At 41.8% G+C, this 72,089-nt stretch overlaps 2 protein-coding genes across 2 annotated transcripts; both read left to right on the top strand.

Moving 5' to 3' along the window:
• Positions 1-11,765: 11,765 nt before the first annotated feature.
• On the top strand, positions 11,766-13,763 carry LOC120056509 (cytochrome c oxidase subunit 7B, mitochondrial-like). Its single transcript, XM_039004686.1, has 3 exons — positions 11,766-11,898; positions 12,780-12,895; positions 13,074-13,763. The coding sequence occupies exons 1-3, from the start codon at positions 11,862-11,864 to the stop codon at positions 13,155-13,157; spliced, it is 237 nt and encodes a 78-aa protein (XP_038860614.1). The 5' UTR covers positions 11,766-11,861; the 3' UTR covers positions 13,158-13,763.
• A 14,934-nt stretch (positions 13,764-28,697) lies between these two features.
• Positions 28,698-71,478, top strand: LOC120057029 (phosphoglycerate kinase-like). The gene is made up of 11 exons (XM_039005390.1): positions 28,698-28,957; positions 39,769-39,819; positions 45,861-46,016; positions 46,179-46,323; positions 58,224-58,327; positions 58,548-58,667; positions 65,347-65,461; positions 66,313-66,492; positions 66,859-67,036; positions 67,379-67,477; positions 70,729-71,478. Exons 1-11 carry the CDS (start codon positions 28,893-28,895, stop codon positions 70,767-70,769), a joined length of 1,254 nt encoding a protein of 417 aa, XP_038861318.1. The 5' UTR covers positions 28,698-28,892; the 3' UTR covers positions 70,770-71,478.
• The last annotated feature ends 611 nt before the right edge of the window (positions 71,479-72,089 follow it).

Genomic DNA, 72,089 nt, shown 5'->3' with positions numbered 1-72,089 from the left:
ACGCTCCCTCAAAACTTGAGACATCGGTGGCATTGTGTTGTGTGAAAAAACTGCACATATCAGAGTGGCCTTTTATTGTCCCCAGCACAAGGTGAACCTGTATAATGATCATGCTGTTTAATCAGCTTCTTGATATGCCACACCTGTCAGGTGGATGGATTATCTTGTCAATGGAGAAATGAGAGATGTAAACAAATTTGTGCACAACATTTTAGAGAAATTAGCTTATTGTGTATGGAACATTTCTGGGATCTTTTATTGCAGCTCATGAAACATGGGGCCAACACCTATTATAAAAACCCTAGATTGCCGATGCTGTGTATTGGCCAATGAGAGGCTTTGAAGCCACCGGTCGGCCATATTGGCACTCATTCGAAAATCAGTCCTCCATGGGAATGAATGGAAATCTACAGTATTTTATCAAAATGTTTCAAGAACAAAATTACTTATTTTTTGTTGTTGTAGTGGGGACAGTAACATTTGTACTTTTTTCATTTTTTAGCTCATATAATATAATTTAAGTATGCATTAAGGTGTCTGTAATAGAATAAATGTGGCAAAAACAAATGTAGACATTAGTAAATGCGTTTCTATAGCATCCAAATTATTTTTTACAATGGTGGGGGCGTGTCAAGATGGAGGCACAGTTGCTCCAAAACAGCATCCCCTGGAATTCATCTAGTTTATATATAAACTATTAGTATAAACCCTTGATGACTGACAGGGGGCGCTGTTTTGATGCCACCGTGCAGCCATTTTGAAAAATTCTTCTTTAGTTGTTAATTTTCTCAAAATCTAAAGCCACAACCTAGATTCTACCATGGCTGCATTCCAAACACGTAAAAGACACACCTTCTCCCCTCAGCCCTCAAATTAAGTGTACACTTCTGATGATGTATCATGACGTATGATGAGTTGATACTTCCAGGGCAAGGGGCGAGGGAAGAATTAATACATTTTAAATGGACCGCCCTTATCCGGAAATGTGTCACTCGTTCATCCCACGGTTGTGTTTTCAGTCATCGTGGAACCGCCGGTAGCTGTTGTATGTGCTTTATATGTGCTACAGTCAATTATAATTGCATTTCATATTTTGTCTAGAAGACAACGCATTCCCAGACTCGAATGCTAGCCATCCGACAATATCAGGTAAATTGAAAATTACAATGTATAAGTGTATAAGTACATTTGTATGTGCTAGCTAATGTTTCCAAAAGCTAACCAAAAGAAAACATCATTACTTTTGCGTTACGTGTTTGTGCCATCATGTGCATTAGTGTAACTGCTTACTGACTGTACACTGTAACGGTACTGCACGATTGTAGGGTTTACCTCCCTCATCTTAAACGGCACTGAGCGCCACTGTACTGTACCAAAGATTTCTATAACTAAACCAAGATAGACCACAGCCCGTCGTTTCAAACTCGAACAAATTAGTCATAGTGGGCAGAACAAGCAAAGAGGTGGGCAGTGCCAAGCACGAGCTAGCGAGATCCTATTGGCACGTTGTAGCATATATTTGCATATTTCCATTTGGGAACGCCTACTCTGTGAAGTGCGTGTGTGCAATAACTCAATTCGCCTTTCCACTCCTTCTAAACAATGCCATTTATTTAAACTTTAGCAAAGGGTAAAGTCTACAAAACTTAGTCCACTCTGTAACAGGTTATAGTTTTAATTGAAAAGAACATTCCAAATTCCATCTCGTTCCATCTTCTCCCACTGCCGGACACTTGGCTTCTTCTCACTACTGTGGAAACGCCAAGCGGATGCTTCACATTTATACATCCGGTGAAATATCTGTCTAATTGGTCTATCTGTGACTGTACTGTCTTCGCTGTTAACTTCTTATGGCTGCAGGGGCAGTATTGAGTAGCTTGGATGAAAGGTGGACAGAGGTGCCCATAGTAAACGGCCTGCTCCTCAGTCATAGCTGCTAATATATGCATATTATTGGATATTCCATGTGTATAACTTGTATTATCATCTACATTTATGATGAGTATTTCTGTTGAAACGATGTGGCTATGCAAAATCACTTGATGTTTTTGGAACTAGTGAATGTAACGTGCCAATGTAAACTCAGATTTTTTTATATAAATATGAACTTTTTCAAACAAAACATGCATGTATTGTGTAACATGAAGTCCTATGGGTGTCATCTGATGAAGATAATCAAAGGTTAGTGATTAATTTTATCTCTATTTCAGCTTTTTGTGAAAGCTATCTTTCGCTGGAAAAATGGCTGTGCTTATTGTGGTTTGGTGGTGACCTAACATAATCGTTTGTAGTGCTTTCGCTGAAAAGCATATTTGAAATCGGACACTTTGGTGGGATTAACAACAAGATTACCTTTAAAATTATATAAGACACATGTATGTTTGAGAAATTTTAATTATGAGATTTCTGTTGTTTGAATTTGGCGCCCTGCACTTTCACTGGCTGTTGTCATATCGATCCCGGTAGCGGGATGCAGCCATAAGTAGTTTTAATGTACAAAAGCGGAAGTCGCATCACAGGCTCTCTCTCTCATCTGTTGTTGGGGACTCGGCAGAGGCTAGGTCAGAAATATTAGAGAAAGGTATCTCTGGTGTGCTTACAATAAGAATGTGCACTGTTGGGGGACCGGAGTTGGGAACCACTGGCCTACAGTGATGGCATTGCAATGCACCACTTGACATTGTGAATCTGAAGCAGAGAATAGCTGAACTCACACATTGTTTACATATTGTTAAGCTAAATGTTCTCAATTTATAAAGGAGACTAATCATTAAATCAGATTTTGTAAATTGTCTTGTGCTGACATGAAATTGTTTAGTGCAAATCCAACCCTTCTAATCTACATAGTGAAATGTCTGGAATCATTAGAGGATGAGATCCTTAGTTTAAAACATACACACAACTACCAAGTTCAATGCCAGATACCTTACTCCCGGAAGGTCTGACTGCTACTCTGAGGTGCCACTGTGATAATAAAGATGGTTTGCCTAAGACTACCACAAAAATTACATTGTCTATACCAAATGTTTACATTGTAAAACAAAGAAAGAATAGTTATACATTTTATTCAATGGGGCAAGGCAAAGCAGAGATGACACACAAAATACTTTTCATTACATCCATCAATATAGCCTATTATTACAGTAAGTACAGTATGTTTACAGTATGTTTACAATATCATAGTCAATAGCTTCTACACCTGCATTGCTTGCTGTTTGGGGTTTTAGGCTGGGTTTCTGTACAGCACTTCGAGATATTAGCTGATGTACGAAGGGCTATATAAAATAAACTTGATTGATTGATTGATTGAATACTATTTTACATGTTCCTAATTTCATTTTATATATTCATACATGTGTACATAAATACATTACTATGAAACTATGTTTCTGTTTAATCAGCAGATATCGCTACACCCTTCATTTGATTTAAGGGGGCACTTTTGTCATGACGACAAGGTGACAGTGTGCTCTACTCATGGCACAACAGAATCATTCAGATTCACAGCATATGACAACAATTTTGTTTAACTGAGGGAGATCTCCTTTGATATCTGGAAAAGGACAAAGTAGTAGAAACTGATGCTGCTGCAGCATTGCTCATCTTTACAGTGGGAATCCAGTCAACATGGTTGTCTTGATTCAGATCAGCTGGTGGACCTACATTACATAAACAAATGAAAAGCACACCTGATGTTAGAATATACATTTTTCAGGTCACCTAGAGTGCCTTCAGAATTCAGTATTATCTAACAAGTAATATCTATCAATACACACAATCTAAAGTAAAGGAATAAATATTTGGATGAGCAATGTCAGTAGAATAGGACAGAATACAGTACATACATACATACATATGAGATAAGTACTGCAAAATATGTAAACATTATTAGAGTGACTAAAGTTCTAATTATTAAAGTGGCCATTGATTTCAACTCTAATGTGCTTGTGATGGCTATTTAACAGTCTGATGGCCTTGAGTTAGAAGCTGTTTTTTAGTCTCTTCGTCCCAGCTTTGATACACATGTACTGACCTCACCTTCTGGATGATAGCGGGGTGAACAGGCAGTGGCTTGGGGGGTTGTTGTCATTGATGATCTTTTTGGCCTTCCTGTGACATCAGGTGCTGTAGGTGTCCAGGAGGGCAGGTAGTTTGCCCCTGATGATGCGTTGGGCAGACCACAGCACCCTCTGGAGGGCCCTGCGGTTGCGGGCAGTGCAGTTGCCGTACCAGGTGGTGATACAGCCCACAGGATGCTCTCAATTGTGCATCTGTAAAAGTTTGTGAGGGTTTTAGGTGCCAAGCCAAATTTCTTCAGTCTCCTGAGGTTGAAGAGGCGATGTTGCACCTTCTTCACCACACTGTCTGTGTGGGTGTACCATTTTAGTTTGTCAGTGATGTGTACGTCAAGGAACTTGAAGCTTTCCACCTTCTCCACTGCGGTCCTGTCAATGTGGATAGGGGGGTGCTCCCTCTGCTGGTTCCTGAAGTCCACGATCAGCTCCTTGGTTTTGTTGACGTTGGGTGAGAGGTTATTTTCCTGGCACCACACTCCCAGGGCCCTCACTTCCTCCCTGTAGGCTGTCTCGTAATTGTTGGTAATCAGGCCTGCTACTGTTGTGTCATCTGCAAACTTGATGATTGATTTGGAGGCGTGCGTGGCCATGCAGTCATGGGTGAACAGGGAGTACAGGAGGGGGCTGAGCACACATCCTTCTGGGGCCCCAGTGATCAGGATCAGCAAAGTGGAGGTGTTGTTTCCTACATTCACCACCTGGGGGTAGCCCATCAGGAAGTCTAGGACCTAGTTGCACAGGGTGGGGTTCAGACCCAGGGCCTCGAGTTTAATGAGGAGCTTGGAGTGTACTATGGTGTTGAATGCTGAGCTATCGTCAATGAACAGCATTCTTACATAGGTATTCCTCTTGTCTAAATGCGATAGGGCAGTGTGCAGTGCGATAGTGACTGCATCGTCTGTAGATCTGTTGGGGCGGTAAGCAATTTGAAGTGGGTCTAGAGTGTCAGGTAAGTTAGAGGGGATATGATCCTTGACTAGTCTCTCAAAGCACTTCATGATGACAGAAGTGAGTGCTACAGGGCGATAGTAATTTAGTTCAGTTACCTTTGCTTTCTTGGTTACAGGAACAATGGTGGACATCTTGAAGCGTGTGGGGACAACAGACTGGGATAGGGAGAGATTGAATATGTCCGTAAACACTCATGCCAGCTGGTCTGCACATGCTCTGAGTGCGCGACTAGGGATGCCGTCTGGGCCGGCAGTCTTGCGAGGGTTAACACGCTTAAAAGTCTTACTCACGTCGGCCACAGAGAAGGAGAGCCCACAGTCCTTTGTAGCGGGCCGCGTTGGTGGCACTGTGTTATCCTCAAAGCGGGTGAAGGTGTTTAGCTCGTCCAGAATCAAGACGTCGGTGTCCGTGACGTGGCTGGTTTTCTCTTTGTAGTCCGTGATTGTCTGTAGACCCTGCCACATTAGTCTTGTGTCTGAGCCGTTAAATTGCGACTACACTTTGTCTCTATACTGATGTTTTGCCTGTTTGTTTGCCTTACCGAGTGAATAACTACACTGTTCGTATTTGGCCATATTCCCAGTCACCATGCCATGGTTAAAAGCGTTTGTTCACGCTTTCAGTTTTGTGCGAATGCTGCCATCTTTCCATGGTTTCTGGTTAGGGTAGGTTCTAATAGTCACATTGGCTACATCATCTCCTATACACTATATACTTGCTGATAAACTCATCAGTATATTCATCTATGTTGTTCTCGGAAGCTACCCGGAACATATCCCAGTCCGCGTGATCAAAACACTCTTGAAGCGTGGATTCCGATTGGTCAGACCAGCGTTGAATAGTCCTTAGCACGGGAACTTCCTGTTTGAGTTGCCTATAGGAAGGGAGGAGCATAATCGAGTTGAGATCAGATTTTCCGAAGAGAGGGTGGGGGAGGGCCTTGTAGGCATCCCAGAAGTTGGATTAGCAGGGGTCGAGTGTTTTGGCAGTGCGAGTACTACAGTAAATATGTTGATAAAACTTCGGTAACGTTTTCCTCAAATTTGCTTTGTTAAAATCCCCAGCTACAATAAATGATATGTGGATATGTGGTTTCCAGTTTGCATAAAGTCCATTTAACTTCTTTTAGGACCTTTGTGGTATTGGCTTGAGGGGGAATATCCATGGCTGTGACTATAACCGAAGAGAATTCTCTTGGGAGGTAATACGGTCGGCATTTGATTGTGGGGTATTCTAGGTCGGGTGAACAAAAGGACTTGAGTTCCTGTATATTATCACAATCACACCATGAGTGTTTAATCATGAAACATACACCCCCGCCCTTCTACTTCCTGGAGAGATATTTATTCTTGTCTGCGCGATGAAATGAGAATCCAACTGGCTGTATGGACTCAGACAGCATATCCCGAGAGAGCCGTGTTTCCGTAAAACAGAGTATGTTACAATCCCTGATGTCTCTCTGGAAGGAAATCCTTGCCCTGAGCTCGTCAGCTTTATTATCCAGAGACTGAACATTAGCGAGTAATATACTCGGAAGCAGTGGGTGGTGTGCTCCTCCTGAGTCTGACTAAAAGTTTGCTCTTTTCTGCCGGCAGGGTTTTGGAACAGCCTCTGGGATCAGTTCAATTGCCATGGGGGATACGAACAAAGGATCCGGTTCGCGAAAGTCGTATTGTCACACCCTGACCTTAGAGAGCCTTTTTATGTCTCTATTTGGTTTGGTCAGAGTGTGATTTGGGGTGGGCATTCTATGTTTTGTTTTCTATGATTTTGTGTTTCTATGTTTTGGCCGGGTATAGTTCTCAATCAGGGACAGCTGTCTATCGTTGTCTCTGATTGGGAACCATACTTAGGTAGCCCTCTTTCCCTCCTTTCGTTGTGGGTAGTTGACTTTTGTTAGTGGCACTAAGCTTCACGGTTGTTTTCTTCGTTTGTTGTTTTGTTGGCGTCATTTTTTCTAAATAAAAGGATTATGTACGCTCACCAATGCTTGCAATGCTGGTAATGCTGGTGAGTTACTGCCGCTTTGATATCCAAATGTTCTTCCTGGCTGTATGTAATAACAAAAGTTTCCTAAGAGCTCGAAGCACGGCAGCCCTATCCGTCGGCGCCATTTTACAATTATCTGTAAGGTCCCTCAGTCGAGCAGTGTATTCCAAAAATAGATTCAGCCACAAAGACCAGGGAGGTTTTCTAATGCCTCGCATAGAAGGGAGCCTTTTGGTATGGGTAAAAATAAGAAAAGCAGACATTGAATATCCCTTTGAGCATGGTGAAGTTACACTTTGGATGGTGTATCAATACACCCAGTCACTATAAAGATAAAGGCATCCTTGCTAACTCAGTTGCCGGAGAGGAAGGAAACCGCTCAAGGATTTCACTATGAGGCCAAAGTTTAATGGCTGTAATAGGAGAAAACTGAGTACTACAACATTGTAGTTACTCCACAATATTAACCTAACTGACAGAGTGAAAAGAAGGAAGCCTGTACAGAATAAAAATATTACAGAACATGCATCCTGTTTGCAGTAAGGCACTAAAGTAATACTGAAAAAAGTGTGGCAAAGTAGTTCATTTTATGTCCTGCATACAAAGTGTTATGTTTGGGGCAAATCCAATACAACACATTACTGAGTAACACTCTCATATTTTCAAGTATAGTGGTGGCTGTACCATGTTATGGGTATGCTTGTAATCGTTAAGTACTAGGGAGTCTTTCAGGATAAAAATGCTAAGCACAGGCAAAATCCTAGAGGAAAACCTGGTTCAGTCTGCTTTCCACCAGACACTGGGAGATTAATTCACCTTTCAGCAGGACAATAACCTAAAACACAAGACCAAATCTACACCGGAGTTGCTTACCAAGATGACTGGGAATGTTCCTGAGTGGCCTAGTTACAGTTTTGACTTAAATCTGCTTGAAACTATATGGTAAGACTTGGTTGTCTAGCAATAATCAATAACAAATTTAACTAGGCAAGTCAGTTAAGAACAAATTCTTATTCACAATGACGGCCTACAACGGCCAAACCCAGACGACGCTGGGCCAATTGTATGTATCCCTATGGGACTCCCAATCACAGCCGGTTGTGATACAGCCTGGATTCAAACCAGGGTGTCTGTAGTGACACCTCTAGCACTGAGATGGAGTGCCTTAGACCGCTGCGCCACTCGGGAGTCACTCGGGAGCCACTCGGGAGCCACTCGGAAGCCACTCAGGAGCCACTCGGGAGCTTGAATAATTTTGAATAGAATAATGGTTAAATATTGTACAATCCAGGTGTGCAAAGCTCTTAGAGACTTACCCCCAAAAGACTCACAGCTGTAATCTCTGCCAAAGGTGATTCTAACATGTATTGACTCAGAGGTGTGAATACTTATGTAAATTAGATATTTCTGTATTTCATTTTCAATAGACTTTCAAAAATGCCTAAAAACATATTTTCACTTTGTCATGATGGGGTATTGTGTGTAGATGGGTGAGAAAAAAATATATTTAATCAATTTTGAATTCAGGCTGTAACACAACTGTCACGTTCTGACCTTTATTTCCTTTGTTTTGTCTTTATTTAGTATGGTCAGGGCGTGAGTTGGGGTGGGCAGTCTATGTGTGTTTTTCTAGGTCCGAGAAAATTTGCCTTTTATAAACATTTCATGCAATTCAATGTGATTTTACATATTAGCTGAATCTTTTTTTAATAACACACAAATTACTGAAATTACAGGCTAAGAATGGACAGAGAGATAGGCCTATGTGTTCATCTTATCATATTTCTCCAATGCCAAATCAGTGTGTCTTGTTTGTAACAAAACTGTCCTTGTTTGAAAATCATTTAATCTGAGACGTCATTAGGAATCTGAGCATGGTACTTTCAAAAGATAGGCCTACCTTTCCACCTTAGAGAGAGTAGGCCTACCGACGCAGAAAAACTTAAGCTTTATCTCTTCTTCCGTGGCTTAACCCAACGAGAGAAGGTCACAAGTGTTTCCCTAAAAGCTGTCTGGGTTTAAACATTTTCTGTTGAATAGCTTAATCAATTGATAGTGACAGAATTAGATTACTTCCCAAGCACAGTCAGCCCCTGAATGTCAAAGAAACTAAACAATGATATCCCCACGTCTTTAGTGAGTATATCCATAGAATATAATGAATTCATTCTATTTCTTTGACTATATAATCATAAGCCACATAATGTGTTTTTAAGCTCTCAAAATGTTCTAGTTTGAACATTCTGAAAGTTTTGTGGCGGTCATTTCAGTTTAGAATGTTGAAGCCTGCACTCCGCCATTGAAATGAATTGGGATACAACAAGCTTTGTAGTTCATGAAATGGTAGCAAAAAGCTGTGTTGAAGCCATCTAAATTGAGTCAGTCTGCACATGTCAACGTTGGGGTGGTGTTTGTAGCTGAAACGGATCAAGAGCAGCGGTGAATCCCAATTTTGTCTTTGAAGTCTATGGAGCTTTTATGCTAATTTAAAATGATTATAGTTCAAACAGTGCAAATAGCATCAACAATCTTTTCACAAGCAATCTACTTTAAGTCAGTCTGTACATGTCAATGTTGGTTTGGTGTTTCTAGCTTAAACGCTTCAAGAGCAGTGGCAAATCCAAATACTTCCCATTCAAGCCTTTGTTGCATTTATGCACATTTAAAACGGTTCTAGTTCAAAAAGTATATATAGTTTTGATCTATATTTTTCGTAGCTATCTATTTACTACCACAAAACGATGCTGGCACTAAGGCCACACTAAATGAGCTGTATAGGGCCATAAGCAAACAACAAAATGTCATCCCGAGGCAGCACTCCTAATGGCCGGGGATTTTAATGCAGGAAAACTGAAATCCGTTTGACGTAATTTCTGCCAGCATGTCACCTGTGCAACTAGAGGTGAAAAAACACTAGATCACCTTTACTCCGTACACAGAGACTCATACAAAGCTCTCCATTGCCCTCCATTTTACAAATCTGAGCATAATTCTATCCTCCTGATTCCTGCTTACAAGCAAAAACTCAAACAGGAAGTGGCGAAGCAGATGCTAAGCTACATTGACTATATGTACATATCCCAACCAGAAGCCATGGATTACAGACAATATCCTCACTAAACTAAAGGCTAGAGCTGCCGCTTTCAAGGAGAGGGACCCTAACCCAGACGCTTATAAGAAAACCTGCTATGCCCTCTGACGAACCATCGAAAACAGGCAACTTGTCAATACAGAACTAAGATTGAATGCGGTGACTCAGAGCATGCGGTGACCAGCTGGCAAGTGTCTTCATTGACATTTTCAACCTCTTCCCGACCCAGTCTGTAGTACATGTTTCAAGCAGACCACCATAGTTCCTGTGCCCTAGAAAGCCAGGGTAACCTGTCTAAATAATTATCACCCTGTGCACTCACATCTGTAGCCATGAAATGCTTTGATAGGCTGGTCATGGCTCACATCAACACCATCATCCCAGACACCCTGGACCCACTGTTCACCCAATGACTAAGTGGCCGCGCACGACTCTAACGCCATCAGTAAGTTTGCAGACGACACAACGTTGGTAGGCCTGATCACGACGATGAGACATCCGATATGGAGGAGCTTAGAGACTGCCAGGACAACAACATCTCCCTCAATGCCAGCAAGACAAAGGAGCTGATTGTGGACTACAGGAAAAGGAGGGCCGAGCACGTCCCCATTCACATCGACGGGGCTGTAGTGGAGCGAGTCAAGAGCTTCAAGTTCCTCGGTGTACACATCACTAAGGATCTATCATGGTCCAAACACACCAACACAGTCATGAAAAGGGAACGACAATGCATCTTCCCCCTCAGGAGGCTGAAAAGATTTGGCATGGGCCCTCAGATCCTCAAAAAGTTATACAACTGCATATTGACTGACTGCATCACCGCTTGGTATGGCAAATGCTTGGCATCTGACCGCAAAGTGCTACAGAGGATAGTGCGGACGGCCCAGTACATCATACCATCCAGGACCTCTATACCAGACGGTGTCAGAGGAAGACCCTAAAAAAGACTCCAGCCACCCAAGTCATCGACTGTTCTCTCTAACGTACGGCATTCGGTACCGATACATCAAGTCTGTAACCAACAGGCTCTTGAACCGTTTCTACCCTCAAGCCAAAAGACTGCTAAATAGTTAGTTAAATAGTTAACCAAATAGCTACCCGGACTATCTGCATTGACCCTTTTTAAACTAACTTTTTTACTCATCACATACACTGCTGCAACTGTTTACTATCTGCCACTTTATTCCAAGTTATATGTACATATCTACACCAATTACCTCATACCCCTGCACATCGACTCAGTACTGGTACCCCTTGAATATAGCAAAGTTATCGTTACTCATTGTGTATCTATTATTACTTTTATTATTATGTGTTTTACTTTTGTATTATTTATCTATTTTCTTTCTCTCTGCATTGTTGGAAAGGGCCCGTAAGCATTTCACTGGTAGTCCACACCGGTTGTTTATGAAGCATGTGACTAATACAATTTGATTTGAAGAAGTAGGAACAGTTTCTAAAATTGCTAAAAAATAGCTGATCATGTTTGGTCCTTGCTATGCGCCGCCCTTGGGACTTCCCAACTCTGACGTTACCCCATTGAAGTTGACGTGTAAAATGGTTAAGGTGAGGGTTAGGGTTAAGGTTAGGATTAGGGTTTAAGGTAGGGACGTCCGAAGGATCTCAGATAGCACTAACCGAGGTTTAGCACATTATGCGCATACGCGTATGAGTTACTTTTAACCAGTTTCCGGTAATTGTCGTAAACGTTCTTCCAGTTTGATCTTCAAGGGTATCTACGAACTAGAGTCAACATGCTTCGGTTTACTAAAGCAGCTCTGAACGTCTCCGGTAAGAGATCGTTTAAAAGGGATAGATTGCTGCTCCTTCATCTTGTGTCTGTTTGAACATTTCTGTAAACTGGAAATTATTTTTCAGTGTTATAAGTGACTGTCCTTACTTAGCCTAGCTAAACTATCTGACAGCTAACTTAGTCTGTAGTGAGCTAGCCTACCTAATTTAACCATATTACGTTAGCGCTTGTAAATTGACTGACAGTGATTGTAGTAGTATCTAGTAACGTTATTTGGCTTGCGTTCGCTAGCTAAGTTAGTTGTTGAAGGTTCTTTACTTAGCTAAGTCCACTTTGAACATTGGTCAGGTCTGTGTTATTGTTTCGTGCAATTCTTGTCATTGTTAGGTTAGTTTGCCTTGACACTCATTTACAGGCAATGAGGAGCACAATTAGATGGTCACTTACAATGTCAACTTGCCTCCTAGCTAGCTGTCCTCACCTCACCCCTTCCCCAGAGTCATGTATTGGTTAGCGATTGCACCATTTTAACATACTCAAGGGCATTTTGGTGTTAAAGTCAGATACTCAAGATACCGATGTACTTTTTAATATAATAATCCAACATGACAATATAGTTAAACCGTGCAGAAGTAATCTTGACATTCCACCCCACCACTCTTTGGATAAGATGAGAGAGAAGTTCTGGGGTGCTAAAACGGAGTAGTTCGAATTCCGAAGCCTGTTAATTGGCCCAGCGTCGCCCGGGTTTGACCAGGGTAGGCCGTCATTGTAAATAAGAATTTGTTCTTAACTGACTTGCCTAGTTAAATAAATACAAAATATCCAAGGGCTCATGACCTCTGAATCACTGACATAAAATCACTGTGTGGATGTTGTGCCTTTTCCTTTACATTTTTGTTTTATCTATTCAATGCAGGACAAGGTGCCCGTCATGTGAGGCTCAGTTCGACGCATGCCCCTGAATTCCATGCCAAGTATGGCACTGGCCTGATGGTTGGAGGATTCGTGTTCTGTGTATCAGTCTGGGGATTTGTATGTTTATTTTAATCTTTGTTGTGCCAAGTTATAGTAGGCCTAAAACAGTGTATAACATTTGTATAGCCTAGTCTTTCTTGTGTGTATTATTCTTTCCCCACACCAACATAAATCCTAACTTGCTGTGTACACACATTTGTTATTTGGGATGCTCAACATCTGTCCTCGTTTTCAGGTACTAACACAAACCGGCATCACATGGAATCTGTCTCCAGTTGGGAAGGTCCAACCCAAACCATGGAGGGAGGTGGAAGAATAATGGACTGAGACTGCTCTCTTTTGAGAAATCGACCACAGCAGACCACAAAACACTTATCCCAGATATCCCTATAAACATTCTGGTTGTACAGCTGGATACCCATGTTTTTAACTTGTTGCCGTCCTGGCATTACCCATGTAATCAGTAAATTAAATGTAAACCAAACATTGGCTGAATATCTTTTACTTCAGCACTCTGTTGTGGTGTCCCCTTTCATGTACCTTTCAAATGGTAGGGGGTGCCTTTGTCAAATGGAATCAGGAAAGTAAGAGTCAAGAATATATCTGTACTACCATGTTTTTCTAAAATCCTAGAAGAATTGGTGTGTAGGAGAATGTTGCCACATTTAAATCAACACTGTATTAGGCCATCATTGTAAATAAGAATTACTGTCATGTGTAGTTAAATATAAGCACCAATTTGTTTTTGTAAGAACTACTCTACAGATATTTTGCAACTTGCTCTTTTGCAACTTGTGGATAAAATATTTACAGCCCTTAACAGTGAATACCCTCTTGGCATCTTTAGATATATCCAAAGTGTTTGACACAGTTGATCATGAAATATTACTTTCTAAAATGCATTATTACAGTTTTCATGATTATACATGTAGTTATGTTTATAGAGAATTTGTTTAAACTGCTGTGCATCTACCAGGGCCAAGAGAGGATTGGATAATTGGACCTTGTTATTCCTAATCTGTATCAATGACCTAATCAAATGTTATTTGTCACATGTAACGAATACAACCGGTGTAGACCTTACCATGAAATGCTTACTTACAAGCCCTAAAGAAAGACTTAAGAAAATATTTACTAAATAAACGAAAGTAAAAGTAACACAAAATAACGAGGGCCTTCGTCTGACATTGCCTAGTATATATAGTTGAAGTCGGAAGTTTACATACACTTAGGTTGGAGTCATTAAAGCTCGTTTTTCAACCACTCCATAAATTTATTGTTAACAAACTATAGTTTTGGTAAGTTGGTTAGAACATCTACTTTGTGCTTGACACAAGTCATTTCTCAAAAAATAGTTTACAGACATTATTTCACTTATAATTCACTATCACAATTCCAGTGGGTCAGAAGTTTACATACACTAAGTTGACTGCCTTTAAACAGCTTGGAAAATTCCAGAAAATTATGTCATGGTTTAGAAGCTTCTGATAGGGTAATTGACATCATTTGAGTCAATTGGGAGTTGTACCTGTGGATGTATTTCAAGGCCTACCTTCAAACTCGGGGCCTCTTTGCTTGACATAATGGGAAAATCTAAAGAAATCAGCCAAGACCTCAGAAAAAAAAATTGTAGACCTCCACAAGTCTGGTTCATCCTTGGGAGCAATTTCCAAACGCCTGAAGGTACCACGTTCATCTGTACAAACAATAGTACGCAAGTATAAACACCATGGGACCACGCAGCCGTCATACCGCTCAGGAAGGAGACGCATTCTGTCTCCTAGAGATTATTGTAATTTGGTGCGAAAAGTGCAAATCAATCCCAGAACAACAGCAATGGACCTTGTGAAGATGCTGGAGGAAACCGGTACAAAATAATCTATATCCACAGAAAAACGAGTCCAATATCGACATAACCTGAAAGGCCACTTAGCAAGGAAGAAGCCACTGCTCCAAAACTGCCATAAAAAAGCCAGACTATGGTTTGCAACTGCACATGGGGAGAAAGATTGTACTTTTTGGAGAAATGTCCTCTGGTCTGATGCAACAAAAATAGAACTGTTTGGCCATAATGACCATCGTTATGTTTGGAGGAAAAAGGGGGAAACTTGCAAGCCGATGAACAGCATCCCAACCGCGAAGCACGGGGGTGACTGGTGCACTTCACAAAATAGATGTAATCATGAGGAAAAACAATTATGTGGATATATTGAAGCAACATCTCAAGACATCAGTCAGGAAGTTAAAGCTTGGTTGCAAATGGGTCTTCCAAATGGACAATGACCCCAAGCATACTTCCAAAGTTGTGGCAAAATGGCTTAAGGACAACAAAGTCAAGGTATTGGAGTGGCCATCACAAAGCCCTGACCTCAATCCTATAGAAAATTTGTGGGCAGAACTGAAAAGCGTGTGTGAGCAAGCAGGCATACAAACCTGACTCAGTTACACCAGCTCTGTCAGGAGGAATGGGCCAAAATGCACCCAACTTATTGTGGGAAACTTGTGAAAGGCTACCCAAAACATTAAACAATTTAAAGGCAATGCTACCAAATACTATTTGAGTGTATGTAAACATCTGACCCACTGGGAATGTGATGAAAGAAATAAAAGCTGAAATAATTCTCTCTACTATTATTCTGACATTTCACATTCTTAAAATAAAGTGGTAATCCTAACTGACCTAAAACAGGGAATTTTTACTAGGATTAAATGTCAGGAATTGTGAAAAACTGAATTTCAATGTATTTGGCTAAGGTGTATGTAAACTTCCTACTTCAACGGTAGGTCCTGGATGGCAGGAAGCTTGGCCCCAGTTATGTACTGGGCTGTACACACTACCCTCTGTAGCACCTTGCGGTCTGTTTAGGAGCAGTTGCCATACCAGGCAGTGATGCAACCGGTCAGGATGCTCTCGATGGTGCAGCTGTAGAACTTTTTGAGGATCTGGGGACCCATGCCAAATCTTTTCAGTCTCCTGAGGGGGAAAAGGCGATGTCGTGCCCTCTTCATGACTGTCTTGGTGTGTTTAAGCCATGATAGTTTGTTGGTGATGTGGACACCAAGGAACTTGAAACTCACGGCCCGCTCCACTATAGCCCCATCGATGTGAATGGGGGCGTGTTCGGTCCTCCTTTTCCTGTAGTACTTGATAAGCTCCTTTGTCTTGCTCATGTTGAGGGAGAGGTTGTTGTCCTGGCACCACACTACCAGGTCTCTGACTTCCTCCCTATAGGCTGACTAATCGTTGTCTGTGATCAGGCCTACCATCGTTGTGTCGTCAGCAAACTTAATTATGGTGTTGGAGTCGTGCTTGGCCACCCAGTCGTGGGTGAACAGGGAGTACAGGAGTAGACTAAGCACGCACCCCTGAGGGGTTCTGTGTTGATCATCGTGGCAGATGTGTTGTTGCCTACCCATACCACCTGGGGGCGGCCCGTCTGGAAGTCCAGGATCCAGTTGTAAAGGGAGATATTTAGTCCCAGTGATGAGCTTTGTGGGCACTATGGTGTTGAACGCTGAGCTGTAGTCAATGAACAGCATTCTCACATACTGTAGGTGTTCATTTTGTCCAGGTGGGAAAGGGCAGTGTGGAGTGCTATTCAGATTGTGTCATCTGTGGATCTGTTGGAGCGGTATTCGAATTGGACGGGGTCTACGGTTTCCGGGATGATGGTGTTGATGTGAACCATGACCAGCCTTTCGAAGCACTACATGGCTACCGACGTGAGTGCTACAGGGCGGTAGTCATTTAACAGGTTACCTTCACTTTCTTGGGCACAGGGACTATGGTAGTCTGCTTGAAACGTAGGTATTACAGACTCGGTCAGAGAGAGGATGAAAATGTCAGTGAAGACACTTAACAGTTGGTCTGTGCATGCTCTCTGAGTACACGTCCTGGTAATCCTTCTGGCCCCGCGGCCTTGTGAATGTTGACCTGTTTAAAGTCTTTCTCACATCGGCTCAAATATACCGTACTTCCCATTCTCTTTGCTGATGATAACAATTCGATTTTATCTCTCAAGAATTTTGATTCACTAATTAATGACACCAGCTCCGGTATGGGCAAATTTTCTGAATGGTTCAAGATATTTTTTAAAATCTTTAAATGTTAAAAAATCCCATTTTATTGTATTCACTAGTAAGAATAAGAAACTTTGAAGGAAAAAAAAGATCCAGAATCTCAATTGGTGGCAATGAAATGGAACAAGTCACACCCACTAGATTCCTCTGAGTTCTTATTGATTAACATTTATCCTGGAAAGATCCTATTCAATTTGTCTGTAGCAAAGTGATGAAATCTGTTGGTATCATCAGAAAGATTAATCAAATCAAATCAAATGTATTTATATAGCACTTCTTACATCAGCTGATATCTCAAAGTGCTGTACAGAAACCCAGCCTAAAACCCCAAACAGCAAGCAATGCAGGTGTAGAAGCACGGTGGCTAGGAAAAACTCCCTAGAAAGGCCAAAATCTAGGAAGAAACCTAGAGAGGAACCAGGCTATGAGGGGTGGCCAGTCCTCTTCTAGCTGTGCCGAGTGGAGATTATAACAGAACATGGCCAAGATGTTCAAATGTTCATAAATGACCAGCATGGTCAAATAATAATAATCACAGTAGTTGTCGAGGGTGCAGCAAGTCAGCACCTCAGGAGTAAATGTCAGTTGGCTTTTCATAGCCGATCATTAAGAGTATCTCTACCACCCCTGCAGTCTCTAGAGAGTTGAAAACAGAGGTCTGGGACAGGTAGCACGTCCGGTGAACAGGTCAGGGTTCCATAGCCGCAGGCAGAACAGTTGAAACTGGAGCAGCAGCACGGCCAGGTGGACTGGGGACAGCAAGGAGTCATCATGCCAGGTAGTCCTGAGGCATGGTCCTAGGGCTCAGGTCCTCCGGGAGAGAGAAAGAAAGAGAGAAAGAGAGAATTAGAGAGAGCATACTTCAATTCACACAGGACACCGGATAAGACAGGAAAAGTACTCCAGATATAACAAACTGACCCTAGCCCCCCGACACATAAACTACTGCAGCATAAATACTGGAGGCTGAGACAGGAGGGGTCAGGAGACACTGTGGCCCCATCCGATGATACCCCCGGACAGGGCCAAACAGGAAGGATATAACCCCACCCACTTTGCCAAAGCACAGCCCCCACACCACTAGAGGGATATCTTCAACCACCAACTTACCATCCTGAGACAAGGCCGAGTATAGCCCACAAAGATCTCCGCCACGGCACAACCCAAGGGGGGGCGCCAACCCAGACAGGAAGATCACGTCAGTGACTCAACCCACTCAAGTGACGCACCCCTCCTAGGGACGGCATGAAAGAGCACCAGTAAGCCAGTGACTCAGCCCCTGTCATAGGGTTAGAGGCAGAGAATCCCAGTGGAGAGAGGGGAACCGCCCAGGCAGAGACAGCAGGGGCGGTTCGTTGCTCCAGAGCCTTTCCGTTCACCTTCACACTCCTGGGCCAGACTACACTCAATCATATGACCCACTGAAGAGATGAGTCTTCAGTGAAGAGATGAGTCTTCAGTAAAGACTTAAAAGTTGAGACCGAGTCTGCGTCTCTCACATGGGTAGGCAGACCATTCCATAAAAATGGAGATCTATAGGAGAAAGCCCTGCCTCCAGCTGTTTGCTTAGAAATTCTAGGGACAATTAGGAGGCCTGCGTCTTGTGACCGTAGCGTACGTGTAGGTATGTACGGCAGGACCAAATCGGAAAGATAGGTAGGAGCAAGCCCATGTAATGCTTTGTAGGTTAGCAGTAAAACCTTGAAATCAGCCCTTGCCTTAACAGGAAGCCAGTGTAGGGAGGCTAGCACTGGAGTAATATGATCAAATTCTTTGGTTCTAGTCAGGATTCTAGCAGCCGTATTTAGCACTAACTGAAGTTTATTTTGTGCTTTATCCGGGTAGCCGGAAAGTAGAGCATTGCAGTAGTCTAACCTAGAAGTAACAAAAGCATGGATTAATTTTTCTGCATCATTTTTGGACAGAAAGTTTCTGATTTTTGCAATGTTACGTAGATGGAAAAAATTAGTGGTTAGTGGTTTGGTTCATCAGGCTTGCTTCCTAACTCTGTAGTTTATTTTACCCATATCTACTTTATTGTAATATTGTCCGGGCCAGAAACATACAGTGCATTCGGAAAGTATTCAGAACCTTTCACTTTTTCTACATTTTGTTACTTTACAGCCTGTGAGGAAGTTTTGTAAAGAGGTCAATGAGAGTCAATGAGAGTTGAATTTGGTCAACAATTTTTGGTTTTGATAATTGCAACGTGACGTTTACTTTATTTAATCGAAGTTCCGTAGAGGTTAGGTTGTTAGGAATGCACTGATATAAGTGGACGCAGGGAGCATTTCGACAACTTTGAAAAAACCCAGACTTGATATAGGAGTTGTTCACACACGTATCTGCCCTCTCATTGGCTAGAATGGTCCCAGCTGATCTTGCCTCCTACCACCTGCCTTCCACCTTTAAGAACATGTATTTCAATTGTTAGATTGGTCACTTCATGGTAACCTTGTAAACAATTAATTTTGACCCGTCGTTTATTTGAAAAAGGTATTTATTTGCTGAAATGTGTGCTGTTGCCCAGCTATAAAAGGACTAAGTTTTTAATTGAAGTTTTACGGTATTTTACAACCAAGATATTTTATATGGCTTTGAGATATAGAGCGTGCGCACCGGCCATTGTGATGGCAATAGGCCTATACTGTTGGATAAATACATGGATGCTAGCAGTGGGTATTATATACTGAACAAAAATATAAACGCAACATGTAAAGTGTTGGCCCCATGTTTCATGAGCTACAGATAACAAACACAATTGCATTTTATCAATGGCAATTTGAGTGCACAGAGATACCGTGATGAGATCCTGAGACCCATTGTCTTGCAATTAATCCGCTGCCATCACCTGATGTTTCAGCATCATAATACACGGCCCTATGTCACAAGTATTTGTACACAATTTTTGGAAGCTGAACATTTCTCAGTTCTTCAATGGCCTGTATAATAACCAGACATGTCACCCATTGAGCATGTTTGGGATGCTCTGGGTCGACGTGCACGACAGTGTGTTCCAGTTCCCGCCAATATCCAGCAACTTCGGACAGCCATTGAAGAGGAGTGGGACAACATTCCACAGGCCAGAATCAACATCCTGATCAACTCTATGCAAAGGAGATGTGTCCCGCTGCATGAGGTAAATGGTGGTCACACCAGACTGGTTTTCTGATCCACGCCCCTACCTTTTTTTTAAGGTATCGTTGACCATCAGATGCGTATCTGTATTCCCAGTCATGTGAAATCCATAGATTAGGGCCTAATGAATGTATTTTAATTGACTGATTTCCTTATATGAACTGTAACTCAGTCAAGTCTTAAAAATTGTTGCATGTTGCGTTTATATTTATGTTCAGTGTATTTAGAGTTTAGCGATCTAGTTAATGTGTTTTTAGTTTCCAGTTTCCATGATCGCATGGAACACCCATTTCCAATTACTCAAGCAAACAGCAAAATTACCTTTAAAAAACAGATTAAACAACATCTCATGGAACTGCGGGGACTGTGAGGGGACACATAAACACAGATACACTAACACACAAGTCATTTTTGTTGTTGTATTGTTTGTATAATTTTTTGTTGTATTGTTTGTTTATCATTGTATTTTACATTTGTGTGACTGTCCTTGTCTATTAGTGTATCAGTGTTTTTAACTCGTCATGTTTGTGTTTTTTGTGGACCCCAGGAAGAGTAGCGACTGCTTTTGCAAAAGCTAATGGGGATCCAAACAAATTCCTCAGGTGTTGATCCCCAAATTAATTAGACTATGATATTAGTTAGTGCAAATAAAGATGTATGTAATACATTTTTATTGAACAGTTGGCGGCGCGCACAGTGATGTGGGTGTAACAGTATTGCTTCCGTCCCTCTCCTCGCCCCAACCTGGGCTTAAACCAGGGACCCTCTGCACACATCAACAACAGTCACCCTCGAAGCATCGTTGACTATCGCTACACAAAAGCTGCAGCCCTTGCTGATCAAGGGAAACAACTACTTCCAGGTCCCGGAGTGAGTGATGTCACCGATTGAAATGCTACTAGCGGGCACCGTTAACAAGCCAGCTATTTCAAACCGGTTACATGGGCTGGTGCGGATCAAATGCCAGTGCCAAAGTTTGGGCCCAGTCCGCCCCTGCTGCTACGTAAACAGACCATCAGTCCAGATACAGTGGGGCAAAAAAGTATTTAGTCAGCCACCAATTGTGCAAGTTCTCCCACTTAAGAAGATGAGAGAGGCCTGTAATTTTCATCATAGGTACACTTCAACTATGACAGACAAAATGAGAAAAAAAAATCCAGAAAATCACAATGTAGGATTTTTAATGAATTTATTTGCAAATTATGGTGGAAAATAAGTATTTGGTCAATAACAAAAGTTTCTCAATACTTTGTTATATACCCTTTGTTGGCAATGACAGAGGTCAAACGTTTTCTGTAAGTCTTCACAAGGTTTTCACACACTGTTGCTGGTATTTCGGCCCATTCCTCCATGCAGATCTCCTCTAGAGCAGTGATGTTTTGGGGCTGTTGCTGGGCAACACGGACTTTCAACTCCCTCCAAAGATTTTCTATGGGGTTGAGTTCTGGAGACTGGCTAGGCCACTCCAGGACCTTGAAATGCTTCTTACGAAGCCACTCCTTCGTTGCCCGGGCGGTGTGTTTGGGATCATTGTCATGCTGAAAGACCCAGCCACGTTTCATCTTCAATGCCCTTGCTGATGGTAGGCTTTGTTACTTTGGTCCCAGCTCTCTGCAGGTCATTCACTAGGTCCCCCCGTGTGGTTCTGGGATTTTTGCTCACCGCTGTGATCATTTTGACCCCACGGGGTGAGATCTTGCGTGGAGCCCCAGATCGAGGGAGATTATCAGTGGTCTTGTATGTCTTCCATTTCCTAATAATTGCTCCCACAGTTGATTTCTTCAAACCAAGCTGCTTACCTATTGCAGATTCAGTCTTCCCAGCCTGGTGCAGGTCTACAATTTTGTTTCTGGTGTCCTTTGACAGCTCTTTGGTCTTGGCCATAGTGGAGTTTGGAGTGTGACTATTTGAGGTTGTGGACAGGTGTCTTTTATACTGATAACAAGTTCAAACAGGTGCCATTAATACAGGTAACGAGTGGAGGACAGAGGAGCCTCTTAAAGAAGAAGTTACAGGTCTGTGAGAGCCAGAAATCTTGCTTGTTTGTAGGTGACCAAATACAAATTTGCAAATAAATTAATTAAAAATCCTACATTGTGATTTTCTGGATTTTTTTTTCTCATTTTGTCTGTCATAGTTGAAGTGTACCTATGATGAAAATTACAGGCCTCTCTCATCTTTTTAAGTGGGAAAACTTGCACAATTGGTGGCTGACTAAATACTTTTTTGCCCCACTGTATACCTTCAGTAGGCTATCACCATGCAGGTTATAAAACTAATGCAATCAATGCTAACCCGGTTCACCCGGGGAAGGCCCAGGTAATTAATTTCCTCCACCACAGTGGACTAATACCCATAAACCAAGCAGTCATAATACCCATAAACCAAGCAGTCAAACATGGAAATAGTTACAATTGTCTTTCCACCATTCATTTTTCATATAGTGACTTTTACAAACACCTCAAATTAAGTATGTGTTTGGCAAAATGTTAGCAATACAATGTGTTATATACAGCTGTCAGTATTCTACAAGGAAAGAACCACTTAATCAATTATATAATCATTAACCAGATTATCCCAGACACCAGATTTAAATGAATGATAACTCAGTTCTAGAATGTTGTCAGTGATTAGAATGAATCTAAAAATATATTGGCATTCAGAATTGACTTTGTTTGACAATATTTATTTATTTGGAGTGGTACATGCATTCACACGGTCTTGATTTGCAGGATACTTCCCACTATATCCCAAGTTATCAATGAAAAGTTTATTGAAAAACTGCACTTGTCCTCGTGAAAATGACAATTTATTTAATATTCTACAGCTGTAATGACATCAAACAAATCAAACTTTATTTATATAGCATATTTTTTACAACAAATGCATTTCAAGGTGTTCAATGTCATGCATTGAAAGGCATGTGGAACTTAAGTTTCTTCCTCTTGGCAGGTCTCTATAGGTGACCAGCAGAGCTGGCCCTGGCCATTCTGCCGACCTACAAGAATAGTCCAAGTAAGCAAAATTACATTGAAAATATGTCTAAAATCTGAATGAAAGGTGAAAAGACGTATTTTCCGGATGTTGAAATCGAGTTAATTTTCAATTCTGAATGAAAGTTTAAAATGTAATTTATAAAAATCTATGTTTAGGCCAAATCAAGGCTGGTCCAGACCTGACTAAATCTGAACCAACAGAAGAAAAAAAACATGTCAGCCAGCAATGGAATTGTATGAATACCCATCCATGGGGTAGGCCCACCATTTGTAAAACAGGTCATATGTCCTGATTCCTGTGACTTATCAATGTGGCTATTTAAGCTCTGGATATCAGCTACCCAACTCTATCAGGAGGAGTTATCCTGAGCTTATTTGCAATGTGCTTACACAGCGGGAAATGCAGAAGTATTTTCTTTTTCGCTATGATCAGCTCGTAAAAAATGTACTGATACAAACTTGAAACCACTGATTATGACAATTGAGCCCACGGGATGAAACTCCTGGACAGCAGTTGTGAGTAACCTGATTGTCCATTACATATTGTCCATTTTACTTTGACCTGTCTTGTTTTTAGGATATGTTGTTTGTTGTCAGCGCATTTTTTATTTGATTGGGCGCCATTTAGATTAGGCTATTTGATTGGAGAAACGTGCATGATGTAAAAAGTGTCCGTCTCATTACATTGTCATACATTTTATCACCAGCAGCCTGTAAGCTACAGAAAAGGTCACATACTATTTCTACCAAATGCTATATCTGCTACATGATTTATATTAGATACTTTTTTTGACTGAATGTTGGTGGAGCGCCACAGCGAAGTCTCTCCAACAGCACCCTGGAGAGGTGCACTGGGATATTTATGTAAGGTTTTGTTGTTGTTGGATGTGCGTCTTGGTCAGTGTAGCTCCAGAAAATGCTGCCCTCGTAAATCTGCCGCTATAGGTCACGTGCAAGAGGAGGAACATTTTTTTTACACCACCTTTATTCCACACATAGAGATGCATACAAAGCTCTCGCCTGCCTTCCATTTGGAAAATCTGACCATAATTCTCCTGATTCCTGCTTACAAGCAAAAACTAAAGCAGGAAGACTGTTTTTACGCTACAGGACTGTTTTGCTAGCACAGACTGGAATATGTTCCCGGGATTCATCCAATGGCATTGAGGAGTATACCACCTCAGTCATCGGCTTCATCAATAAGTGCATCGACGACGTCTTCCCCACAGTGACCGTACATATCCCAACCAGAAGCCATGAATTACAGGCAACATCCGCATCGAGCTAAAGGTCAGAGCTGGACACTAATCCGGACACTTATAAGAAATCCCACTATGCCCTTAGACGAACCATCAAACAAGCAAAGCGTCAATACAGGATTAAGATTGAATCCTACTACAATTGCTCTGACGCTCATCGAATGTGGCAGGGCTTGAAAACTATTACGGACTACAAAGGGAAACCCAGACGTGAGCTGCCCAGGGAAGCAAGCTTACCAGATGAGCTAAATGCCTTTTATGTTCGCTTCGAGGCAAGCAACACTGAAGCATGCACGAGAGCACCAGCTGTTCTGGATGACTGTGTGATAACGCTCTCGGCAGCCGATGTGAGCAAGACCTTTAAACAGGTCAACATTCACAAAGCCGCGTGGCCAGACGGATTACCTGGACGTGTACTCAAAACATGCGCGGACCAACTGGAAAGTGTCTTCACTGACATTTTCAACCTCTCCCTCCCTGACTGAGTCTGTAATATCTACATGTTTCAAGCTGACCACCATAGGCCCCTGTGCCCAAGGAAGCGAAGGTAACCTGCCTATCTGATTACCGCCCCTGTAGCACTCACGTCGGTAGGCATAAAGTGCTTTGAGAGACTGGTCATGGCTCACATCAACAGCGTCCTCCCAGATATCTTAGACCCACTCCAATTTGCATACCACCCCAACAGATCCACAGATGACGCAATCTCAATCGCACTCCACACTGCACTTTCCCACCTGGACAAAAGGAACACCTATGTGAGAATGCTGTTCATTGACTACAGCTCAGCGTTCAACACCATAGTGCTCACGAAGCTCATCACTAAGCTAAGGAACCTGGGACTAAACACCTCCCTCTGCAACTGGATCTTGGACTTCCTGACGGGCCGCCCACAGGTGGTAAGGGTAGGCAACAACACGTCTGCCACACTGATCCTCAACACTGGGGCCCCTCAGGGGTGTGTACTTCTGTACTCCCTGTTCACCCCACGACATGCCTGGCCAAACACGACTCCAACACCATCATTAAGTTTGCTGACAACACAACAGTGGTAGGCCTGATCACCGACAATGATGAGACAGCCTATAGGTAGGAGATCAGAGAACTGGCAGTGTGGTGCCAGGACAACAAAGGAGCTGATCGTGGACTACAGGAAAAGGCGGGCCGAACACGCCCCAATTAACATTGACAGGGCTGTAGTGGAACGGGTCGAGAGTTTCAAGTTCCTTGATGTCCACATCACCAACGAACTATCATGGCAGTCAAGACAGTCGGAAGAGAGCATGACAAAACCTTTTCTCCCTCAGGAGACTGAAAAGATTTGGCATGGGTCCCCAGATCCTCAAAAAGTTCCACAGCTGCACCATCGACTGGCATCGGACCGTAAGGCGCTACAGAGGGTAGTGCGTACGGCCCAGTACATCACTGGCCATGACCAAAATTACCAATATATATTGTCCTGCTAATAACAGGGTTAATACTATATCTGTGAGAATATCCAAGGGGCTTTATATAATTCTAAATTAATAATAATAATAATAATAATAATCGCTTTGTTTAAAAAATAACAATATTTTTTAGATTATTTTGTTTTCAAATAATGTAAAATGAGCGAGAAAAAGGCCATTCTTGAACATGGGGTGAGACATTGTTACTAATTTGTAAGTAAAGCCAGTTTCTTATTTTGAATTATTTATTGCTATTTTTAGAGTGAGAGAAACAAAAAACCTACAGTCATCTCATGGGTCTCCCAGTCGAGGCCAGTACGGGTATTGAATCAGCATCTGTAGCAACACAGCGATTCAGTGTCTTAGACTGCTGTGCCACTCAGGCACTGTACAATGTGACCGGTCGGTAGAGACACAGTAGCGCCATGGGACCCAAAAGCATAATCAGTGCTCTAACTCCCCCTTGCGCTGTTCTGGAGCAATGAAGTAGTGACGCAGGGTACTGTACTAAACCACAAATGGCCTCTAAGTCCTGCAGCATAATCACAAAACCTTTAGTGGAGCAACCACTGCAGTCACTTCACCCCTACCTACATATACAAATTACCCTTTCTCACCCTGTGCCTTGAGTGCTTATGTCAAAGCTTGCGACAGGATGTGTAGTTCTGTATGATAGCCACATTAGCAGCTAATTAGCGTTTTATTTTTGGGCGAATATACAGGCGAATATATTGATAAAAGTGACCTTGTCCGAGAGAGATTTGCCCGGTTATCAAAACGTCACACCAAGGTAAGCCTACACAAAACACATACCTTGTATGAAGTATTTCTAAAAACCCCTATGGAAATAGGAATGATAGAAAAACTATTGGAACCATTTCTGGGTTTTACCGCTAGGTTTTATAGGAATTATGACTCATACTGTATACTCAATGGAGGGCAGGGCTCATATGACCGGCACTGACATAACCCAATGGCAGGGCCTAGAAAATGGCGTCCCTTGAGGGAAAGAACAAAATGTATGTCAGGAAAAGTGCAGTATTATCATAAGGAGATGTATACTTCAAATCAAATTTTATTAGTCACATGCGCCGAATACAACAGTGAAATGCTTACTTACGAGCCCCTAACCAACAGTGCAGTTTCAAAAAATACAGATAAGAATAAGAGATAAAAGTAACAAGTAATTAAAGAACAGCAGTAAAAAATAACAATATATACAGGGGGGTATACAGAGGACGAATGGAGGGAAAAAGAGAGGCAGAGGAGGTCAAAGAGAGAGGGAGGAAGAGCATGTGCTTGAATCGGTTAAAAATGGTGGGAAAAAGGGAGATAGTTTGTTAAATAAGAATGGTAAAAAGTGTAAGCAGAGTGAGCTGTACGCCGGATTGAAGACAGGAGGAGAAATGGAAGTGAGCGAGGGCGAAGTAGCGGAGGTGGTAGGTGTGGTGTAGTTCTCGGAGTCCGAGGCTTGCAACGAGGGTCAGGATAAAGATGAGTCTGTGACGGTAGGAGTGAAATTCTTTGAAAAAGTGTACCATTGCCTTTTGGCTGATCCATTTGTGGTTTCAGGGTGGGTGAAAACAGAATTAGGTGCTGTGGAATCGGGGGAAGGTTACCAGAAGTGGTCTTGTGATAATTGTTTGTGTTTCTGCTGGTCAGAGGGAGTAGGCACTCCGTGTTAAACGAATGGGGGCAAGAGATGTGAATTGTTGTGCTCTCAAGAAAAGGGTGCCATTAAAAGGAGTGATTACTGGGGTAGCGGTAAATGTGAAAGTTGACCAACTGAAGGGGAAGATTCCCAGTGTTTGTGATGCTCATCGTTTGGTGAGACGCACAGGCTGGCGTGAGTGAGGAAACATAAGAGTCGTTGCCTGTTCTTTTAAGTTTTGATGTTGTGTCGTTGCCTGATGAAGTGATGTTAGATATATAAGTTTTCCTGTACGAGCTTTTGTGCAGAATATATTACGTTGTAACAGTTGTCAAGCTTATGGGCATGTGGCAGCAGTGTGTAGGAAGTAGGTTCAGCGGTCTAAGGCACTGCATCTCAATGCAAGAGGTGTCACTTCAGTCCCTGGTTTGAATCCAGGCTGTATCACATCCGGACGTGATTGGGAGTCCCATAGGGCGGCGCACAATTGGCCCAGCATCGTCGGGTTTGGCCGGGGTAGGCTGTATCGCATCCGGTCGTGATTGGGAGTCCCATAGGGCGGCGCACAATTGGCCCAGCATCGTCTGGGTTTGGCCGGGGTAGGCTGTTATTGTAAATAACAATTTGTTCTTAACTGACTTAGTTAAATAAAAACACACAAAAAATGAATGTGTAACATTGGGGAAAGTAGTGGTATGTGTTAATTGTAGGGGTGCCCATGGGCTGGGGATCAGAAATGTCCCGTGCGAGAGAGGCAGGTTGAGGTTTCCAGGGTTAGAGTAGTGCAGAAGTTGTCGTATGCTGAGGCAGTGAATAAAGAAGTGGAAAATGGGTCAAGAGGGAGGGACCCTGAGAGGAGTGGTATGAGTAGTAGATCTGTACCAGTACAGAGGGATAGGTCTACAAGTGATATATGCTTCAGTAAGATTGGATTTTTAGCAATGATTATCGACTGTACTCCATGTATGGAATGTAATTAGCAGAAAATTGAGATTGTGGTGGCAGCTGCAGAGAGGTATTTGGGTGTAGAGACTTGACTTCAGAAGAGTTACAAGGTGTGTTGAGTGGTGGTGTCCCGTCCTTTCAGGCTGATGGCCTGAGGTAAGGACTAGATAGATTTAAATAGTGGAATATGGTGGTGGGTTTTAGTGAGTGTAGGGTTAGATGGTAGGACATTTGTTGATTAAATATAATTGTCTTTTTTTTAAGCAAAGTACAAGTTATACTCCACTGTAGTAGGTGGCGGTAATGCAAAATGTATTGAATGCCAACCGCCGTTAAACCGCATCGAAGTAGAAGAAGAACAACCCAATGGCAGTGCTGATGCAGCAGTCTCGTATTAGCTTTTGACCAAAGCTAACGTCTCGTCCATCAGAAGTTCCTCCCTGCGCTAAGGTAATTTCATTCGGGAACTACCCGGCATCAGCAGAGTGAGGTGAAGATCGAAACGAGGAACAGAGCAGGTGCAAGTAAAACATCAAAATGTCGCTGTCAAATAAACTCACCCTGGACAAGGTGGACGTAAAGGGGAAGCGCGTGATCATGAGGTGAGTTCCAATTATGTGACTTCGAAGAGCCAGTGGAAAGGGGATTATACCATCGCTAGCGACCATCTTTGCCACGGTGATTCGTAACAAGATCGCTACCGAGTTGCCTGCCAATTCGTTACGGTGCTTTCACACCAGTTGGTTTACCCCCTTAGTTCGGTTCGTTTGGGCTGGTGTGAACACTATCCGCACTCGGGAGCCCAGGTAGCACAAACATCTGGCCTGATTCCGGCATGCCAAATCTAAAACTGCTGGCCTGGGTCTGGCAGACAGATCCGGCCCGTGTCCGAAATGAATGACGGTAGAGACTAGGCGAGAGTCATTCGGCCTAGATCTGGCAGCCTGAACTGAGCCCAAAACTGCCATTTTAGGCCCGGGGGTAGTAATATTGCAGCTATCAACCGAACTATAAACAACATAAACATAAAAAAATACATGTTCTAGTTATAAAACGTGTATACATGAAATGTACTTTGTGTGGGTGTCATCCTTCAACAGGCTCTCGTATGTACAGTAGCATGGATGACGTGACTGTTAGCAATAGGGTGTGTTCGTAAATTTTAAATCTGGAGTGCCAGAGTGTGCTCTGGGCGTTCGTTAACGCAGAGCTTTGTCAGATTGCCCGTTTTAAAATTCAGAGCGTTTCGTTCTCCGCGCGTTTAGAGCGCAGACAGGACGCTCTGGAGGAGAAGTAGTCTTGATCCGAGAGTTCTGACCTAACAGCTGTCAAGCTTGCTAGCTACTTCCAGACACAAATGAGAGAACAGCTCACTCTGACCATTTTACTCGCCCTAGCAGAGCTGGTTAGGCTGTTTTTATGTTATCCAGAGCGTTGGTGACTGCAACTGTGCTTCTGGCAAAAAAAAAGTATTACACATTTTTGCCAACGTTTACTGACACCGGTCATTTTCAACGAGCGTTTGTAAATGTGTCAGTTATTCTGCGTTATGGCACACTCAGACGAGAGTGCTCTGAAATCGGAGTAGATAGTTGCAGAGGGAAGTGTTCATTCCCAGGATCCTAAACTTGGCGGGACAATGTTTTTTTAATGCTGAGCTGTAGTCAATGAACAGCATTCTCAGATATGTATTCATCTTATCTAGGTCGGTGAGATCAGTGGAGTCCAATTGAGATTGCGTCATATGTTGGTGCGATGTTTTTGTGTGGTGATTTTCTGATCATTTTTTTGTGCATGGTCATGAGGCCGAACACAATTGCATAATTTGTAGACTGCAAGAAGCCCAAACAGATAACATTTGAAACCTTGCCGAAAACTGCAAGAGTATGAAGTTATTTGAAGAACAGAAGCGGCAACGAACATGATCTATACTGTTCCAGAACAGAACCGTTATTTTAAAAGCATGGGAACCGAATAATGTTATTTTACGTTCCAGGCCAATTTTTTTCACCTGTCCCACAAAAATTGCAACAAAGTGATTTTGCAAAGCACTCTCTGTCACTCAGAAAGGTATTGCTCTAGCACTACACAGCTGATTCAAATAATCAAAGCTTGATGATGAGTTGTTTTTTAAAAATCAGCTGTGTAGGCTAGGGCAAAAACCAAAACGTGCACGGGGCCCAGTACTGAGTTTGGAAAACACTGCCTACTGACAACATTACAAGCATGATTCAGAAATTAGGGAGAGATGTTAAAAATAATGGATTTACTTTTTCAATACTGGTTAAGGATACTATAGTTATCACGTTTCCCATTGGATGTATTAACTACAAAAAGGTATGATGTGTTTTTAATTCTAATGCTTCTCTGCTCACACACGCACACACACTTGTTAGCTAGCTAGATAACGTTTGCGCTGGTCCAACTTTGTAGTTCAATGACATTTTAAGTTCCTCCATAGAAACCGCTCTGCCGTATGTATAATTATGTGCCTAATTCAGATAATGCATGTAATAATCCTAGTTAAGGATACTATAGTTGGATTTATTAAATCCCCTAGTCTATTGATGCACCGGTGCGTCAATCTAAGTAACATAATAACACAATCCCCATCATAATTCCTTAGTTTAAGCTAGATGTTTTTTTTTATGGGCTGCGTCTCAATCCACCACATCCGCCTATGTCGCCCTTCCGCACCTGCGGTGGAAAGTGGCAGAGCTACAGCGCTGTTTGACAGACTAGGGCCCAGATGTACAAAACATTTCGTATGCAGAAGCTTCTTAAAAAAATAATACAAAAAAACTTCATAAGATTGTTTGTAAGTGCAATTCCTCAACAATATCTTCAGATTTCATGATTTTCATTATATTTATTACAAAAAAATCTATTTACAATGAAATATCATCTTAAAATGATTCTCACTAGGCAAATGATTTTTAGCTAGCTATCTAGCAGGCAATCATGTTAGCATATTTCATACTGAGATTACTGTTCTAAAATGTGTTATTTAGTTTCAAATAATATACTTAAACTTTCAGATGATGTTTGAGTGAATTCATTTGCTTTCATTAGCTTATTGTCTCAATGCCCTGAGTTTAAGACAAGGGTTTAGCTATCTTTGAATTAAGAACATTTCAAAGAACAAATCCAAGAGCTTTATTTTCAAGAATCTAATTTCTTAACTTTTGGCTTAAGGAGAAACATAAGAAATAACGCAAGAACATTTCCAATAAACTTTTTGAGGAATAGGAACTTTGCGTAACTTTCTTCATCAGTCTGTAGTTAAGGAAAAAATTGCAGGTATGAGGAAATGTCTTAAGGATCGGTGTCCTGTCAACGGACAAAACAGTTTTTTTCTCACCGCGATAGGTTTGATAAATTCACCTCTGAAGGTGAAATGTGTACTTGCATTCTGAAATCTTGCTCTGATTTATCGTCCAAAGGGTCCCAGAGATAACATGAAGTGTTGTTTTGTGAGATAAAATCCTTTTTCATATCCTAAAAAAGTCCATATAGCATGCACGATCAGTTTTTGCATTTCCCCTCGTTCAATTTGCAAAGAAAGGAATCTGAAAATCTCACCCTAAACGTGGTTTCAACGAGTCAAATCACGTTCGTATCTATTCCTCAGAGATCCTAGAAGGTAACAAGACTTCACTATCTCATTAGGGGTGTAGTATGTCCTATAGGGCAACATATTTGGTCAGAGAGCGACGCCTTCATGGCACGCCGATGACGCGGGCGGCCATCACTTGAACGACTGTATCTTTGGTCAAATAAGCACCAATCGGGGTCTAACAAAGCTAGCTAGATAGCCAATGAGCTGGGCTTTATGGGAGTATCCGGAAACCATGTATATGTCGTAAAATGTAGCTTCTAACCTTGTACGACAGCATGCCTTTTCATTTTGGACAAAAATTCTAAGGATATTCAGAGTTATGAAGTTATGAAAACTGGTTGTTTTGAAAATGTTGAACTTATAATATGGCTACTAATACTTGGAAAGCTAAATCAAAGTCCAAGTATACAGATTTGACGATATTCTTGCAGAAAAATGGAATATGAATGCGAATATCTCCTTCACGATTTGCCCAAGTGTACATGGGGACTTCACACTAAAAGTCTTGAGGATCAGTCATACTCCAAGTTATCCATCTGAAACTTTGCACAATCACTGCTGCCATCTTGTGGACTCTATCGGAATTACAACCATAGTGATGGCTATAACAGACCTTTCTCTTGCATTTCAAAGGTGGTGGTAAAAAAAAGTTTTTTTTTTTTTTTTTTTTTTCTTCTACCATATCTATTGTCTTATATTCTCCAACATTATGGAGGTAGTTTTGTGTGAACAAAAATAAGGTGTTAAATATGTGTAAAAATAAATAAATACAGTACCAGTCAAAAGTTTGGACACACCTACTCATTCAAGGGGTTTTACTTTATTTTTATGATTTTCTACATTTTAGAATAATAGTGAAGACCTCAACTCTGAAATAACACATATGGAATCATGTAGTAACCAAAAAAGTGTTCAACAAATCTAAATATATTTTATATTTGAGGTTCTTCAAAGTATCCACCCTTTGCCTTGATGACAGCTTTGCACACTCTTGGCATTCTCTCAACCAGCTTCATGAGGTGTTATTGACCTGGAATGCATTTCAATTAACAGGTGTGCGTTGTTAAAAGTACATTTGTGGAATTTCTTTCCTTAATGCGTTTAAGCCAATCAGTTCTGTTGTGACAAGGTAGGGGTGGTATACAGAAGATAGCCCTGTTAGAACAGCTCAAATAAGCAAAGAGAAACGACAGTCCATCATTACTTTAAGACATAGTCAGTCAATCCGGAGTATTTCAAAAACTTTGAAAGTTTCTTCAAGAGTTCAAGTAACAGACACATCTCAACATCAACTGTTCAGAGGAGACTGCGTGAATCAGGCCTTCATGGTCGAATTGCTGCAAAGAAACCACTAGTAAAGGACACCAATAAGGAGAAGAGACTTGCTTGGGCCAAGAAACACGAGCAATGGACATTAGACAGATGAAAAGGACAGATTTCCACCGGAGTTCAAATTTGAGATTGGTTCCAACCGCCATGTCTTTGTGAGACACAGAGTAGGTGAACAGATGATCTCTGCATGTGTGGTTTCTCCCGTGAAGCATGGAGGTGGGTGGTGTGAGGGTGCTTTGCTGGTAACACTGTCTGTGATTTATTTAGAATTCAAGGCACACTTAACCAGCATGGCTACCACAGCACTCTGCAGCGATAAGCCATCCCATCTGGTTTAAGCTTAGGCCCACTATCATTTGTTTTTCAACAGAACAATGACCCCAAACACACCTCCAGCCTGTCTAAGGGCTATTTGACCAAGAAGGAGAGTGATGGAGTGCTGCATCAGATGAGAGTGCTCTGACCTGGCCTCCACAATCACCTGACCTCAACCCAATTGAGATGGTTTGGGATGACTTGGACCGCAGAGTGAAGGAAAAGCAGCAAACAAGTGCTCAGCATATGTGGGAACTCCTTCAAGACTGTTGGAAAAACGTTCCTAATGAAGCTGGTTGAGAGAATGCCAAGAGTGCGCAAAGCTCTCATCAAGGCAAAGGGTGGCTACTTTGAAGAATCTCATATAAAATATATTTTGATTTAACGCTTTTGGTTACTACATGATTCCGTATGTGTTATTTCAGAGTTTTGAGGTCTTCACTATTATTCTACAATGTAGAAAATAGTAAAAATAAAGAAACCCTTGAATGAGTAGGTGTATGTATAAGAAAGCGCTGGAAATAATATAATCTACATCAAAAACATATTTCTTATGATTTATTTTTCGACTGACTTTTTTTAACCAATTATGAATGTGTTATTCAATGTGTTTCTATGGGCTATAGTAGTAATGGCCAAATTCAGTTATTTATCAAATCTTTTTTTGGTATACCTAAAGGGGTCCTAAAATTCCAAATTAAGTAGCTAAATGATCCATGGTATGGCCTTCTTAAAACAATTCTTTATGTCAGGATAGACTTTTAACAAAAAGGAAAAATGTGTTTTTAATTCTGGTGCTGCAATGCACACACACACTTTTGTGAGTCAGCAGCATACAACCCTGCATCCCACTGCTGTCTTGCTTCTGAAGCTAAGCAGGGTTGGTCCCAGGATGGGAGACCAGATGCTGTTGGAAGTGGTGTTGGAGGGCCAGTAGGAGGCACCCTTTCCTCTGGTCTAAAAAATAAGACCCCAATGCCCCAGGGCAGTGATTGGGGACATTGCCTTGTTTCTCTGGGACCCTCGGGATGACAAATCAGAGCAAGCTAACTGAATGTAAGTACATTATTTACCTTCAGAGGTGAATGTATCAAACCAGTTGCTGTGAAAATTGTTTTGTTGTGCACGCCTCAAACAATAGCATGGTATTTTTTTACTATAATAGCTACTGTTAATTAAACACTGCAGTTAGATTAACAATAATTTAAGCTTTCTGCCCATATAAGACATGTCTATGTCCCAGAAAGTTGGCTGTTGTATACAACATCATTCTAGTCACATTAGCGCATGTTAGCAGCAACAACAACTGTCCCAGTTTAGGGACAGTTTAGGGACATCGATCCCGTAGAGGTTAACTCGGTAAGTCAGTTAAGAACAAATTGTTATTTACAATGACGGCCTACCAAAAGGCCTTCTGTGGGGACTGGCAGGGATAAAAAATATAGGACAAAACACACATAACAAAAGACAACACAACATTACATAAAGAGAGTCCTAAGACGACAGCATAGCATGATAGCAACACATGACAACACAGCATGGCAGCTTCACAGCATGGTAGCAGCACAAAACATGGTACAAACATTATTGGGCACAGACAACAGCACAAAGCGCAAGAAGGTAAAGACAACAATACATCACACAAAGTAGCCACAAATGTCAGTAAGAGTGTCCATGATTTGAGTCTTTGATTGAAGAGATTGAGAACTGTCCATTATCAAAGCACATCTTTCGCCTATGCATGTCAAAATACCGCTATAACATTGGTCAATGCTATCCAAGATCCTTGGGACGTCCCTACCTTAATTCCTACCCTACCCATTACCATTTTACATTTCAACTTCAATAGGGTAGGTACATCCCACAGATCCCGGAAAGCATGGACCCTATACAATTTCCCCCAATTATCTGCGCTGTCTCATACTTGCTGCCCATATGAGCGCTTCGGTAGAGAATGTGTGATCAATAAACGGTATAAGAGTAGATATGGATATTTTTTTAAAGACTTGATCCCCGTTAAGATATTTTAACTATTTCCGTTCTTCATGAGCTGATCTGCTGCCTATCTGTATAATCATCAACTTCATTTAGCCAAATATAGGAGATATTCTGTCATTAGTCAGAGGTTATCTTGCAAGACTAGCAACTTTGGTCATTTAACTTTTGTTTGACTACCGTTACAAAGTTTAGGATTTGATAATGCTATAGCATACTCGGAGTACGCTCTGTGTCGAAATGGCCTACTGCTGAAATGCGCTGAATTAATTGAGGAAGATGATAATGCTCTGAATTAATTAACTGCCTGTTAATTCACAACAATGTCATTGGCGATGCAGCACCCCTCTTATTAGGGGAGAACCCTGACATTGTGACCATATCTTTGTTTTAAATGGGCACTTCCAATTTAAATATGAATTATTGAAACTTGATGGATTTTAGGGACAATATTAATTGCTCTTGTGCAGAGTTGTATGGTTTGTTAAACTATGAAATCAATGATTTTTGTTTGTCATACAGTTTAAAGTAAAAAAAATCTGTCTCAGTGTAATGTCATTACTGTGAAATTGACCCTTAGTCAAACAGGAAAGTGTTTATCACTGCATTTCTTTTCAATACTTAGCCCAGTGTCATAAACTAGATTTCCATTCAATTGGCGACAGATTTTCATGCGAGTATTCTAAAATCTGCAAAAAGAATATGCACATTTTCCCACCAGATATGTTACCATCAAATTGAATTATGGAAGATAAAAGGCTGTGTGCGAAGACGTAGTGCACATAAAACCTTTTGAGGTTAAATACCCATATACCGAATAAAAAAAAAACAAGTTAAATGGGTTTCCATCACATTTTCAACTTCTCACAAAAAATGTTGCGTTATATAGGGAGACTGCCCACTTTGGTATTGGCACGTGCGAGTTCTTAGTAGCTAGCTAACGTTTTTTGTTTGGATCGAATCAGTTGCCTGGACTGCTTGTCTATGTCCTGTGATCCTTCGACCAAGGACGGGTCTGAGGAGCTATTTGGGCTTGCAGCTAGCCTAGCTGCTAGCTAGCTGCATATGAAGCAAGCAGGGTTTTCTTGAGGGCTTGAACGCAGCCCACAACACGGTTAGCCATTGTGGCTGGGACTGGGGATTGACCTGGGTTTGTGGCTGTCTAGATCCCTGCTGCTTGTTTTCAATCTTTCATGTGACCTGCCCTGTCTGGAACTGCGAGGAGTATCAGCGTAACATACATTGCTAGCTACATGACAAAGACCAAAGCCTGCGGGAGTAGCATTGAGGACAGTGGTGTCTCTCTATCACACGTGAAGGTTCTTTTAAACGAACAAAAATAGTTCTACAAGCAGTTGTACAACAGGAAAATAGCTTCAAGTGTTTTGTTCAAATACTGGTGGATTCAACTAATAAAATAATGGACGACCTGGCCAGAGAGGTCCAGGACCTGAAGAACAGTTTGCAGTTCTCCAGGGTCAGCTCTATAAGTTGAAACAGGAGAACGGCAAGATGACAGCAATCTGTAAGTCATTGCGAGAGGTCATCAGTTCTGTATGTGAATCTATGATTAAAATGATAGTCACTCAAGATTTATCCATCAAGGTGAAACAACATGGTTGTGGACGGAATTGCAGAATCTCATGAGACCTGGACGGAGTCTGAGGTCAAAGTGAGAGAAATTATCTGAGAAATTGAAGATAGAGGTGGAGCGCGCCCACAGGACTGGAAAACCCACCACCGGCCCAGGTGACAGGCCCAGGCCAATAGTGGTCAAGTTCCTGAGGTTCAAGGAGAAGGTAGCTGTTATGGAAAGAGAACTTAAAAGGAATGTATATCTTCCTCAATGAGGACTATCCTGAAGCTGTGTGCCAGAAGAGGAAAGAACTGATCCCAGCCATGAAAGCTGCTAGAGCGTGTGGGGACATTGCTTACATCTGCTATGACAGGCTCATTGTCCACCCTCCCTCCCAGATTCCTGTAGAGGATGAGAGAGCCAAGCCTATGGGTTCGTAGCTTCAGCCCCGCCTCAGACACACATACACCAATTGATTAAATGACTGCTGAATGTACACCACCGTTCAAAAGTTTGGGGTCACTTAGAAATGTCCTTGTTTTTGAAAGAAAAGCACTTTTTTAAAATCCGTTTTAAAATAACATCAAATTGATCATAAATACTGTTTAGACATTGTTAATGTTGTAAATTACTATTGTAGCTGGAACTGGCTGATTTCAAAACTTTTTTAATGGAATATATACATGCGCGTAGAGGCCCATTATCAGCAACCATCACTCCTGTGTTCTAATGGCACGTTGTGTTAGCTAATCCAAGTTTAGCATTTTAAAAAGGCTAATTGATCATTAGAAAGCCCTTTTGCAATTATGTGAGCACAGCTGAAAACTGTTCTGATTAAAGACGCAATAAAACTGGCCTTCTTTAGACTAGTTGAGTATCTGGAGCATCAGCATTTGTGGGTTCGATTACAGGCTCAAAATGGCCAGAAACAAAGACTTTCTTTGTGAAACTCATCAGTCTATTCTTGATCTGAGAAATGAACGCTATTCCATGTGAGAAATTGCCAAGAAAATGAAGATCTCGTACAACGCTGTGTCACAGAACAGAGCAAACTGGCCCTAACCAGAATAGAAAGAGGAGTGGGAGGCCCCGGTGCACAACTGAGCAAGAGGACTAGTACATTAGTGTCCAGTTTGAGAAACAGACGCCTCACAAGTCCTCAACTGGCAGCTTCATTAAATAGTACCCGCAAAACACCAGTCTCAACATCAGCAGTGAAGAGGCGACTCCGGGATGCTGGCCTTCTAGGCAGAGTTGCAAAGAAAAAGCCATATCTCAGACTGGCCAATAGAAATAAAATATTAAGATGGGCAAAAGAACAGACACTGGACATAGGAACTCTGCCTAGAAGGCCAGCATCCCAGAGTCGCCTGTTGACGTTGAGACTGGTGTTTTGCGGGTACTATTTAATGAAGCTGCCAGTTGAGGACTTGTGAGACAGATGGAAAAACCTTTGGAGTACTTTAAATGAAATTGTGGGCAGAAAGACAAATTCAACTTATTTTAATGATTACTTCATTGACAAAGTGGGCAAACTTAGGCAGGAAATGCCAACAACGAACAGTGAGCCATCATATTCATGCATAAAAAACTAATAAAAACAATGAAAGAAAAGCATTTGCAAGTTTGAATTCTGTAAAGTTAGTGTGGGAGAGGTGGGGAAATTATTGTTATCGATCAATAATGACAAACCTCCGGGCATTGACAACTTAGATGGAAAGCTGCTGAGGATGGTAGCTGACTCTAGCCATTCCTATCTGTCATATTTTTTTTTTATCTGAACCTAGAGGAAAGTCTTTGTCCTCAGGCCTGAAGGGAAGCCGAAGTAATTCCGCTACCCAAGAGTGGTAAAGCGGCCTTTACTGGTTCTAACAGCAGACCTAAAAGCTTGCTGCCAGCTCTTAGCAAACTGTTGGTAAAATGGTGTTTGACCAAATACAATGCTATTTCTCTGTAAACAAATTAACAACAGACTTTCAGCATGTTTCTAGAGAAGGGCACTCAACGTGTACTGCACTGACACAAATGACTGATTGGTTGAAGGAAATTAATAATAGGAAGACTCTCAGTTCCATTAGATTACACATAATACTGCCTAGATTTTATTGAGAGCTAGACCAGCTCTAGCTAGCTAGGTAGCTAACAAGCTTGTGTGCAGAAAGGCACCAGAATTAAAATAAAAACACATCTTACCTTTTTGTAGTTAACTAACATTGAAGAATTAATCCATTGTTCTCTAATAAAAAATATTTGGAGGGAGGGGCAGGTAGCCTACACCATACTGGCAAATATTTTCAGCTGGCAGGCATGCAGACACTGGAATAAGTTTGAGTGACGGCGATGGCTTTGCATAGGCGTTTTTTTGTGGAACTAGGATAAATAATACCCTGAACATAAAGTAACAGTATGAACTGGTTCCGATGCTTTTAAAACAGTTCTGTTCCGAAACAGTATAGATCACTTTCTTTCTTGGTTCTGGTTCTGTACTTCAATGTCGTTATTTTTCTGTTCTGTTCCCTGAACACAATTCACTATTACTGTGTCCAAAACTGATGTTTGACATTTCTCTTTTGCAGGGTTGATTTCAATGTGCCCATGAAGGACCATAAAATCACAAACAACCAGAGGTAAGTTTTAATTTAATCATCTATTTATTTTTTATTATTATTTTTTTTAAATTATTTAAAAAAATATATATTTTATAATTTTTTTTTGTTGTTAAGGGGTGGATCAGCTTAATATTGCGGAAAGAATGTTGCTTCCAATGTAATTGTCTGCATCATTTCCAATCCCCCATATTTTTGTGGTAAATACAGTGGGGCAAAAAAGTATTTAGTCAGCCACCAATTGTGCAAGTTCTCCCACTTAAAAAGATGAGAGAGGCCTGTAATTTTCATCATAGGTACACTTCAACTATGACAGACAAAATGAGAAAACAAAATCCATAAAATCACATTGTAGGATTTTTAATGAATTTATTTGCAAATTATGGTGGAAAATTAGTATTTGGTCAATAACAAAAGTTTCTCAATACTTTGTTATATACCCTTTGTTGGCAATGACAGAGGTCAAACGTTTTCTGTAAGTCTTCACAAGGTTTTCACACACTGTTGCTGGTATTTTGGCCCATTCCTCCATGCAGATCTCCTCTAGAGCAGTGATGTTTTGGGGCTGTTGCTGGGCAACACGGACTTTCAACTCCCTCCAAAGATTTTCTATGGGGTTGAGATCTGGAGACTGGCTAGGCCACTCCAGGACCTTGAAATGCTTCTTACGAAGCCACTCCTTCGTTGCCCGGGCGGTGTGTTTGGGATCATTGTCATGCACGTTTCATCTTCAATGCCCTTGCTGATGGTAGGCTTTGTTACTTTGGTCCCAGCTCTCTGCAGGTCATTCACTAGGTCCCCCCGTGTGGTTCTGGGATTTTTGCTCACCGCTCTTGTGATCATTTTGACCCCACGGGGTGAGGTCTTGCGTGGAGCCCCAGATCGAGGGAGATTATCAGTGGTCTTGTATGTCTTCCATTTCCTAATAATTGCTCCCACAGTTGATTTCTTCAAACCAAGCTGCTTACCTATTGCAGATTCAGTCTTCCCAGCCTGGTGCAGGTCTACAATTTTGTTTCTGGTGTCCTTTGACAGCTCTTTGGTCTTGGCCATAGTGGAGTTTGGAGTGTGACTGTTTGAGGTTGTGGACAGGTGTCTTTTATACTGATAACAAGTTCAAACAGGTGCCATTAATACAGGTAACGAGTGGAGGACAGAGGAGCCTCTTAAAGAAGAAGTTACAGGTCTGTGAGAGCCAGAAATCTTGCTTGTTTGTAGGTGACCAATTACAAATTTTCCACCATAATTTGCAAATAAATTCATTAAAAATCCTACATTGTGATTTTCTGGATTTTCTTTTCTCATTTTGTCTGTCATAGTTGAAGTGTACCGGTGATGAAAATTACAGGCCTCTCTCATCTTTTTAAGTGGGAGAACTTGTACAATTGGTGGCTGACTAAATACTTTTTTGCCCCACTGTATATCCATACACGCATGCATACATATACACATATACACATATATACATACACATACCTATATAGACATATATACTTTTTTAAAGAATATACCTTTATTATTATTCCCCGCAAACCCTACCACCGATCCCCCAATTGGAGTAAACTAATAAACACTTCTGCTTTTACCTTCAATTTATACATCTTATACACATTTTACAGACACAGTCTACTTTACAATAGTTCTCTCTTGTTTGTTCTTAGTCCTTCCTCTATTTCTGATGTCCATCCAGTTTGATTTCTATTTGTAACTATGCTATTTCACAAAAGTTCCGAACCTATATACATTTTACAGATCTCGTATGCTTTACATTGTTTATCTTGTTATTAGTCCCACCCTTCAGCTCCATTCAACCTCTCCCATCTATCTCTCAACATCATCCATTTCGGATTTCTATTTGCCATATATTTTTCAACTGTGCTGTGATGCTTCACAAAATAATTGAACCTTCCTATTCTCATAGCTTCTACAGATTGTTAATTAATAATAAACATTTTTGCTAAAATAATAATTATATTATTGATTGATTGACTATGGCTTTTCAAATCACCCAGTATTGCTATCTGTAGCGTTAGTTCAAGGCAAATGTTGCAATTCTTCAGCCATTCCTGGATCTGTGACCAAAAACGAGCTACATATGGACAATACCAAAATAAATGATCTAATGACTCTGCCTCCTCACAGCAGAATCTGCAGAGCTGGGAAGATTGTATCCCCCATATATATAACATTCTATTAGTTGCAAGAATTTTGTATAGTAATTTAAATTGAAAAATTTGAAGTTTTGAATCCGGCGTTGTTTTGCGTATCAATTCATAAACCATGTGCCATGGAATGGGTACATCGAAAATCTCTTCCCAACTATTTTGCAATTTATATGGCACAGCTGTCAGTTTTTTGGTCCTTAAATGAAATTGGTATATGTTTTTATTTATCACACTTTTCTTTAACCATTTATGTTCTTTAATACATGGCCGACATACAAGTTCCTTACTTTTTCCCCCTTCTACTTGCCTCTTCCATTTTTGTGGTAATGCTGCAATTAATTGGTTGTAATTTTGGGTAGAGCAGACATTTCCATATGTCTGTGTTAGCTGCATGTGTGACAACTCCACCAGTCCTATTTATGATATCATTCACTAAAATTATACCTTTTTTAAAAATGTCTTCGATAAATATATTTTTTAATCAATTAGTATATTTGAATTTAACCACAATATTTGTTGTACTATTTGTTCCGTCCTTTCAGGTGGATTAAACTGAAATTGCAACCAACTTTCTAAGGCTTGTTTAAAAAATAAAATATATTTTGGAGATTATTTCCTTTTCAAACAACCGAAAGTGAGCAGGTGTAATCTAAATAAAGGGGAAAAGGCCCTTGTTATAAGTACACCTCTGGATAACATTGTATCCTTATTAACATTAAAGAAAACAAAGACAGAAATATAGATCAACTTACAACAAAGAATAACTTTATTAACATTGTTTTTTAGTCTGTAACAGAAAATACTTAAAACTTCTTCTGGCTGCAAGCCCGAGGCCGGCCACAATATGACAACAGCCACTTCAAGTGCAGGGCGCGAAATTCAAAATATATTTTTTAGAAATATTTAACTTTCACACATTAACAAGTCCAATACAGCAAATGAAAGGTACACATCTTGTGAATCCAGCCAACATGTCCGATTTTTTAAAATGTTTTACAGCGAAAACAGCACGTATATTTATGTTAGCTCACCACCAAATACAAAAAAGGACAGACATTTTTCACAGCACAGGTAGCATGCACAAAGCCAACCTAACTAACCAAGAACCAACCAAACTAACCAACAAACAACTTCATCAGATGACAGTCTTATAACATGTTATTCAATAAATCTATGTTTTGTTCGAAAAATGTGCATATTTCAGGTATAAATCATAGTTTACATTGCAGCTACAATCAGAAATAGCACCGAAGCAGACAGAATAATTACAGACACCAACGTCAAATACCTAAATACTCATCATAAAACATTTCTGAAAAATACATAGTGTACAGCAAATGAAAGACAGGCATCTTGTGATTCCAGCCAATATTTCCGATTTCTTAAGTGTTTTACAGCGAAAACACAATATAGCGTTATATTAGCTTACCACAATAGCCAGAAACACAAGCCATTTCCCAGAAGCAAAAGTTAGCGATCGTAACAAACCAGCAAAAGATATATAATTTTTTACTAACCTTGATATGCTTCATCAGATGACAGTCCTATAACATCAGGTTATACATACACTTATGTTTTGTTCGAAAATGTGCATATTTAGAGCTGAAATCAGTGGTTATACATTGTGCTAAGGTAGCATCTTTTTCCCACAACGTCCGGATATTTTTCTGACACTTTTTCTGACACACATATTCTGACCAAATAGCTATTCATAAACATAACAAAAAAATACATGTTGTATAGGAAATGATAGATACACTAGTTCTTAATGCAATCGCCGTGTTAGAATTCTAAAAATAACTTCATTACGACATCCAGCTTAGGTATAGCGAGAGAGTACCCAAAAGCTGGGCGCAAACGACTAGCACAACATGTTCGACAGATATATGAAATAACATCATAAAATGGGTCCTACTTTTGCTGATCTTTCATCAGAATGTTGTACAAGGGGTCCTTTGTCGGGAACAATCGTTGTTTGGATTTAGAACGGCCTTTTTCCCTCTCGATTTAGCAAGCACACTTGCCAAGTGGCGCAAATCTCTCCATGTCAACAAACGGAAGAGAACGGAACACGGCAAAACTCCCGAAAAAATGTCAATAATCTGATTAAACTATATTGAAAAAACATACTTTACGATGATATTGTCACATGTATCAAATAAAATCAAAGCCGGAGATATTAGTCGTCCATAACGACAGCTTATCAGAAGGCAAATCCAGGTCCCTTGACGCGCTCTCCAGAAAACAGGAAACTGGTGACACGTCATACAAAGAGCTATTATACGAGCCCAGATCAAGTTACACACTCCATTTCTTCTCTCACTCCTTGTCGACATCTAGTGGAAGACGTATGAAGTGCATCTAAACGAATAAATATCAAGGACTTTAATAGGCAGCCCCTAGAAGAGAGCATCGATTTCAGATTTTCCACTTCCTGTCAGGAAGTTTGCTGCAAAAGGAGTTCTGTTTTACTCACAGATATAATTGAAATGGTTTTAGAAACTAGAGAGTGTTTTCTATCCAATAGTAATAATAAAATGCATATTGTAGGAGCAAGAATTGAGTACGAGGCCGTTTGAAATGGGCACCTTTTATCCAGCTACTCAATACTGCCCCTGCAGCTCAAACAGGTTAAAGTGCATCGATTTGCCTGAAATTTAAAAAAATCATTCAAGCCTTATTTAAACTGTAAACATTTTTTGACCGTTTGATACTGAAAAATAAAATAAAATATAATCAATAAATAATAATACATTCAAATTGATCAGCAACATTAACTCAGGAGCACAATATATGAAACACTGACCTATAAAACAAAAATGAATAAAACAATTTGTGCAGATTTTTTTAAATCAAAATGAGGAAGTCATAGTTTTTATTTTTGCAGCACTTGCGTCATCCAGCATGACAGAGACCATGTCTAATGCTGCAGGCAGTAAGTATCAGCTCCTCTGCTATGGAGTGGGGTTTTTTGCACTGAGCAATTTGGTACGCCACCTTATGATGCCAGCAGTGCTCGCAGGTTTACTGAAGTAGCATTCACAAAGCGGGACGATTGTTGGCAATATTCGGCACGTTTTCGCTGAAAAAACTCAAGCGGCTTATCAGCATGATTGGGGTGTAATGTCTTTAAGTGACGCCTTAATTTATTTGGCTTCATGCTGTCCGCTGCCAACATTTTTAGACACAGTAAACATACCAGTCTTTCCTCGTCTCCCACCGTAGTCACAGTGAAGCCAAGCGCTACATACGCGTCGTCATATTTCCTCGTCTTAGCTTTCGGGAGACTTACGTTTGTCTCATTATCTCCATCTGTCTCCGCCTTTCTTTTCATCCCTGTTAAATATTTTTCCATGGTGTCTCTTAAGGGTTTGTTATCTGCATTTCATATCTCCTGCTCTGTGCTGTGTGCTCTTGTTCGGTGCAAAAGAAAACTACCCCCTGCAGCAAAAAAAGCATGTTCCCCGGGGTCACACGCGCCCCCCCTGGCATCGCGCCGAGCCCCTCCAGGGGGGCGCGCCCCACTATTTGAGAAGGACTGCTTTAGTGAGAGGTCTAATGCTTTAATATTTAATAATTTCTGCCCTCCGAATTCATATTCGTTTTATTAATTAGCCCTTTTAATTTTATCTGGCTTGCCGTTCCAAATAAAATGTAATATTTTTTGTTCATATAATTTAAAAAGCAGGTCACTAGGTGTAGGCAAAACCATAAGCAAATAGGTAAACTGTGATATCGGACATTTGTGATTTTTCCACAAATAGACAGGTATTTTCCTTTCCATGGTAGCATTTGATCATCTATTAGTAATACACCTTATTAGACTAAATGCTGCTATGTCATTTTATAGGAGCCCTATTCCAGCCTTTGCTCATACTTTGTACCTATGTGTTCCAGGATCAAGGCTGCTGTCCCCACCATCAAGCACTGTCTGGATCATGGGGCCAAGGCTGTGGTGCTGATGAGCCACTTGGGTCGTCCTGATGGGAACCCCATGCCTGACAAATTCTCCCTGGAGCCCGTGGCCGCCGAGCTCAAGAGCCTGCTGGGCAAGTGAGACCTCCTGGCTCCTTCCATGGCCCTCCATAGCTGCCTATTACCATGCGCCGAGTGAAATATTACTATTCCCAATTAATTAATCATATTTGTCATTTTGGAAATATTTGGGTTCTTTGTACTCAAATGTGCACGTGTTTGCTTTGCACTCATTCTCAGGGACGTGCACTTCTTGAAGGACTGTGTGGGTCCCGATGTAGAGCAGGCCTGCGCCGACCCCGCAGCCGGTTCCGTCATTCTCCTGGAGAACCTGAGATTCCACGTCGCTGAGGAGGGCAAGGGCAAGGACGCCTCCGGAAACAAGGTGGGTGCATATCACCGGCTGCAGCCGCAGTAGCCATTCCCAGAGGCCTTTTCTATTTACATAAATGGAGGACTCCTGCCCTGCAGAGGCCCAAGCTGCAGCTGCGTCACCATCCTGTGGTGTTAGCGTCAGCAGAGCCGCTAAGGGCAGAGAAGAAAATAGAACCAAGCTTACAGTGGCATGAGTCACCAGTCAGATATCTGACTGAAAAAACAATAATTTTTCAGATTGAGACCAGGGTAGAGAAAATGGTGTCTGTGAGTACATCCATACTATACTTATGAAACTAGAACATAAAAAGACCATGATTTGGGGGATTTTTCACAACATTTAATCCTTTGTAGGGAGGATTGTTGACACTGAGTGTACAAAACATTAAGAACACCTGCTCTTTCTATGACAGATTGACCAGGTGAATCCAGGTGAAAGCTATGATCCCTCATCGATGTCACTTGTTAAATCCACTTCAATCAGTGTAGATAAAGGGGAGAAGACCAGTTAAAGGATTTCTAAGCCTGGAGACAACTGAGACATGGATTGTGTATGTGTGCCATTGAGAGGAAGAATGTGCAAGACAAAAGATTTAACTTCTTATGGCTGCATCCCGCTACCGGGATCGATATGACAGCAGCCAGAGAAAGTGCAGGGCGCCAAATTCAAACAACAGAAATTTCATAATTAAAATTCCTCAAACATACATGCGTTTTATATAATTTTAAAGGTAATCTTGTTGTTAATCCCACCAAAGTGTCCAATTTTCAAATATGCTTTTCAGCGAAAGCACTACAAACGATTATGTTAGGTCACCACCAAACCACAATAAGCACAGCCATTTTTCCAGCGAAAGATAGCAGTCAGAAAAAGCAGAAATAGAGATAAAATTAATAATTAACCTTTGATTATCTTCATCAGATGACACTCATAGGACTTCATGTTACACAATACATGCATGTTTTGTTTGAAAAAGTTCATATTTATAACAAAAAATCTGAGTTTACATTGGCGCGTTACATTCACTAGTTCCAAAAACATCAAGTGATTTTGCATAGCCACATCGTTTCAACAGAAATACTCATCATAAATGTAGATGATAATACAAGTTATACACATGGAATTATAGATATACCTCTCCTTAACTTCTACGTAATCACAATCCCGGATCCGGGAGCACCCCCATCAGTAAAAAAGCTGACTAGCATAGCCTAGCATAGCGTCACAAGTAAATACTAGCATCTAAATATCATTAAATCACAAGTCCAAGACACCAGATGAAAGATACATCTTTTGAATCCAGCCATCATTTCTGATTTTTAAAATGTTTTACAGGGAAGACACAATATGTATTTCTATTAGCTAACCACGATAGCAAAAGACACAACTTTTTTTCCCCACCCTTTTTTTCCTGCATAGGTAGCTATCACAATTTCGACCAAATAAAGATATAAATAGTCACTAACCAAGAAACAACTTCATCAGATGACAGTCTGATAACATATTTATTGTATAGCATATGTTTTGTTAGAAAAATTTGCATATTTCAGGTATAAATCATAGTTTACCATTGCAGCCACTATCACAACTCTCACCAAAGCAACTAGAATAACTACAGAGACCAACGTGAATTACCTAAATACTCATCATAAAACATTTATGAAAAATACACAGCGTACAGCAAATGAAAGACAAAGATCTTGTGAATCCAGCCAATATTTCAGATTTTTTAAGTGTTTTACAGCGAAAACACAATATAGCATTATATTAGCTTACTACAATAGCCAACCACACAACAGCATTGATTCAAACCAACAATAGCGATAACGAATAAACCAGCAAAAGATATACATTTTTTCACTAACCTTCTCAAACTTCTTCAGATGACAGTCCTATAACATCATATTACACAATACATATAGAGTTTGTTCGAAAATGTGCATATTTAGCGGCACAAATCGTGGTTATACAATGAGAATAGTAGCCAAGCTGCCAACAAAATGTCGGGAGAAATCTTGGGAGAGGCACCTAATCTAATCATTAACTAATCATAAACTTTACAAAAAAATACAGGTTGGACAGCAAATGAAAGATACATTAGTTCTTAATGCAACCGCTGTGTTAGATTTTTAAAATTAACGTTACTACGACATACAGCGTGTGTTAAAGCGAGACCGCACCGAAATTAATGGCGGAATAGGAGTTTTACATTTTTCAACAGAACAACGAATTAACATCATAAATAGTTCTTACTTTTTGATGAGCTTTCATCAGAATCTTGGGCAAGTTGTCCTTTGTCCAAAAGAATCGTTGCTCGGTTGTAGATTGTCGCCTTCAACTTTGGAATTAGCAGTAAACATTAGCCATGTGGCCCAGACGTGCCCAACTCACTATAACGCAGCACAAAGAAATATCCGAAAATCGCAATATACTGATATAAACTGATATAACTCGGTTTAAAATAACAACATTATGATGTCTTTAACACCTATATCGAATAAAATCAGAGCCGGATATATCTAAGGCCGGGAGCTAATAACGGGAGCTTTCCAAGACGCCATCCTGAGGTCTGTCTTGCGTCATGGCGAATGTTGAAAAGACTGCACCCCACGTTCCAAGACCCTTTATATGGCCTCAGATCTGCCTAGCAACTCCATTCCAATTCTCACTATTTGCTGACATCTAGGGGAAGGCGTATGCAGTGCATGTCGACCAATAGAAGACATGCAAATGAATAAACTGACCCCAGAACAGCCTGCCTGATTTCAGATTTCTCACTTCCTCACAGGAAGTTTGCTCCAACTTGAGTTCTGTTTTACTCACAGATATAATTCAAACGGTTTTAGAAACTAGAGAGTGTTTTCTATCCAATAGTAATAATAATATGCATATTGTACGAGCAAGAATTGAGTACGAGGCAGTTTAATTTGGGAACGAAATTTTTACAAAGTGAAAACAGCACCCCCTATTGAGAAGGTTATTAATGCAACCGCTGTGTCAGATTTCAAAAAAACTTTACGGAAAAAGCAAATCATGCAATAATCTGAGATGGAGCTCAGAACAATAGCCAAATTAGCCGCCATGTTGGACTCAACAGAAACCAGAAAATACATGATAAATGTTTCCTTACCTTTGAAGAACTTCATCAGAATGCAGTCCTAGGAATCCCAGGTCCACAATAAATGCTTGATTTGTTCGATAATGTCCGTTATTTATGTCCAATTAGCTACTTTGGTTAGCGCCTTCGGTAAACAATTCCAAAGTCACAAAGCGCCTCCATTATAACGTGACGAAATGTCCAAAAGTTCCGTAACAGTCAGTAGAAACATGTCAAACGATGTACTGAATCAATCTTTAGAATGTTGTTGACATACATCTTGAATAACGTTCCAACCGGAGAATTAGATTGACTTCAGAAGAGCGGTGGAACGGACGTCCTCCTCATGTGAAGGCGCATGGTGAATGCGTGATCAGCTCGTGGCAGTGATTACTCATTCCTGTCTCCTTCGGCCCCCCTTCACATTAGAGTCATCAGACAAAGTTCTGTTGACATCTAGTGGAAGCCGTAGGAAGTGAAAACTCATCAATATCTCGCTGTAATTTCAATGAGAGCTTGGTTGAAAATCTGCCACCTCAGAAAAAATTCAAACAGGAAGTGGAACTTCTCAGGTTTTTGCCCTGCCATATGAGTTCTGTTATACTCACAGACATAATTCAAACAGTTTTAGAAACGTCAGATTGTTTTCTATCCAATATAAATAATAATATGCATATGTTAGCAACTGGGACTGAGGAGCAGGCTGTTTAATATGGGCACCTCTGTGCACCTTTCATCCAAGCTACTCAATACTGCCCCTGCAGCCATAAGAAGTTAAGTGGCTTTAAACAGGGTATGATAGTAGGTAGTAGCTCAACAGTTTCCTGTGTGTATCAAGAATGGGCCACCACCCAACGGACATCCAGCCAACTTGACACAACTGTGGGAAGCATTGGAGTCAACATGGGCCAGCATCCCTGTGGAATACTTGACACCTTGTAGAGTCCATGCCCCGATGAATTGAGGCTGTTCTGAGGGCAAAAGGTGGGGCGGGGGGTGCAACTCAATATTAGAAAGGTGTTCTTAGTGTTTGGTATACTCTGTGTATATTTTACGTTTTGTATCTTAACACCGTAATTGAGAAATAATTAATTGAAGTTTTTGTATTTATGACATTTTGGCCTTACCTAGCTAAAAAAAATGTCTGTACTCATGAGGTATGTAGCCCATCTAAAATCATTTAAATTCGTTTTGATGTGAATATGATGTGATGTGACTTTAAGACTCCATAATATTTCATCTGTAGGTTCTGCAAAGCAAACATTGGTGTCGTATGAAGTGTACCGCTTGCACTGTAATATGAGTAGTATTTTGATTTCTATAACAAATTTCTTACATTAAATGAGGATTATTGAAAAATATAAACCTTTATATTGAAATATACAAATTTTTGTTTAGCCAAATTTTTCTATATATTGTTGAACATGATAAACTCTACGGGCAAATCAAAGTTCCAGAGTGGGATTTCTGCTACTTTTAGTTATGATCCAATTTGTAAGCATTACCAACACAGTGAATGTGAAAATAGATTCAAAATGGTTGCCTCTGCTGGTGATTTGCAGGATGTGCAATGATACAAGTGAAAGGAGGGCTGTGATCGGTTAAATTGATTGTCTACTATGCCAATTTCTCTGTATAAAATGGGTCATAACTTTAAAACCAGCAGAGATTCCGCTCTGGAACTTCGATATGCCCGTAGAATATATTATGTTCAACGATATATTGAAAAATTGGCAATCCTTCCTCCAAAGGACCCCCTTGTATGGTTAAATGTCGTGAAAATCCACCAAATCATGCTCTTTTCTTTATTCTAGTTTCGAGAGGAATGACCAGCTACAACAGACAGCAGCTCTTAAGAAGGTTGCACCTCTGAGAGTATTATGTCAATGCATAGGTTTATAGGATAAGTTTTGTAGTATCTATGCTTGTGCCTGAATCAAAGGCCAGGAGGCTACTTCTACCACCTCCATCTCCGCTCATACAGCCGCGGTGCTGCCCTGACCTGCTGACATTTTGAGTGAAGGGTAGTGGGTTGTCCCGGGCCGAGCATGTTGCTTTTCTTGCCATGTGAGCCCTGGCTGGTATGCAGCCCTTAGAGGGGGCAGAGGAGATAGGGAAAGGGGGCAGCTGTCAACCTTTCACAAGGTCCCCCGTTGGCTGGGTGGTGGCAGGCGACGGAGTAGGTAAGCCTAGATGTTACCCCTAACCACTGATTCGGGTTCTGATATTTTTAAATTCATTTTATGCTTAAGATTAGGATTGTGGGTAGCGTAATCTGATCCCAGGTCTGTGGTTAAGGGCACATTCTATGATGACCTGGTTGAACTGCTCTTGTGCCAACTCATGGCATTTTGATGTGACTCCACAGACCAGCCTTGACCTTTCTGCGAAAGAGTTATAAACTTGGCCTGCTAAAGTGCAGTAGGAACTGGATCAAAAGTATGTACAGTATATTGACGTGCAGTACCCTGATCGTGCAGTCACCTCCACTGGCATTACTGCGGTATGTTCACCATCTTATAGATACACTGTATAGAATCGAAGCACCGCTGCAATGCGTTATTTTATGTTGGTTACTTTCGTCCGCGTGTGCGCGAATTAACTGGGGGACAATGCATGTGCTGGTGGCTTCGTTGCTCCATGGGGAACTCGTAAAGGCTCTCACATCTCTTCCGTGGGGAAAATCAGTTAAACCTGTCCTGAAGGCTCATATATTGGCTCATTTAAGCCCTAAAATAAATGTGTTCATATTGGCAGAATGGTGTATATAAATGTGTTCATATGTGCCGAATATTGTATAAAATACATTAAAATGCTCTGCATTCGTTGCATGCCTTTTAGAATAAATAAAACTGGGTTGGGTGAATAACTTGAAAAATGTCATCCATAAGTCTACTAATACATTAATTAATTAATGAATAAAAAAACTTTCACATAATAAATTACAAGGTTGAAATAACATTTATTTTTCTTTCAATTTGATCTATAGAATCTAATTATCAATATAAACTAGGCCTAGCCTACTCAAACATCATTGGCTTTAGCAAGGGCTGTGTAGATTCATTCATTTTCAGCACAAGGAGTTTTTTAGGATTCAGTTTAGGCTAATTATTAGAAATACTGTACTGCTGTTTGTCGGCAGCACACAATCTTTCAATCAATTGGAGTATTAGGTTATAGTGATGATGGCCTATGTAAAGTTTGTATCAATAGGCTAACAGTTGCATTTTTTCGATATGAAAAGGAGAGGGAAATATGACTGACCTGCACTACACACAGGAAAGTGTCCAGATGACTGAGCTGATTGTCAAGTAGGCTAGGTGTGTGTAACGGCAGCCTTCCTCCTCTTCGTCTGAAGAGGAGGTGTAGCAGGGATCGGACCAAGACGCAGCGTAGTTTGTGCTCAACATATTTAATTAAGACGAATAAACGTGAACACTTACAAATACAAAATAACAAATGTGGCAAACCGATACAGCCCTATCTGGTGCAGAGAAAACACAAAGACAGGAAACAACCACCCACAAAATCCCAAAACAAGCCACCTAAATATGATTCCCAATCAGAGACAACACAAAACACCTGCCTCTGATTGAGAACCATATTAGGCCAAACATAGAAACAGACAAACTAGACACACAACATAGAATGCCCACCCAGCTCACGTCCTGACCAACACTAAAACAAGTAAAATACACAAGAACTATGGTCAGAACGTGACAGTGTGAATGTTCTGAAAGATCAATCATCTGATTACGAAACCCACAACCCATTATGGGGGCCATCAGTGGGACAAAGTTTTGCTGAGTCTATTAGATTGTGTTCATAATGATATGTTAGGCTACGCTGTTAAACCCTTTTTTCATGGGCACACAAATCCAAAGGATTTATGCAATTGCAAAATCAAACGCTTTTAACCAAAGTCACCTAACTTGCGTGGTTCTTCAATAGGCTATGCATAGTCTAATATACCTTACTTGTTGGGTGCGCATTTGGTATCCAGCTGTTTAGTTAGGCCTTGTGATATTGTCGACCATCATCAACTGATCCAGGAAATATTTTTTTGAAGGAGAGTCAAGCGACAAACCGCTGTTGTGATAGGCCTATAGCACACAATGAAAAAACAGCCAGTGCGGGAAAACGGTGTTTGGAAGAATGTCCAGAATATTTTGTCTCGTTGGGATGGATCCAATACCCCTATATGGTGAATTTGAATTATGTAAATAATGATAATAGTGAGAGCCCAGTAATAGATGGACTCCGATCCCTTTAATCATAGAGGCTATTGTTACTTTGTGTCTTTAAAATCACAATGTTTCTGTTTTTGTTGTCATGTGACAGTCTTTTTTTTAATTGAAAAGATCAAATGTGGGCCTTTTATCATATCCGAATATTTTAGCTTGATCTGTTTATTTAATACATTCGGTAGCCTATGCTACAAAATATAATATTCTGCCTATATGAACAAATTTATTTTAGGCCATGAAGCCTAAAGAACAGCTACATGATTTCATGAAAAGCAGCAAATACACATTGTTTCACATTCTTTAATAAAAGATTCAGAAACAGGAAATAGGCTACAGCTACCTTCAGTTTTCCCGCCAAATTGGCTTACATGAAACTCAATGTATCGCAACGATGTTGAGTGTGTGGGGGGTCTGTACGCAGCGTAGCACTTTCCACAAAAAGAACTGAACCATGGATTAGTCTCTCCTGGCCCATAGACTACTTTCAGGGTGAGGGACCCTCTAACATTACGTTTTAAAATATAGAACTTCCCTTTTATGTTCAGTAACGATCGAAGTGTGGAGGCCAGTGTTTTCTCTTGACGTTTGGACCATTTGTGTAAATCACCTTACCTTTGTATCGTGTCTTGTGTGTTGAGCCTCTGAATTGTCTTGCATCACTACTCATATGTGCCACACCTAGCGTTCTGCCACACTGGTGGAGTTAATGCAGGCACAGCTTTACCTGGTGGCCTCTAGAGCAGGGTTTTCCAAATTCTGTCCCGTCCCCCCCCCCTCCCCCCGTGCATGCGTTTTCTGTGGGGGGGGGGGGAAGCCCTGCCAAGAGGTGTAGTGCATGACAGAATTTCAGAGCGCACATTTGTACAAAATGGCCGCAGACATTCATGGATGGATAACGGATCCCCTCACTGTTCTGGCTGCAGGGGGAAGGCAAAGAAGTACTGCCTGAAGCTCAAAGGGAGTTCCTTCTAAACTTCCTGAAGAAGCCACCAGGTGCCCAGGGATGTGAGATGGAAAAAGGGTCAATGGAGCTATGGAAAGCTATAAATAACATGATGGATGTGGCGCTGGACACTCACCAAAAGGCCTGGCAAGCAGAACCGGATGCCTTGGCCAGGAGTAGTACTCTACAGTGTATTGTCAGCATGGAGGATGGACAGTTACTCACCCAGTCCCCTGAGCAAGAAGTCCAAGTTTCTGTCAGCAAACCAGATAATAGGGAAAATGTGCTAAAAGCTCCGCTAACTGCCGAAGCTGAGAAGAGGAAGAAGGCTAAAGAAAGCCTGCTGAAACAGAAAGAGCAACGGCGATCCGCCAAGCTGGAGAAGTATTGGAAGGGTACTTTGCAGAAGCTGCAAACTTTGAAACGGGTAAATAGAAGAAAATGTGCTCCACACGATGAAGCTGAAGACTTGAAGAGGAGGCTGAAAATGTTTCAAGATCTCCTGTGCAAAACTGAAGAGGAGAAAAAGTGTCTTCGAGAAGAGGTTGATGACCTCAATGAAGAATGCACAGTCCAAGGAAAGTGCATTGAGAACTTGAAACGGGAGAGGAGTGAGCTACAGGCCAAAGTGGAAGAACTGGTGCAGGTACCCGAGAGTCAAGATAAAGAAACCGAGACTTGTGCGTCTTATACTGTTCCTCAAGCTGTAAGCTGCCAAACCAGCACATTAATAGATGGTCACAGCCAGACGGACGCCCCACCAGATTTAATCTCTGAGTAGCCAGACTGTCAGGCTTGATGAATCGCATAAGAATGATGCATCTCAAAACTGCCCATCCCATGCTGATGTTAACCATGATTCATGTGAGTGTGACCCCAGTGCAATGCTGAAGGCCCAGTGCACTCAAGAAGAAGAAGAAGAGTGGTGGTGGGATGCTGAGCGGGAGATGGAAGATGATTGCCAAACGCTGAACTACCAGGGTCCCACTAACTCGGTGAGTGAATCCATTTCATATGGTAATGTTTCTTATGGGAAACATTCAGAACCAGAGATGGCAAATGAAGAGACATGAATGACTAACCACCATGGAAGCAAGTCTCACCTCCCACACCACAAGGTTGCAGCTGCCAGCCAGGAGGAGCCCTGGTACCAAAGTTGCCACAACAAAGACGGGTGCTCGGAAAGATTGGACCAAGTTGGGCCATTTCTGTAAACCACCATTTCATTTGATAAATATACCAGCTTTTGCCTGGTTTTGAACCGTGCCTTATGTGTTGCACCTCTGAATTGTCTCGCATCACTATCCTCCTATGTTCCACACCTAGTGATCTGCCACATGTATTATAGACCATTAATACACTTGATTAACTTTGCCATCAGAACAGCCTCAATTCGTAGGGGCATGGTATTGTCGTGACGTTGCTACCATTTAATGCGATGATGGCTATTCATCGAATAATTACATACCACGTTCAATTATTACGCATTTAAATTAATCATATAACAATTAAGTAGTAATCTGGGGCACCACGGGAAAAGTTTAACGAGTTACCGTTTCCCGAATTAAATATCAGAATATCTCGATATACTATCCGTCATCCATCAATAATTTGCTCCTGTTTCAGTCTCATTCTGAACGCCGTAATATCCTATAAATCTGTACGAACCCTAGTCTTCATGATGAATCGGCGATACACAAATTGGCTTATTTATTTACTAACTAATGAAATAATCACACAGAATTACATAAACACACACAATAGATTATACATTGATTACTAACCCAATGCAATTAAAAGTCCCTAGTGGACTAACCCGATATGGCGGCTGGTTGCACAAAGAAAAGGGGTGGGGAAAGAGAGTGGGAGGAGAGACAAAGGAATTCAACTATCGTACATACAGTTGAATACTACGCTCATGGTAAATATGGATATTTAGCACCCGAACAACCGCTCATTCGGGTTTTAGAAATGCAATGTACATATTTACGCATGTATGTCTTTGTCGTCTCTCTCTGTTGAAATCACTCGATCAGTCTGTGGAGAGTAGTTTGACAGAAGTCTCTGGTTGTCCACCAGAAGTCACAATGTACTTAGTAGTTGTGGAAGTAGGCTATCTTTGTTCTAGAAGTGTTCGTTAGACTGGATCCATCAGAGTACCACACAATGGTGGGAGGAAAATGTTCTTCCCCTCTCGTTCTTCCCCTCTCCAACATGTAGTCTTTATCTTCTTAACTCGAGAGTTTGAGTCTTACAATTTCTGGTCTGGTAGAGTCTAACCATTCGTGACATCTGGCGCAACACCGTCCGTATACTGGTCTCAATGGTTGATTATTCAGGGTACAGCTAGAACCATTTTACATGCCAGCAGCAACCCGGCAATGTACTGGTCTGTAGAGATTTTCTTCTCTGTTGAAAGTTTCAGAGTTTCTAACCATTTCGTACCGTTCAGCTCACGCTGTCGGTCACGCTGTTCTATTATGTTAATTAATCAGCGAGTCCTTTTAAGCACTCGCCTTGCAGGGCAGTTCCATCACGTTGCCCCAATGTCTGTGCTCACGTGGGCGTGGTTACTGACTTGGCAAAAGTCTGAAAAAACATTCTCATTTAGAAGGCTAAAATCACATTTCATCTTCTCACAAATAGTTTCATATTTAATCATATAACAACATTTAGATGTAAACCTGACCCCTTGAATGCGTAAACTTTCAGAGATAGTTATTTAGTTATACCGTCCTAAACAATAACTGATTTGATAGGATTATTGTCCCACCAACCATTTCCCACATTATTTACGTTAGAAATATTGTTTCAATGTCCAACCTTTTTATATTACAGTACTGCAAAGTCTCGCTCTGTTGTAACAACGGGATTTTTAACTTCCATTTCTGCAGAGTGGGAGAGAGAGTTCCTGCAAGGTATTTATGACCATCATAAAACTGGCCAACTCCCCCAGGAGAGGGGGGGTCTTGAAACCTTTGGTTAGCCTGCACCTTTGATCTCCATCCAGGAGGCCAAGTCATGACAGTATTCTACAAAGTGTCAAGTGTTCCACAGGGATGCTGGCCCATGTTGACTCCAATGGTTCCCACAGTTGTCAAGTTGGCTGGATGTCCTTTGGGTGGTGGACCGTAGTTAATACACACACGGGAAACTGAGCGTGTGAAACCAAGCAGTGTTGCATTTCTTGACACACTCAAACTGGTGCGTTGAATGGCACACTTACACCATCCATGTCTCAGTTTCTCTCAAGGCATAAAAATCCTTCTTTTCAACGGTCTCCTCCCCTTCATCTACACTGATTGAAAGCAATTTAACAGGTGACATCAATAAGGGATTGTAGCTTTCACCTGATTTTACCTTTGTCAGTCTGTCATGGAAAGAGCAGTTTTGTACACTGTGTAGATATGGGTCATATTGTTGAATTTCCAAAAATGAACTATAACTTCATATAAAGAATGACTAGGCATTGATACCATCTATATGAATAAATGAGGCCTCTCTATATACTGCACAATGGGTCGTACAGCTCTCTATTCTAGATGTAATAGAGCCTGATGGTTGTAACCTGAGCCCTCTGCCATCTATAACAATGTGTTCTATCCTCTCCTTTCTCTGCTAGACCAAAGCAACCCAGGAGCAGATTGATTTCTTCAGAGCCTCTCTGTCTAAACTGGGAGATGTCTACGTCAATGATGCCTTCGGCACAGCACACAGAGCCCACAGGTAGGTTCACTGGACACTACTGTGGAGTGATGATGATTATTGTCCTTCAAGATAATTATTTTTCTGTCAAATCACTCATTGCCACTCCGTGTCTCCTACTTTCCTTAATCTTATTCTCTTGTTTCTTCCTCTTTTTTTCTGTCTCCTTGCTTCTCCTTCTCACACTGCTTTTCCTCTCCCTTTCTCCCCTTCCCCGCATACCTGCCTCTCCCTCCCCCAGCTCCATGGTTGGAGTGAACCTGTCCCAGAAGGCTGCAGGTTTCCTGATGAAGAAGGAGCTGGACTACTTTGCCATGGCTCTGGAGAAACCAGCCAGGCCCTTTCTGGCCATTCTCGGAGGGTAAGTAACTGGTCCACGGCTCTGGTTATGGATGGGGCTGGGATAGCTCATCGGTGATCAATTAGGAATAAAGTACCCAGAGGCCTGCATCTGCTTCTCTGGTATCACTCTATTGAGCACTGGCTCTTCAACTAGCAGCACAAAAAACACCAATGTTTTAAATCAATTTTATTTGTGGAGTGTTCTTTGTTACAACTATGAAACAGAAAGAGAATGTATTACAACACGGTGACAGCTTTTTATAATGATACCCCAAAATACCCCAACCACCAAGACGCATGGTCAGCAAGATGCACGGTCAAATGAAAACATCAGTAGCCTAAAATCACTATAAGCGCAAAGTGTGCTTGATAAATAGTGAAAATCAGCACAAAAGCAATAATGGCATTATAATGAATGTGTCGATATGACAGCAGTCAGATAGTCTATTATTTATACGTTGGATACCATGACGAATTGACGAATGTCTGTTTCTTTGTCATCAAAATGGAGCTAACGCATGATCTCTCTGAAGCATTCCCGTGACATGGTTTCTCTAAAGAAAAGTATCCCATAGATGTCTGACCAGACGCTCTCCATATAGACGCTCTTTACACCGAATGCTCCACGGACACACAGGATTGAAATGAATGCTTCCAGCTCATCAACAGTCTGATCCCAGGCAGTGTCTCCTTGCTCCGTGTGCGCCTTAGCCACAGTACAGTCCCTGAATGCTGTAGCATGTCCATGTCACATAATCAACGAAAGATGGTGAGTGCATTGCTGATGTTGTTTTTTGCTTGAGCTGTAGGACCCACGCTCTTAGTGATGAGATTTTGTGCTGATAATCGACCTATAGCGTTGTCACCGGCTTGTTCTATGTAAACGGTGCTGTCCCTTCCTTGCTCCTGTCTTACTGTTTCATTTGGTAGTGGCACGAGCACATGCGTGGTGTGCACCGTTCTGCCTTTTTTGCGCTTAGGCCTCTGTGTTATTCAGGCTGAGGCTCAGAATCTGAAGAATAATCATCAGCGATGTCAAGATTCATTTCTTCCCCGCCGTCTGAGTCGTTTTCATTCAGATCTTGTAGCAGCCCTAACGCAGTATGTGTATCCCTTCGTCTTGGTCTTCTTGCCATTGTAAATTACGTACTCTCTCACTGTGTACTCCAAGTATGCCAGAGTAGACTGATAAAACTGCTTGGATTTGAAGGACTGATATAGGGTACACACCATTTTGAGATAATAATTAGAATATACCAACGCAATAGGATGTTCCTCCCTGATCTTCTTTCACAATTGGTGATTACATCATTATGCATCATTCGCTTACCCTCCCTCATCAACTCACCCATTCTCCCCATCACACTTTCCTTCATTTATTTAATCTGTTATAGGTGTGAAATTAGTTTAGGTTCAGTTTTGAGGCAATTATCATGGTGATTTATCAACTGGGCACGGCACATTCCACTATCAGGAGAAGGAGCAGAGCAGGTCCTACTGTCGGGAGGAGGGGCAACGGGGAAAACAATTCAAAAAAGGACGTGCCCTCATAAAACTGTTTAATTAATATTAAAGAAGTCTTGATGTATTGCTTGCCTGAGGTAGAGTGCCTCATGATAAGCTGTAGACCACACTACCAAAAGTTCTCATCTATATTATTCGTAGCCATCTATTTATCACCACAAACCAATGCTGGCACTAAGACCGCACTCAACAAGCTGTATAAGACCATAAGCAAACAAGAAAATTGTCATCCAGAAGCTGCGCTCCTAGTGGCCGGGGATTTTAATGTCGGCAAACTTAAATCTGTTTTACCGAATTTCTACCAGCATGTCACGTGCAACCAAAGGAAAAAAAACTCTAGACCACCTTTACTCCACACACAGAGACTCATACAAAGCCTTCCCTCACCCTCCATTTGGCAAATCTGACCATAATTCTATCGTCCTGATTCCTGCATACAAGCAAAAACTAAAGCAGGAAGTGCCAGTGACTCGCTCAATACGGAAGTGGTCAGATGACGCGGATGCTACGCTACAGGACTATTTTGCTAGCACAGACTGGAATATGTTCCGTGATTCATCCAATGGGATTGAGGAGTATACCACATCAGTCACCGGCTTCATCAATAAGTGCATCGACGATGTTCTCTCCACGGTGACCGTATGTACATATCCCAACCAGAAGCCATAGATTACAGGCAACATCCACACCGAGCTAAAGGCTAGAGCTGCCACTTTCAAGGAGCGGGACACTAATCCAGACGCTTATAAGAAATCCCACTACGCCCTCAGACGAACCATCAAACAGGCAAAGCGTCAATACAGGACTAAGATTGAATCCTACTACACCGGCTCTGACGCTCGTCGGATGTGGCAGGACTGATCGGAAAAGACGGGCCGAACAGGCCCCCATTAACATTGACGGGGCTGTAGTGGAGCGGGTCGAAAGGTTCAAGTTCATTGGTGTCCACATCACAAACGAACTATCATGGTCAAACACACCAAGACAGTCTTGAAGAGGGCACCAAAACACCTTTTCCCCCGCAGGAGACTGAAAAGATTTGGCATGATCCTCAAAAAGTTCTACAGCTGCACCATCGAGAGCATCCTGACCGGTTGCATCAGCGCCTGGTATAGCAACTGTTCGGCATCTGACCGTAAGGTCCTACAGAGGGTAGTGCGTACAGCCCAGTACATCACTGGGGCCAAGCTTCCTGCCATCCAGGACTTATATACTAGGCAGTGTCAGAGGACGGCCCAATAGATTGTCAAAGACTTCAGTCACCCAAGTCAGACTATTTTCTCTGCTACCACACTGCTGCTACTCGCTTTTTATTATCTATGCATAATCACTTTACCCCTACCTCCATGTACAAATTACCTCGACTAACCTGTACCCACGCACGACGTTGGCTCGGTACCAGTACCTCCTGTGTATAGCCTTGTTAATATTTACTAAATATATATATAAAAAAGTATTTCTTAACTCTATTTCTTGAACTGCATTGTTGGTTAAGGACTTGTAACTAAGCATTTCACGTTAAGGTCTACACCTGTTGTATTTGGCGCATCAAGTTTGATTTGATTTGAACTCCAATTCTGTTTGTGATATTAAGATTCTAACAATGGCAGTGTGTTCTATAGACTTATTTAGGAAAGGTCAAGGACAGAGGGGGTCAGGACTTAAAAAATGGCAGAGTTATTTAAAAAATTACCTTCATGAGCAGTCAAAATGACTGCTTTAGCTAGCGTTTCTAGTGTTAAAGGAGAATTCCACTCAAAAACTATCTTTTGGTATTTGTTTCATTAGTCCAGTGCTTCTCAATTATTTTCTGTTACGCCCCCCCTAGGAAGAAGTAAACATTTCGCGCCCCCCAACTCTCCGCCGCGACTGTAAATAGTATCATTTGTCTATAAAATTGTTATAAGTACACCTCTGCATAACATTGTATCCTTATTAACATTAAAGAAAACAAAAAAAGAAAGAAATATAGATCAACTTACAACAAAGAATAACTTTATTAACATTGTTTTTTAGTCTGTAACAGAAAAGACTTAAAGTGCATCAATTTGCCTGAAATGTTAAAAAAAATTCAAGCCTTATTTAAACTGTAAACATTTTTTGACCATTTGATACTGAAAAATAAAATATAATCAATAAATAATAATACATTCAAATTGATCAGCAACATTAACTCAGGAGCACAATATATGAAACACTTTGACCTATAAAACAAAAATGAATAAAACAATTTGTGCTGATTTAAAAAAAAAAAAAAAAAAAAATGAGGAAGTCATAGTTTTTATTTTTGCAGCACTTGCGTCATCCAGCATGACAGAGACCATGTCTAATGCTGCAGGCAGTAAGTATCAGCTCCTCTGCTATGGAGTGGGGTTTTTTGCACTGAGCAATTTGGTACGCCACCTTATGATGCCAGCAGTGCTCGCTGGTTTACTGAAGTAGCATTCACAAAGCGGGACGATTGTTGGCAATATTCGGCACGTTTTCGCTGAAAAAACTCAAGCGGCTTATCAGCATGATTGGGGTGTAATGTCTTTAAGTGACGCCTTAATTTATTTGGCTTCATGCTGTCCGCTGCCAACATTTTTAGACACAGTAAACATACCAGTCTTTCCTCGTCTCCCACCGTAGTCACAGTGAAGCCAAGCGCTACATACGCGTCGTCATATTTCCTCGTCTTAGCTTTCGGGAGACTTACGTTTGTCTCATTATCTCCGTCTCTCTCCGCCTTTCTTTTCATCCCTGTTAAATATTTTTCCATGGTGTCTCTTAAGGGTTTGTTATCTGCACTTCATATACAGTGGGGCAAAAAAGTATTTAGTCAGCCACCAATTGTGCAAGTTCTCCCACTTAAAAAGATGATAGAGGCATGTAAGTTTCATCATAGGTACACTTCAACTATGACAGACAAAATGAGAAGAAAAAATCCTGAAAATCACATTGTAGGATTTTTTATGAATTTATTTGCAAATTATGGTGGAAAATTTGTATTTGGTCACCTACAAACAAGCAAGATTTCTGGCTCTCACAGACCTGTAACTTCTTCTTTAAGAGGCTCCTCTGTCCTCCACTCGTTACCTGTATTAATGGCACCTGTTTGAACTTGTTATCAGTATAAAAGACACCTGTCCACAACCTCAAATAGTCACACTCCAAACTCCACTATGGCCAAGACCAAAGAGCTGTCAAAAGACACCAGAAACAAAATTGTAGACCTGCACCAGGCTGGGAAGACTGAATCTGCAATAGGTAAGCAGCTTGGTTTGAAGAAATCAACTGTGGGAGCAATTATTAGGAAATGGAAGACATACAAGACCACTGATAATCTCCCTCGATCTGGGGCTCCACGCAAGATCTCACCCCGTGGGGTCAAAATGATCACAGCGGTGAGCAAAAATCCCAGAACCACACGGGGGGACCTAGTGAATGACCTGCAGAGAGCTGGGACCAAAGTAACAAAGCCTACCATCAGCAAGGGCATTGAAGATGAAATGTGGCTGGGTCTTTCAGCATGACAATGATCCCAAACACACCGCCCGGGCAACGAAGGAGTGGCTTCGTAAGAAGCATTTCAAGGTCCTGGAGTGGCCTAGCCAGTCTCCAGAACTCAACCCCATAGAAAATCTTTGGAGGGAGTTGAAAGTCCGTGTTGCCCAGCAACAGCCCCAAAACATCACTGCTCTAAAGGAGATCTGCATGGAGGAATGGGCCAAAATACCAGCAACAGTGTGTGAAAATCTTGTGAAGACTTACAGAAAACGTTTGACCTCTGTCATTGCCAACAAAGGGTATATAACAAAGTATTGAGAAACTTTTGTTATTGACCAAATACTTATTTTCCACCATAATTTGCAAATAAATTCATAAAAAATCCTACATTGTGATTTTCTGGATTTTTTTTTCTCATTTTGTCTGTCATAGTTGAAGTGTACCTATGATGAAAATTACAGGCCTCTCTCATCTTCTTAAGTGGGAGAACTTGCACAATTGGTGGCTGACTAAATACTTTTTTGCCCCACTGTATCCTGCTGTGTGCTCTTGTTCGGTGCAAAAAAAAACTACTCCCTGCGGCAAAAAAAAGCATGTTCCCCGGGGTCACACGCGCCCTGCCCTCCCTGGCATCGCTCCGAGCCCCCCCAGGGGGGCGCGCCCCACTATTTGAGAAGGACTGCATTAGTCCATTGTTGATATAGTCCCAAAATGTTTTGAATGTTAACAATCAAGTTTTCAAGATATAGAATTTTTGAAATACAGACAGTATTTTGGAATCATAGGATGTAAAATGCATCATACCTTCTGTATTTTGAAAGATGCATGTCTTAAACTTGATTGCTGACATGCAAAATATTTTGGCACTATGTCAACAATGGACTAGTTTCTTTTAAGCTTGTATGTAATACTTTAATCTGTGTGACAGTACTCTACTTATGCATTCTAGTCTTCCCTTATCACTGGCCACTTTACAGCCTTGCACAGTGGGGAAAATTGAGCCACACACACACAGCTAGCTACCGTTGGAAACATGTCGAAATTGGCCAGTGTTGGAGTCCATTTCAGCCGGGCATTGTGCAACCGCTATATCCAATCCGGTTCTTTCACTGCCACAGTTCAGCTTTTTGGCCCTCTGCCACTGACAAAGTACATTGATGTGAATTGGCTAATAATAAGCCACACGACAATGCATGAAAGGCGGTAGGATTTAGTTCTAAATTCATTAAACAACAAACAAATAATGTAACACCAAAAAAATGACTTTCTGAATATGGCTATCTTCCTCAACTAGAAACCTTTCCGTAACTGAGTTTTACCATGTGTGTTTATAACTACGCTTACACTGCATTATGACTATGGGGCGTCAGGTAGCCTTGTGGTTAGAGCGTCGGACTAGTAACCGAAAGGTTGCAAGATCTAATCTCCGAGCTGACAAGGTAAAAATCTGTCGTTCTGCCCCTGAACAAGGCAGTTAACCTACTGTTCCTAAGCTGTCATTGAAAATAACAATTTGTTCTTAACTGGCTTGCCTAGATAATAAATAAAGGTAAAATTAAAAAATTATAAAAAATTGTAAATTGTTTTATAATGGATTATAGATATGGGCTTCAAATAAATGAGCTTCATATCATTGTTTTACTATGTTTACCAGTGTTTTCATAGTTTCTCTTTGTTGTGTGCAGAGCCAAGGTCAAGGACAAGATTCAACTGATCAACAACATGTTGGACCAGGTCAATGAGATGATCATTGGTGGTGGCATGGCCTTCACCTTCCTCAATGTCCTCAACAACATGGAGGTGAGGACAAAGGGGGTGGGGGACTGAGGGAGATGATACTTTGTTTTAAGGGAGACACTGGAGGGGAGAAGGGTGGGAGAAATGGAGAGGAGGATTCTGCCCCTTTTTTTGGCCAATTGTGTTTCTATCATAATTTTAACCTCTTTGATTGAATGTAACTCGGAACTCACTCATGCCTCAGCACAATCTAGTTAAATCTGGGGTCACATTAGCTTTAAAAAATGCAGACCATCAAAAAATCGGAGTTTCAACCATTTCACCGACTTTTTATATTGAAAGTTTTTTTTTTTTTTTCAATAGAGTAATAAGGGCCATGCAACTATAGTTTTTCTTAACACAAAAAAACGCAGAATATCGTTTTCATTAGAAGTGCAACGCTATTTGGCTTACAATGAAAAAGCAAGGTACTATTTTTCAAAAATGATGTATGGCCATCAAATTTGTAATCTTTATTATAGAAAGAATTTTGCCAGCTACATTTCCTAATGTTTTGCTTGAAGTGAATCTTGCATTTTAACTTGCTATCAGAGAGAAACTACTCTGGAGGAAAGTACTGGAGAAAAGTAGCCTACACATCAGTCAGAGCGCTGTCTGGTGATCCAATGACAAAGAAAATGTATTGCAACTGAAGCACGAAATTACTCTGAGCATAATTTACAATAAGAAGCGCTTTAGATCTGCGTTTACAAAATGCAGAAAGATTAAAAAATATATGTTTTGTCTTTCCTTTTCTGTGTGGAAAAACACAATCCTTTTGTTAACGCGACCCTAGTTAAATATGTTCAATGATTGACTGTGTTGTATATCATAGTGGTTGTAGTTAAAATGAGTGATCCTCTCTTCCCTGGCAGATCGGCACCTCCCTGTATGATGAGGAGGGCGCCAAGATCGTCAAAGAGCTGATGGCCAAGGCTGAGAAGAACAAGGTCAAGATCAACCTACCCGTCGACTTCATCACCGCCGAGAAGTTTGACGAGCATGCCCAGACTGGCAACGCCACTGTGGCTGCTGGCATCCCCGCAGGCTGGATGGTGAGGAGAGGAGGAGAGCAACCTGGGTCATGTTCATAAGGGCATGCAACGGGGAAAAAATTGAAACGCTTTGTAACAGAGAACTAAAATGAGCTTTGGACAAGTCAAGGGAAGTCCCTCCAAGTTTCAGTCTGTTTTCTTCAGTTTGGTACCTAATGAACACAACCCTGATTGGGTTTTATTGTCTTCTTGAGGGGTGGGTAGTCATGGGAATTTTCCTTAGTTATTGTGCTTGCTAGCAATTTGATATACTGTATCACTTTCATAGTGAAATAAAATATAGGATGGTTTTATGTAGATATTGTTAGATGAATACGTAAAACTGGGGTTGAGCTCTGTATCCCTCGCTCCCTCTGTTCTCCCCAGGGTCTGGACTGTGGACCGGAGAGCAACAAGCTCTTCGCAGAGGCTGTAGGCAGAGCCAAGCAGATTGTGTGGAACGGCCCCGTGGGTGTGTTTGAGTTTGAGAACTTCGCCAAAGGAACCAAGAGCCTGATGGACAAAGTGGTGGAGGTCACCAACTCAGGGTGTGTCACAATCATCGGTAAGACCCTCTACCACTGTTTGCACAATTACCATGAAGCACGTCTTTCACCAGGCACCTGAGACAATGTTTGCAAATAAATACATGTATAATTCAGATATTTAATTAAACCAAGCCTGCTACTGTGTATAATGTTAACAAATGTTTTTATTCAAGTTTATGCTTGCTCTGCCGTTTTGATTGGAAGTTTTTCTTCATCCACTCTTTATCATTCTCACCGTTAGATGGCGCCAAATACCAACACCCTTTCTTCCTCACATCTATAGTAGTGAATGATCACTATCACAGTGAAGGGTCTGTATGACCTTAATTTTAACCCCATGTTGTCTTGTTGATGCCCAGGTGGAGGCGACACCGCTACCTGCTGCGCCAAATGGGGCACAGAGGACAAAGTCAGCCATGTCAGCACAGGAGGCGGAGCCAGTCTGGAGCTTCTGGAGGGTGAGTGACGTCAGCACGGTCTCATCCGGACTTTTGACCTATGTCCAGTTCAAAATCAACCCCCTAACCGCTGCCCCATGACACTACGTAGTTTCTTCCCTATTGCTTACACACATTAAGTTGTTTCAGATCTGAAAGGTGGTATGATGTAGTGTCTGTAAGTAGATGCAACAGCAGACTAGCAACAAATGACTGCATTTCTGTATGGTAGTTCCCTTTCAATCAGTTAACTTCGGTACAACATACTATAGGGAGTTGCACTTTTGCGTCTTCGGTTGAAGGATCTACAATCACGCTTGACAAGGCAAATTAAATCCGCGCCTCACTGGAAGCCTCGCTTTCCACAGGTGATAAGCGTGAGGCTCAGATTCATTTCTTCAATTATTCCGCTCTTCACCTGAGTATGAAAAGAAACGATTCACACTACTAAAGCAAACAATTGGAAACTGGATTTCGTTGACGAATGGACAACAACCTGGTCCAAGCCGCATTCAGCTAAGCTGATACTACCAGTGTGTGCCCCCTTCATGGATCTGGAGGAGGCAGGGCTGATGCACACTTCTCCAGTGGATGGCAAGCTAGCTTGCTACCTAGCCCCGTTTGCTAACAAGGATGTGGATAATGCGAATCCTACACTCCCGAACAAGCACTGTCACTTTTCGGCTGCTCAGCTGGGTGACGTTTTATTGTCCAGAGAGGCTGGTTAGGGCGCACATGTCGTTTTTGACAGTTCCTCCACCTACTGGGGATAATGGCTTCTATCATAGTGGTCATTCCCCTGGGATTATTATTGGTGCAGCCGTTCTACGCTGGGTGCTAGCAACGCGCTTGGATGCATCTCGCCACCTAAACCAGTCGATTCAGGTGTCCCCAACATGCCTTCGGGTACTAGCCCAGTGGAAAGAACCCCGGCCTTCGGGCACTGGCCCAGTGGAAAGAACCCCGGCCTTCGGGGCACTGGCCTAGTGGAAAGAACCCCGGCCTTCGGGGCACTGGCCCAGTGGAAAGAACCTCGGCCTTCGGGCACTGGCCCAGTGGAAAGAACCCCGGCCTTCGGGGCACTGGCCTAGTGGAAAGAACCCCGGCCTTCGGGGCACTGGCCCAGTGGAAAGAACCTCGGCCTTCGGGCACTGGCCCAGTGGAAAGAACCCCGGCCTTCGGGGCACTGGCCTAGTGGAAAGAACCTCGGCCTTCGGGCACTGGCCCAGTGGAAAGAACCCCGGCCTTCGGGGCACTAGCCTAGTGGAAAGAACCCCGGCCTTCGGGGCACTAGCCCAGTGGAAAGAACCCCGGCCTTCGGGGCACTAGCCCAGTGGAAAGAACCTCGGCCTTCGGGCACTGGCCCAGTGGAAAGAACCCCGTCTAATGGGCCAGGTGTTATCCCGCAAGGTGGCCATGACTCGTCCCCCCCAAGGGTGCGGAGTGCTGTGCGAGGTTTACTCAATTTGGGGAGTATGGACAGTGTCAGAGTGCCCGACATATCAATTACCTGGAACTTCTGACCGTGTCCTTAGCGCTCAGGCACCTCCCGTTTGTCGGCAAGCATATGCTGGTCAGATCCAACCACATGGCGATGGTGGTATACAGTACATCAACAGGCGGTGGGGACTCAGTCCATCCCCTCCTCATCTTGGCCCGCTCCCTATAGCTGTGTAGCAGTGTGCATTTGCTCTCACTTCGGGTGATGCATGTTCCCATTTGCCTCAACTCAGGTGCGGATCTGCTATCCAGGGGGGGCCCTCTTCCTCAAAATGGGGGCTACACCAGTGGCCTCTGACCCTCCTTTACGCATTTCTGCTAGTGGTTCTGATTCAGCCCACGTGGAGAGAGTGCGCCAGGAGGGCTTCATTCATTCACTCATTCTTTTGGCTGCCCGTTGGCCCAGGCAGCCTTGGTTCACGAAGATCCTTGTCCCAGGCGCATGGGCAGGTTTGACATGTTTTGGTTCCTATGGGCCTGGCCCCTGAAAGGAACAATCTGATGGTTTGAGGCTTACCTCAAAATGTTATTGCTACCATTCCGTCTGCAAGTGCGCCCTCCACAAGAGGGCTATATGCATACAAGTGGAAAGCGTTTGAGCTCTGGTGCCGAAAGAAAGGGCTTGTTCTTTTTCAGTGTTCTGTGAGGGACATCCTTATGTTCCTACAGGAGCTTTTTTGAGCAGGGGTGGGGCCTTCTCCATGTTTAGAAGTGTACATGGCTGCAATCTCAACATGTCATGTGGGAATTGGCAGAGCCTCGGCTAAACATGTTGGGGACCTCCACGCGTTATCTGTACACCCTTCCTGTACTCAGTTTGCCCCAGGTGACTAAGGTGACGTTGCATCCAAAAGCGACCTTTGTCCCGAAAGTCAGGTCCTTAGCTTTTGAGCCATTTACTTTTTCACCACCTCCTTTTGCTTCTGAGGAGCAACAGAGGTTACATGCCCTATGTCCGGTGCTAGCTTTACGCACGTACATTGAACGGACACGGGATATCCGGTTATGTGACCAGCTTTTTGTCTGTTTTGCTAATCCAGCTCATGGCAGGGTGCTCTCCAAGCAGCATATCTCCCACTGGACTGTGGAGGCCATCTCCTACGCGTCCACTCCGCCAGGCAGCTGACTGCTTCTTGAGCATTGACTATAGGAGATTTGACTATAGGAGATATTTGTGCTGCAGCAAGTTGGGCATCACCACACACTTGTGAGGTGTTGTCGCTTGGATGTCACTGCTCTGTGTAGCCCACAGTGTGCTTAATGCTGGGACAGGGGAAAGTCACTAGGCAGTGCGCCGGGTGCGCAATACCCAGACTGCCGCATCTGGCAGGGTCAGGTCTTGGTGGTCTGCCATTAGCAGTTTCATTTAGTATCCATTGGGGCTGGCTTTGGGTGTGATTTATATTTCCCCATATTATGTTCTTCCGAAGTTGACTGCCTAAAAGGGAATGTAATGTTATGACTATAACTACTGTTCCCTGAAGGAGGGAATGAAGTACAACACCTGTTTGGTCCCACGCTGCCTGTTCCTGGGCTCGGTAAAGACCGGTATTACATTTGAAGGAATGAATCTGAACCTCATGCTTATCACCTGTGGAAGGCGGGGCTTCCGGCGCAGCACCGATTTTCATTGGCCTTGTCAGGTGTGATTGTAGATACTTCAACTGAAGTCGCAAGAGTGCGACTCCCCATAGCGTGTTGTACCTCGTTTCCCTCTTTCAGGGAACAGTAGTGCGGTGACCATATTGTATGTCCTTCCTCTCTGCCCACAGGTAAAGTGTTGCCCGGTGTGGATGCCCTCAGCAGCGCTTAAGCCCCATCCCCATCACCTAGGAGAGGTGGGAGTGAAGACAAACACACCCGCCAGAGTTTGGACACCCACCCAGCCCCCAAGGCAAAGTGCTCCCTAAGTTTCCCTCCCTAAGTTTCCCACCCTGCGCTTGTCTAGCACCACCCCTGCTCTCTAGTCTACTACTGTACAGATGGCTGACACAAACTGCAATATCTCTCTCGCTCCTACACGTGCCCAACCTCTACATCACTGAGGAAGTGCAGGTGTTCTCAGCAGAAACCACCCTCACTCCCTCATATGCACTTATGTTCCTTCGAGCTGTGTTTTTCAGAGACCAGTCAACTGCAGCTACAACTGTATTCATCATACCGAAATGTGGGAATTTGTCATCTGCATCGCCTGTGTAAAAGAGTGCTTGCGTGTGTTTGTTTGTATTACTCTTGTATAGCCAGCCAGCCCAGGGAGTTTTACAACCCTAAAAATGTGTTGTAACTCTATCTAGACCTTTTATATTTGTCTTCACACAAATGTCTCTGTGTCAGTTGCCCCCATTGTCTCAATCATGTTTCTCCCCTCTGTTATGTCATCCATCCTATGACCCTGTGGCTTGTAAGATGGTTGTTCCCCAGTGGTGGTTTCAGGGGTCGAGCTACTGGAAGTCATGTGACCTGAACAGACGCTCACAGAATAAAACGGTGTAAAATAAATAAAAATGGACTAGTTATTTGTACTTTAGTGTCATTCATTGTTAATTTCGTCAACTAAAATAGTGACTCAAATATTTGTCAAACACCTATTTTTCAGTGGCAATTGACAAGACTATAAATAATAGAACCAGAAAAAATTTGAAGTAAAGAAAAAAAAAAGATATATTTTCAGACTACTAAAACAAGGTGAATATTTATGACTAAAATATGACTACTAAGGGGAATGGACAAAATATTTTGATTTGAGAGATTTTCGTTGATGAGCACACTTAATACTGTTTAGCAGTGGGAAGGATGCGGCACACACAGCCTGCATCAGCTGGTGAGCTGTGGGGGAGCAAGCAATGAGTATGGGCAGACAGGCTCCGCCTCCGCTTATACACATTGTGCAAGCGGTTCTTGCTTCCCCATAGCTAACCAGTCACCACCAGCCTTCTAGTTAGCTACCCTTTGCCTGGTTAATAAACACATGCGGCTTTACGAAATTTTAAAACAATAGCAGCATTGAGTTTATAGTGAAACCGTTGTCTAGCTATGTTTCTCTCCCTTGAGTATAGACTATTTTACTGTCTTTGAATTAGTAGTTTCGCTCAAACCTCCCACTTTCCCCACTACATTTCATACCCAGGTTCTG

This window comes from Salvelinus namaycush, chromosome 12, assembly GCF_016432855.1.
Source record: "Salvelinus namaycush isolate Seneca chromosome 12, SaNama_1.0, whole genome shotgun sequence".
Lineage (NCBI taxonomy): Eukaryota > Metazoa > Chordata > Actinopteri > Salmoniformes > Salmonidae > Salvelinus > Salvelinus namaycush.
The sequence above is the reverse complement of the archived record's forward strand: the minus strand, read 5'-3'. Positions and strand labels throughout refer to the sequence as shown.

Excerpts from the sequence above, each read along its gene's own strand:
- LOC120056509 (XM_039004686.1), top strand. The coding sequence starts at position 11,862 with ATGCTTCGGTTTACTAAAGCAGCTCTGAACGTCTCCG. Across the intron at positions 11,899-12,779 it reads AGCAGCTCTGAACGTCTCCG|GACAAGGTGCCCGTCATGTG; the intron begins GTAAGAGATCGT and ends TATTCAATGCAG. Across the intron at positions 12,896-13,073 it reads GTGTATCAGTCTGGGGATTT|GTACTAACACAAACCGGCAT; the intron begins GTATGTTTATTT and ends CCTCGTTTTCAG.
- LOC120057029 (XM_039005390.1), top strand. The coding sequence starts at position 28,893 with ATGTCGCTGTCAAATAAACTCACCCTGGACAAGGTGGACGTAAAGGGG. Across the intron at positions 58,328-58,547 it reads ACAGCACACAGAGCCCACAG|CTCCATGGTTGGAGTGAACC; the intron begins GTAGGTTCACTG and ends TCCCTCCCCCAG. Across the intron at positions 58,668-65,346 it reads TTTCTGGCCATTCTCGGAGG|AGCCAAGGTCAAGGACAAGA; the intron begins GTAAGTAACTGG and ends TGTTGTGTGCAG.